This window comes from Miscanthus floridulus, chromosome 14 (genome assembly GCF_019320115.1).
Source record: "Miscanthus floridulus cultivar M001 chromosome 14, ASM1932011v1, whole genome shotgun sequence".
Classification (NCBI taxonomy): Eukaryota; Viridiplantae; Streptophyta; class Magnoliopsida; order Poales; family Poaceae; genus Miscanthus; species Miscanthus floridulus.
Window position 1 is genome coordinate 88,576,752 of NC_089593.1, and position 60,948 is coordinate 88,637,699.

The 60,948-nt window shown below is 46.2% G+C and overlaps 3 protein-coding genes, 1 non-coding gene and 1 pseudogene across 4 annotated transcripts; 2 read left to right on the forward strand and 3 right to left on the reverse strand.

Annotated features, from left to right (window-relative positions):
* Positions 1-151: 151 nt before the first annotated feature.
* LOC136505702 (ocs element-binding factor 1-like) lies at positions 152-1,623 on the reverse strand. The gene has a single exon (XM_066500851.1). The coding sequence runs from the start codon at positions 1,146-1,148 to the stop codon at positions 501-503; it is 648 nt and encodes a 215-aa protein (XP_066356948.1). The 5' UTR covers positions 1,149-1,623; the 3' UTR covers positions 152-500.
* Positions 1,624-17,833: 16,210 nt separating this feature from the next.
* Positions 17,834-17,972, forward strand: LOC136506308 (small nucleolar RNA Z247). The gene has a single exon (XR_010771522.1). It is a non-coding gene; the product is annotated as a small nucleolar RNA Z247 (small nucleolar RNA).
* A 23,566-nt stretch (positions 17,973-41,538) lies between these two features.
* On the forward strand, positions 41,539-52,476 carry LOC136505484 (uncharacterized). The gene is made up of 5 exons (XM_066500644.1): positions 41,539-41,730; positions 49,488-49,620; positions 50,071-50,188; positions 50,300-50,452; positions 52,129-52,476. The coding sequence occupies exons 2-5, from the start codon at positions 49,613-49,615 to the stop codon at positions 52,270-52,272; spliced, it is 423 nt and encodes a 140-aa protein (XP_066356741.1). The 5' UTR covers positions 41,539-41,730; positions 49,488-49,612; the 3' UTR covers positions 52,273-52,476.
* On the reverse strand, positions 46,462-48,036 carry LOC136503934 (uncharacterized). Its single transcript, XM_066498853.1, has one exon. It carries the CDS (start codon positions 48,034-48,036, stop codon positions 46,462-46,464), a length of 1,575 nt encoding a protein of 524 aa, XP_066354950.1.
* A 1,870-nt stretch (positions 52,477-54,346) lies between the features above and the next one.
* Positions 54,347-55,786, reverse strand: LOC136503935 (histone-lysine N-methyltransferase family member SUVH9-like; annotated as a pseudogene).
* Between the last annotated feature and the right edge of the window lie 5,162 nt (positions 55,787-60,948).

The following is a 60,948-nucleotide window of genomic DNA, read 5'->3' on the forward strand; positions in this document are numbered from 1 at the left end:
CTAAGTGGTTTTTATATACTTTGGCAGAGGTAACCCGGAAAATTTACCGAGATGAAGAGGGATCGGGAGACGGCGTGGTGCATGCGGTGCAAGTAAGTAAATTTCATTCGCCGGAGAAAACAAGTCATGTTTGCTTCGTGCAGATTTGTTTGTCATAAGCAGCATGCATGGATGCATTCTTGTTAGAACCGGCCGGATCGGACGAACGTCGATCGTTCAAATTCAATTCCTTGTGCATATATATAAAATCATGGTGCAGTTCAACATTTTTGCATCAAGAATTGCTTGCTTATGCTAGTGGTCTATATCTACAAGAATATATATCCTGTTGGCTCTTCAAATCGTGATCCATGGTTAAGTTTAAAAGCCCTTTCATTCTCTTAATTTCTTGCTTTCAGTTCGTTCGTTCGAGAGGTGATCCAGTCAAAAAGATCCGCACGTGCAAGCACGCACGCACGCACGCATGCTTCCTCTTCCTCAGACGTTCGATGCCCGGCCGGCTACGCGATCAGCGAGGCGAGCGCCTGCAGCTCGAAGAAGCCGCCGGTGCCGCTGCCGCTGCCGGGGCCGCCGGCACTACCAGGCGCGGACGCGGAGGCGGCGGCGTAGATCTGGCGCAGCGCCAGGGCGCGGCTGGCGGCGGCGAGGCGGCGTGCGAGGGCGGTGGCCTCGGCGCGCAGGCGGGCGTTGGTGAGGCGGACGAGCGCGGCGCGGGCCTGGACGCCGCGGAGCCGCTCGGCGAGGTCGCGGTTCCCCGCGCGCAGGCGGGCGGCGCGCCCGCGGAGCTCCTCCAGGTGCCGCTGCTTGCGGGCACGGGACCGCTGCGCCGACTCGCGGTTCGAGATCCTGCGCCGGAGCCGACGCTCCTCCACCTCGTCAGCGTCTGCCGCGGACAGCGGCGCCGACGCCGACGTGTCCTCCTCCGGCGGCGTCGCTGCGGTGGCGGCTGAGGTAGTAGTAGCAGTGGCCGTAGTCGTAGTCGTAGTCGTCGTCACGTCCAGGAGCGGCGGCGTCGGCGTCGGCGTCGTAGGCGACCTGGGTGTGGCGTCAGGTCCGAGGAAGCCGAAGCCGATGTCGGAGAGGAACGCCTCGACCTCGGGGTCCAGGACGGGGTCCCACTCCGACGGCATGGGGAGCTGGTGGGCCATGGCTGCAGAGACACGTACAGTACTAGAGTGGCAGTAGTGCTCCTAGTCCTAGCTAGCTGGAAGCTGGGTACTTGGGCAGGGGAGGGGCAGAATGGTAATTAGCAGCGTATCAGAGGGGCTCGAGGGGTGAGAGAGGGAAAAGGGAGGGAACAAGTGAACGGAAGCCCCTATTTATAGCCCCGGGGTGTCACCTGTGCTGCCTCTGGGTGGGCCCCACTCCCTCCCTAGTGCTTAGGGACGTGGCACCTTTCTTGCTTCTCCTTTTTTTTCCTTCTTTCTTCTTTATAATATATTTTTTTATTGAAGAAAAAGACAAGCTTTATTTGGATCCACGACAGGTGGGTTGTCGTGGCACACAACTTTGCGGCAAACGGATATATACCCCCATCATCAAAACTATGAACTTAGCTCGCAAGAGTGACAAGTTCTCTAAACCAAGGGGAAGAAAGTCAAGATTTTGTCAAAAATAAAAATGTTTTTTTTGTGTATAGTCAAATAAAGAGCTTAATGTTTGAAAACGAAAAGAAAGCTAGTCTATCATTCTCAAGATATGAAACAAACTAGTTTCGATCACATGCTTAATATTTGAGTCGATCGTCTGGTCATCAAAGGGTCAGACGTAATTCAAGTGGAGGTTTTGTTTTGTCGGAGGTCTAAAGAGAGAGCATATACCGAACAAATCGCTTTTTCCACAGAGGTTATCCCCAAATTAAAAGGTTCACTTTGAATCCAACAAAATCTAGCAGTAAAAGCCCACCCTGTTCGCTGATGCTGAAATTTGGCTTATGCTGATGCTTATGAGAGAAAAATACTATTTCATGGCTAAAAAGTAGTTCTGAATAAGCTCAAGCGAACAGGGCCTCAGCTGACGAGTTATACATCTGAAATAAATAAATAAACCTTGCATTTGGGAAAAGAAGGTGAAAGTTAGTAGTAGGTAGAACAAAGCAAGTAAAGCACACAGCTTTGGAAACATGCTGTGTCTACTATCTAGTCTTGGGCCGAGAGAGCAGTGCAAGGCGTGGTGATGATTGAGAGGGACGTGCATGCCATTTGCCTTGCCATGGGTGGATATGGTTGGTTGCATGCATGTATCCCCAATGCAAGGCACAGCAGCAAACTAACAGGAACTACTAGTAGCTACCTCATTCCAATCAAGTGATGGATCGAGAAGCTAGCTAGCCTCTCTCTAAACCTTAGTCACTAAGGAAGATGAACGAGAGCTAGTTAACTGGATTAATTATACGTGTATCCTTCTTCTTATTAACTACTAGTAATCTTGTCCGCCGGAATTTTGATCACATCAACCCATATCCAAGATCTGATTCTCTTTCTGCGAGAGAAAAAGTAAAGACGAAACCCATCAGACTCGAAGAAATATAGCAAAAGGTAGAACTTTCTAAATTGTAGGGTTTTCTTAATCATAAACTGTATGAAAAAATATGCAATTTTTGCAATAGCTTCAACAGTTCCTTCTTCTAGGTTGTTTTCAAAATAAACTTTCTCTTTGGGATCAATTTTAAAATATGCAATTCTATGTAGTAGAAATGAAATAATCCGAAAGTTTTCTATATATCCAGTAGGGCATATATGCAACTAAAGGTGCCGCCGGTTAGTTTCATATTGTTTGCTCTATAAGTACGTTCGACCTATCGAACATCCTTAGGCAGACAAGGACAGTTTTATGGAACAGTTTCTATAGCCTTGCAATTGCAAGCCATGCGTACCACTCAGTAAAAAGCTAATAAAGCCACATTGACCCCAGCATGTTGCATACACATACATATGCTCGACCACCACCACTACTTTGCATGATGCATTGTGTGGACAGGCAGACAACAGCAAGTGATTAAACCAGTGAGTGATGGAGGACATGGATCGACCTAGCTGCAGCAATAACCTGCTTACCTTTCTAGATATTTCAGCCAAAACAAGTGCAGCCTAGCGTGCACTACGTCAGATTTGCAATCACTGTCGGCCTCATCACTGCCGAATTTGTGAGAACCGGCAGTGATGTACCTTCACTGCCGGTTATGAGCTTGAAAATGAAAAAAATGATTGGGGCTGAGCTAAAACCGGCAGTGAAGGATCACATCACTGCCGGTTTGTGGCTTGAACCGGCAGTGTTTTAGCGGCCACTCATCACTGCCGGTTTAAGCCAAGAGCTGACAGTGATTAGGCTCTATCACTGTTGGTTCTAGCCAAGAACCGACGGTGATAAGCCTACAACACAAAAAGGCTGCAGCCGTCCTCTCCTTCCTCCTCTCTTCTATCCCGAGAACAGAGGCGTATGTTTGGGCCCTTCCCTCCATTGTTGCGGCTGCTCTTCACCATGAAGATAGTGCTTGGATTTTGAAGAATGACTTGATCTTTTTGCTTTAAGGTTAGTAACAAACATCCACTCCTTTGATTTTGTTGCTTAATTAGCTTCGTTTTGATGGCTACATTGCTTGATTCTCATTCTAGTTCTTTCTCCATTCTAGATAGCACCTTTTCAATTGGACATTTGTGCAAGGCTCAAATTATGGTGAATCCATCATCCAAACGGTTGGTGTCTATGAACACATTTAAATTCCTAGCTAATTATTCCATGGTGGTCAGGATCATCATTGTTAGTATGTGATGTTATAATTAGTTCTTAGAAATAGAGTAGAATAGATGTTCTTCATTATTGTGGAATAATTGTTTTTTACTACGATTTTCAATTTATAGGACCGGGGCTACCAATTTCAATTTTTCAATAATTAGTGTACAATAATGTTTTCCAAAAATGGTACTTTAGAGCTACAATTGTTGTTCATGAAGCTTGATTTCTAATTAATTCTTTGTAATTACTGTCTCAGTAATTTTTTGGGCAGAGATGGATCGAGAGTGGATGCATCTGTCTCGAATGGACAAGCGGTACATGCATGGCGTCAGCCAGTTTATCACCGATGCCAAAGCCCATGCTGGAAATGGGAACCCTGTCTTCTGCCCATGCAAAGATTACAAGAATCAAAGAAACTTTCGTCAAATTGAGTCTATACGATCGCACTTGATTACCAGGGGGTTCATGCCAAACTATACGATATGGACTATGCATGGTGAGGTTGGTGTGAATGTTCTGCAGAAAACGATGATGATGTGGACATGCCTGACGTAGCCATCCACGATGCCGACAAGGAACTCGGTGTTAATACAGAACCTATGGCCATAGTTAATAATGTTTTTAGGAACACGCTAGCTGACAACATCGAGGATAACGATGGCATTTCTCAGCTGCTACGTAATGTAAAGACCGGATGTCTTAGTGAAAGACAGCTGAGAAAGCTAAAGAAAATGAGACAAGATGGCAAAACACCATTGTATAGGAATTGTCCAATGAGCAATCTGGAAGCCGACATTATGCTGTTAGAGTTCAAATCGACAAATGGATTGAGCGATAAAGGCTTCAATCAGTTGTTAAGTATAATAAGGAAAATGCTCCTAGAAAAAATGAGCTGCCAGAAAAGACATACTTGGCCAAGCAAATGATCTGCCCCATTGGCCTCGAGGTTGAAAAAAATCCACGCATGTTCTAATGATTGCATATTGTATCGTGGAGAAAAATACAAAGACTTGGACAAGTGCCCCAAGTGTGAAGCTTCACGGTACAAGGAAGTGCTGTCAGATGAGGGTACCAAGACCAGAGGAGGTCCCATAAAGGTCGTTTGGTATTTCCCTATAGCTCTCCGGGTGCATAGGCTGTTTGCATGTGTAAAGTCAGCCAAGTTGTTGCGCTGGCATGGCGAAGAGCGTAAGAAAGATACAATAATGAGGCACCCCACCGATGGGCATGACTGGAGGACTATCAATACTATGTTCTATAAGGACATCGGTGGAGAGGTAAGGCACCTTTGGTTTGCTTTGAGCATAGATGGGATGAATCCTTTCGACCAGGTTAGAAGTAAACATAGCACCTGACCAGTGATGCTCTGTATATACAACCTTCCACCTTGGGTCTGTATGAAGCGGTTGTACATCTAGATGCCACTACTGATCCAAGGGCCAAGATAACCTGGGAATGACATCGATGTGTTTCTGGAACCAGTGATCGATGAACTAATGGAGATGTTTAAAAATAGTGTGCCGGATGTTTGGGATGAGTACAAAAAGGAACATTTCATGATCAAGGGAGTACTTATTGCTACAATCATCGACCTGCCAGGTCGAGGTTTGTTGTGTGGAGAGAAGACAAAAGGCTATACTGGATGTGTCGAGTGCTTGGACGACACCGATGTGGTAAATCTGTCAAATAACTGAAAGATGGTTTATATGGGACATCGTAGGTTCCTACCTAAGGATCACCCTTACCGTAGGAACAGAAAAGATTTCAACGGTACTATTGGGAAACGCTTAGCTCTAAAATATCGAGACAGGCCTGCGATACTTCAAGAACTCAACAAACTAGAGGTTGTCCTTAGAAAGGGGGACAATGCAGTAGCAGCGCCTAATGGGAGCGTTTGGTAGAAAAAACCAATTTTCTGAAAACTACCTTACTGGCCATTTTTGAGTGTACGCCACTATCTTGATCCCATGCACATCACTAAAAACGTGTGCGCTAACACTCTTAACACCTTGATGGACACCGGAGGGACATCAAAGGATTCACTAGCCACACGCCTGGACATGCAACACTTGGGAATCAGAAAGGAGCTGCATCCCGTGGAGCTAGAGAATGGCCAGTTCAAACTTTCGGTTGCGTCATGGACATTGAAGAAGAAAGAAAAGCATGCGCTTATTTCTTTCTTCAATGAACTCAAAGTCCCGACAGGCTACTGTGCGAACCCGAAGAGGCTAGTGAACATGAAAGAACTCAAGTTCAACTATAGCCCTATGGAGGCCCATGACTATCATGTCATTATGACTCGACTGCTCCCTATTGCCCTGCGTGCTATCCTCCCCCCAAAGGTCCACACCCCAATCATAAAGCTTTGCTTATTTTTCAACATGATCTCAAAAAAGGTCATTGATGTGTCCACGCTAGAGCAGCTGCAGCGGGACATAGCCGAAACTCTTGTTAGGCTTAAGATGCATTTCCTACTGTCTTACTTTTATATCTCATTATATCTGCTCATTCATCTTGTTGACCAAATTAGAGCCCTTGGCCCAATGTACCTACATCAGATGTTCCTTTCGAAAGATTGATGAAAGTTTTTAGGAGGTATGTTAGGAAGAGATTTAGGCCAGAAGGGGCATGGTTGAAGGATGGTCAACGGAGGAGGCCATTGAGTTTTGCACATATTATCTAGACATCAAAAGGGTTGGAGTTCTAGAATCTTGTCATGAGGGAAGACTACGTGTCAAAGGAACGATCAGGGAGAAATCTATTACAGTAGATGACCCTGTTTCTTTCAGATAGGCATAGTTCGTTGTTCTCCAGCAAGCCAAGGGTGTGATGCTATACATTGACGAGCATAGGCAATCACTGCAAACTTTGTATTTGAGCAGGTCACAGGCTTGGCTGGATAAAAAACATAAGGAGGAATTTGTCAACTGGTTACAACATCGCTTGCTTGGAATAAAGTTGGGTAATCAACTAGATGTCTTAGCCAAGGGACCTTCGAGTACATATCTTAAATACCAAGGGTATGAGATCAATGGATTCATATTTTACACAAAAAAGCAAGATGGAAATAACACATACCAAAATTGTGGTGTTCATTTTGATGCTCACGACGAAAACGACAACGTGCAGGCGACATACTATGGTTTCATAGAGGAGATATGGGAGCTAGCCTATGGTCCATTGAAGGTAGCTCTTTTTTGCTGCCAGTGGGTCCGGCTCGAGGAAATCAACACTAATAGCGAAGGGTTCACTACCGCTGATCTCGCTAAGACCGCATACAGAGACAACCCCTTCGTCCTTGCAAGAGATGTTATGCAAGTCTTCTATGCAAGGGACAACAAAACAAAAGGAAGGCTAAAAGTAGTCCTAGAAGGGAAAAGGAAGATTTTCGATGTCGATGGAGTGACGGACGAAGAAGACTACAGGGGCTATCAAGAAATGCCTCCATTCGGGGCTAACGTATCCCTATCTATCCTTCAAGAGGGTGACGAACCTGCTTATGTATGATTTGATCACAATGAGACCCTCATTGTTGATGCACCTAAAGATAGTTACATTATTGTTAACTATGTAATCATTATGCAGACGTTGTATCAGTAATTCGCACTGAATATCTAATTTATATTTTGTGCGCATCTCTATAATTTAATTATTGACTATATAATCAAATATTGAGATGATGTTCACAAACACTATTATTTGATAATTATAGACCATTAATTAATTATCATAGAATTAAATAATCAAGACACAATTTTTTGTAAATAAATAAAGAAAAGCAAACTAACCAAACTCCCTATCCTAGCTCAGCGGTTAAGGCCGTGCACTCTGTACTCTGAGACCCGCGCTCGAATCCCAGGCGGGCCAAACTGTTTTGATTTTGCATTTATTATTTAGTAGTGCATTATGATGGGATAAAAGAAAAAGAACAACTAATTCTAACATAATCCCTATTCTAGCGTAGTGGTTTATGCTCTAAACTAAGAACCGTGAGACCTGGGTTCGAATCCTAGGCTCGAGAATTTTTTTTATATTTTTTATAAAAAGGCTACGAAACTGTGATTTTTTTAATATTTTTTTACTAAAAGGCTGCGATGGCAGCAGGTCCCTTCACTGCTGGTTTTGGTTTTAAAACCGACAGTAATAACGCTGCGATGGTAGGCTCTAAACCGACAGTCATTTTTTTATATTTTTTTACAAAAGGCTTCGATGGCGGCAAAACCCTTCACTGCCGGTTTTGATTTTAAAACCGGCAGTGATGGGTTCTATCATAGTCGGTTGCTCGAACCGACACAAAAGGCCACATTCACTCTCGATTTTTAAACTAAAATCGATAGTGATATGTAGATGCTCCTCATATGCCAACAGTGCTTCCACTGACCACAATAGTAGAAAAACTGCTCCCACCTACTCCGACAACTTTAGTTCAGAAACAAAAATATACCATGAATGCTAGCCCCCTATAAAATAGTCCTAGGCCAGGAGCTAGCCTCTCCATGCATGTTGGTTTTAGCCAGGCTTTATTAGCCATGATATAATGTTTTTCTCTCACAACAAACTACAAATATCGTTATGCGTCGTAGTCCACCAAAATGGTGCACATAAGAGGTACTAGAAGAATGCTACTGAAGATAGAGCAACATTGAAGATTGGAAATGCCATGAGGTTCACAGAGCCATCCGCTATGGTACGCATCTAGAAAAAAGGCCATGTACAGACAAGGCGGATTCATTGATGCCACCTTGTCATCTCCAACCGGTATAGCTCGTAGACCACCTCGATGCTACTGTTTGTCCCTAGTTGGTGCTAGAAGAATGCTAATAAGATGGTTACATTATAATGTGTTGATACACATTGATTGTAACATTGACCTGTACGCAAATATGTCTTTGTTATCGTATATATAATTTTAGTGTAAGGTCTTTGTTATCGTATATGTAATTTATTTCTAACATTTTTGTTATTTTTTGTGTATTTCATTACTATCTAAATAAATATATCGTTGTTGTTAAAACTTTCCCACTGTACTATCTAAATAAATATATATCTTGTACATATATGCACCTTCACTATCGATTCTACTTATAAACCGACAGTGATATTAACTTTCACTATCGGTTCTATTTAAAAACCGACAGTGATATTAACTTTTACTGTCGGTTCTACTTAAAAACCGGCAGTGATGTCCATGACCCCTATATAAAACAAACCGCCAGCTACATACATCGATCACACCCACCCACGAACTCTCACAGTCTCATTTCTCACGTTTCACTCTCACTTCTCAAGAAATCCACTCTCTCTACGTGATTTGGTCATAGCTCCTTCATTTATCAATGGTATTGATATGTTGTCTTCTCCAATATTGTATCTATATTCATTTGATCTATATTTATATTCATGTTTCTTTGCATTCTACATTTATATATATTCTTATTCCTTACATTCGATCTATATTTAATTATGTTGCCACATTTTACTTGGAAGAATTTTTTGTGCATATATTTTATGTTCATATTTTTGGCATTTTATCGATCAGATGGTATGAACAACGGACCTCCTCCACCACAAGAACCAGGTTTCCACCCTGGCGATGAGCCATTCGCTCCTAATGTGGCCATTCACGGTTCCCTGTTCCAGCTATTGTATGAAATATTTACCAACATCTTTTGTTTTTTTATGCTAATAAATAAGTGAAATTAATTTAATATCATTGTTGCATATATATATATGTCATAGACTATATCCCAATAGATTGGCTGCGAACAGCACTTAGCTGGTTCTTTATATCGGACATCGTCGAGAACACGACATCTAATGCAAGTGGTCGGCTATGGACGTGTGAACTCAGTTTTTCCATCCCTTTGAGGTGTGCAAATCATCAGAACCATATCCACGAGACGAGAAGACAAAGCCCGGACATGATAAGTGCCCAATTCAGTGTCGTGCGCATCTGTTTAGAGGCACTTTGATGTGTTTGCTATGATGTGCCTGATTTCTCGCACTTCAAGGCACTTGCTTTGAATGCTGGTGATATCCCCGTCCTGCAAGCAAGCGAATAGTTTTCGAGCTACAACCGTGCGGATGTGGTAAAATTGTCACTTATAATAAATAAAAAAATGATCAGAAAAACCTCAGATCCTGTGTGGGGTCTTAATTTGGGTATACATGCTTGTCAAAAAAAATTCAAGCCATTTCGATAAAGGCGGAGTATATACATGCTTCATAAAGGTACATGTGTCTTTTCATCGAACCATGACTATACACATAGGTTATCAAGGTTTCTGTGGTTCATAGGCATTCCGGTGTCGTATTCGTCTTAAACTTTTTCTTAGGCTTGTATGTGCCACGTGTGAAGGAAACACCAAGTTTAGAATTTTTCAGAGATGGTTTGCTACTTTATGAGGTTTAATTGAATTTCCACGCGACGACACCATTTAATTATAGGTTGAACTGAGTCTATCCACGAAACGATCTGGAATAGTGCCAAACTTTTACACCGGCTCTAATGTGCCATAGGGATAAGAATTTTGTGGAGGTGGATGACAAAATCTATTGGGTCCAAGATAAAATTCACCCTTTTTGTCTCATTCGGCACAGAGAAAATATAATATATAAAAAACTGATTAGAAAAACCTCAGATCCTGTGTGGGGTCTTAATTTGGGTGTACATGCTTGTCAAAAAAATTCAAGCCATTTCGACATAGGCGGAGTATACATGATTCACAGAGGTACATATACACTTTCATCGAACCATGACTATACACATAGGTTATCAAGATTTCTGTAGTTCATACGCATTTTGGTGTCGTATTGGTCTCAGACTTTTTCTTAGGCTTACATGTGCCATGTGTGAAGGAAACACCTAGTTTGGGATTTTTTGGAGATGATTTGCTACTTTCTGAGGTTTAATTGAATTTCTGCGCGATGACACCGATTAATTATAGGTTGAACTGAGTCTACTCTTGAAAAGATCTAAAATGGTGCCAAACTTTTACATATGCGCTAATGTACCCTTGGGATAAGAATTTTGTGGAGGTGGATGAAAAAATCTATTGGGTCTAAGATGAAATTCACCCTCTTTTGTCTCATTCAGCACACAAAAAATATAATAATTAAAAAACTAATAAAAAATCTAAGATCCTGTGTAGGGTCTTAATTTGGGTGTACAAGCTTGCCAAAAAAAATTCAAGCCATTTCGACATAGGAATACATATGCTTCTATTTATTCAGTATATAAAAAAATTTTAATATATATAAACATCACTGTTGGTTTAAAAAAATCAGCATTGATGAGAAGAAACCAATAGTGATGCTAGTTATCATTATCGGTTTATTTTAAAAACCGGTAGTGATATATAAAAAATTAAAAAAAATTGTGTCAGCCCTCGGATTTGAGCTCGGGTCTCGGGCTACAGAGTTTAGAGATTTAACCGCTGCGCTAGTATAGGGGTGTGTGCCGAGTGTTATTTTTTTGACCTTTAGGCCACTTAATAAATTATAAAATTGAACAAAAAAATTTGGGCCGCCTAGGACTCGAACACGGGTCTCGGGGGCTAAGTTGCGGGGTCTTACCTATTGAGCCAGTCGAAGGAGTTCAAAAGAAAATGAAAAGTTATCCTACTTAACACATAACTGCTACACCACATCACTGTCGGTTTGGGGAATGACCCGACAGTGATGTACCTCCATCACTGTCAGTTTATAATCAGAACTGACAGTGATGAGCTATTTTCCAAAGTAATTTAATAATTTATAAAATTGAACAAAAAAATTTGGGCCACCTGGGACTCAAATACGGATCTCGGGGGCTAAGTTGAGGGGTCTTAACCGTTGAGCCAGTCGGAGGAGTTTGAAAGAAAATAAAAAGTTATCCTATTTAACACCTAACTGCTACACCACATCACTACTGGTTTAGGGAATGACCCGACAGTGATGTGATGTACCCCATCACTGTCGGTTTATAATTAGAACCGGTAGTGATGAGCTATTTTTCGAAGTAATTTAATAATTTATAAAATTAAAAAAATTGGGCCGCCTAGGACTCGAACACGGGTCTTGGGGGCTAAGTTGAGGGATCTTAACCGTTGAGACAGTCGGAGGAGTTCGAAAGAAAATAAAAAGTTATCCTACTTAACACCTAACTGCTACACCACATCACTGCCGATTTGGGGAATGAACCGACAGTGATGAGCTACTGGTATAAAAGAGACGTGGGTTGAAATTATCCAAATTCATTTCAACCCTGCACCAACCCCTCCCCTCGCGCAGCCGGAGCACCACACCATGCCGGAGCACCGCCCCACGCCGTCCACCGCCCCAAGCCGGAGCACCGTGCTTTCCGTGCCCTCGTTCCTCGTCCACGACGCTAACCATGCCCCTCCTCCTCCACGCCTGCACTCCCACCACCGAGGCCATTACGAGCGCACGGACAGCTGCTTTCCCACCCCCACGGTGAGTGCGTGGCTCACTGCCCGCTATGTGTCAGATGAAATGTCCCACGGTGTTGCTGCTTACTTGAATCAATAGAGGTGTTGCTGTGAATCAGTAGAGGTGTTGCTGCTTACTTGAATCCAGTAATAATTATTTTGGGGGAACGTTTGTGTAACACATTTTTACCAATTCACTTCTAAGAAGAAAAAAGTTGACTTATGTCTACATTAAGTGACAATATGTGATTATGTTTCTTGGCTATTCGTGTACTGCTGGTTATGGACAAGGATTTGCCTCCCTATTGTTAGAAATCTAAAGAAGTAAATTTTGAAAGGAGGCTGTGTGTTGTGTTTGTCAACACAACAATTCAGACCTAAATAGGGACACAAGTGAGGTTATAGTTATTCAAATATGTTTCAATTTATCTGGAGGATTTGTTCATGTTGACACGCATTAAATTATCTCATGCTTGCTGAGGATCTGGTCTAATAGAAGAACCTGTGCTTTAGCAACCAACCTAATGTGAAATTTGTGAATACTAAGGCAAAATCAATGGTTCTAATTTGTAAACAAGGAACAAGAGTTGTGTAGATTCGAATTAAGTGTTACTAGTAGAGATTTGTTCTTTATTACTTTGAGGTGCTTTTACTTTAAGATCTAGAACTCCCTTTTTGATGTACGGAAATAGTTTCCATATCTAGAACTTCCTTGTACCATTCCCCATATTCACACAGTTACTATTAGATGTGATGTGTGCATTGGTTGCTCTATAAAACTGTATCTATTCACCAGTTTATGCTTGGAGCTTTCTATTTTATTTTGATTTTCCTAGTCTTTAATACGTTTCTATTACAGTGGTTTGCAAAGTGAGTATTTTATGTGCATTATGTGATTTAGTAAAATAGACTTTGCAGCCCTGCAAAATTTTCATTTGAAATGTAACCTGGATTGTTTGGAGGATGAGTAATATGCTTTTATTTGCATTCCTAGCAACCTACTTCAATGTTTTGTTTGTTATAGGCTAGGGTGTCCATGCCTGTCCAAAGTAAAGTATGCTTGCTTACTTGAGAAATTCACATGAGCACCCCTGTTGCTAACTATTAACCAATGACATATGATGCTGCATGCTAGCAAGTATGATTACTAAACTACATTGATCTCCGAATAATAAATAGTCCCATTATTGAGGTAATTTTTTATCATGTCAAGGATAAAGAACATTAAATAGATTTAGTTTGGCCATATAACTTGAATAATAACTCTTGTTCAGTGAGTTATCATTACCACTTACCACATGCCTAATTTACTTAAATATATAGGCAACCATGGCATGGTATGTAGTGCATGTTGGTCACATGCCTGTGATTTATTGAACCTGGGAAGATTGCTATGGTCAAGTCAATCGCTACCCTGGTAATTTGCACAAAAAGTACAACACAGAAGCTGAAGCTTTGAGGGCCTACTATAGTCATCTGGCCTACCTTGCAAACCATGGGCAACCGGCCTACTATGGTCCAATGAATGCAAACCATGGTCATCTGCTAGCACTGGAGATTGAAGAGAAGCCATCCACCGAAGACGTGAAGATTAGGAGAATTGCTCCTTGATCATGGAAAGATGTTATGCTTTTATTTATGGCTATGGTCATTGCTTTTCTTATTTGGAAGTTGATGTAGGCTTAGTTTCGTAGACCAGTAGGTGGACTTATTATTAGACTTTGCATTAAATATTATATATATATATATATATATATGAACATATGCTATTAGTAGTTGTCCGCAACCAAAACTAACCACGATCGTGTCACAGTCATGACTCATCATTGCCTATTACCCCATCGCCGAAGAACATATCGGCAAAAAGAAGTGGCTGATATCGCTGGGACGGGAGAGCCGCATGATCTGACAAACGGTGATGGTGTCAATCAGAACGGTGAGAACGAGCAGCTATGGACCCGTTCGGCCTGCTCGATCTGGGTCAAAATGACCAAGATGACCAAGTAACTTTGGTATCATGTGACTATGTAGCCACACACGCTAATCAATTGAGAGGGTCGTAGCTTACTTGGTGTCTCTAGCAGGAGCCTCCGCTGCCCGAGGAGCCAGAGGGTTCAGGTAGCAGGAAGGCCAGATCCAAGCGAGGTGTGTTAAAGATTCCTGTTGGTAGGAATGCACACTGGCACATTACTAAGTTCGATGAATTTGAGGATCCACTCTCATCGCCTATAGCTTTGACCAAATACAAGACTATCCTCGGGTTACTTGTTAGGGACTTCATCCCAATTAGGTACATGAAGTGGATTGGGAAAGATGATGACTCGTAGAGGGTTCCCGAAAGTGAGAAGGATTACATATGGGATATCAAGATCCCAGAGTATTTCACTTTCCCAACGGAGTATGACAAGGAGTTAGTCAAGAAAAAAGCAAAAGAAATCATGGGGACATGCTTCAAGAATTTTAAGGGGGCATTGTACAAGAATTTTGTCCTCCAAAATAAAGAGCCAGATTTTGATGGTGGACAGTTTAGCAAGCAGAAGGACTTCTGGCAGGATTTCAAGGAATATAGGTTATCCGAGGAGTACTTAGAACTGAGCAGGAAGAATAAGGAGAACTCATAGAAAGCGACGAATCCTCATCATCTCGGCTCTCGTGGCTACGCCAAAAAGATGCTAGAATTTGAAGCAGAACTTGAAAAGATGGATCGCCTTGCTGAGGAAGGTGTTCAACAAAATTATTTACTGATTCCTCTTTGAATATCATCTTTTTTGAACGACAACGCAAGAAATATAACCACAAAAGACTGTTAGACATGGAGATCGTCGCGCTGCAATCGAAGCTGGCAAAATTCATCTTAGCTGAGGTATTGAAAAAAGATGGAGTATTTTTTATTGCACAATCCGTGAAGTTCAAGGACCAGTATGGCCCAGAGCGGCTCGCCAGATTATTGTAAGAAGTCCGAGAAGTATTGCACAATCTGTGAAGTCCAAGAACATTTCTTTTTTATTTTGAGGGATCGAGATCTTGATAAGAACATTTAAATTGTAACCGTAACATTTGTAAGGTTTAATATTGATGGACCTATCGTCTACGTAGCGTATATAAAACGAAACCCGATTCCACAAAAAAATATAAATTAAAATAAATTATAAAACAATAAAATACGAATGTGACATCACTACCGGTTAGCAGAAAACCGGCAGTGTTGTCGTAAACATCACTGCCGGTTAGCAACAAACCGGCATTGATGGCACTGTCTGCTGGAGCCACAAACCGGCAGCGTTGGCTTAGCCATCAATGCCGGTTCTTCTCACAAACCGGCAGTGATTCTTACGACAACACTGCCGGTTGAAACACAAACCGACAGTGTTGGTGAAACTGAACTCTACCGTGTGGTCTTATGAACCGACAGTGTTGGTGGAACTGAACTCTACCGGTTGTGTAAAAAATCGGCAGTGAAGTTGAAGAACACTGCCGATTTATAGGAACCGACAGTGATAGCCTACCCTCATCACTGCCGGTATGGTTGTGCCGGTTCAAAATCCGACAGTGATGGAGTATTTTGAACCGGCAGTAAAGTGCTATTCTGACGTAGTGGTGTATCGATGACGGATCCTTTAATTAGTTTCAGCCTGCTTTCAGGTTTAAACATAATTGTATTATTATTATTAGGCCACTGAAAGCTACAGGTAGGTAGGTTACATGTTATTCGAAGATGCAGGGCGGGCGCAGCATCAGTATATATATGTTCTGCCTCGTCATGCTGCACAGTAGAAATATCTGCTCAGGAGCACGCTCAGGACTAGATGATCGAAGGGCATATATATGTCACTATCTCCATAATGTAATCTAAAGTCGAATGAAATGGAATATGCCGGCCGTGTTGCTTAGCTACCATCGCAAGTAAGTAATCTAGCTTTAATTTCCATTAGTTTGTAGACAGCAGAGAAAAATGGTATATAAGCCAGCAGAGATAAACATAACAATGAAGAACAAAGCTTCTGGTTGGTTGTGGACCTGCGGTTGCATTGCATTTGCATGCATGCATAAAGGTCCTGTTCACTTGCTTATGAGCCCTACTTTTTCGACGAAGGAATAATATTTTTCTCTTACAACAAATTAGTCAATAGTACTTTTTAGTCTGACTTATCAGCCAAAGCAAACAAGGCCAAAGCCTTCAGGGAGAAGGAAACGGCCTTTACTTGCACTGCATTTGGAAACAAGATATATAGCAATATCAGCTCTTAAGCCTAGTCTAGTCTACTGTCTACCAAATGCAAATGCATGCAAGCAGTCCCGCCAAAAGCTAGCGACACTGACTGACGAATCTCTGTTCACCACACATGCACTACTAGGAGTTAGTACTAGCTAGATCTGCTGTCTGCTGGGCATGCATGCAATAAAGCAGCTCTCTTGAGCTTCAGCAAGTGGGGAGCACGATACGAGCGAGAGAGATCGATCGTCGTCGACCAAACTGAACACACTCATCAGACATTCAGACATTATTAAAGGGCATATGCAGGATTGCTTTTGCTCAATTATAAATGGAAGATGATTAGTGGTATGCAATACAATATATAATCTGTTATGTTAGTTATTAGGCGTGGGGCTAGCTGCCGCTGCCGGACAGGTGTCACAAGCATGTGTAGCTACCTACTACCTGCTAGCTGCAAAGCCTGTGAGCTCGTATCTGTATCTGAAATTCTGAATGATGCAGTGCATCAGATCATGCACTGCAGAGGGGAAAATGGAGGCTGATGGATTATGGATCATGGATCATGGGGTGCACTGCACGGCCGGCGATGAGGGATTGGATCTAGCGAGGTCTCTGGGTGTGGAGGCCACATGGTGTGCCTCAGGATTTGGGGGATAAAGCTGTTAGAGTTTGTTATCATGAATCTAAACTAACGAGCCTGGACTTGTGCGGTGCATGAGATTGGAGGTTGTTAAGGTTTGTTGGTGAATCTTCTAGAGATCATATCTTGTGTAACAACCTAACAGCTGAGACCTATCCATGCACCGGCTCTCCTGACTCGTTCCTATGTAAAAGGTCACGCAAGGGGCTGTTCCTTGCTAAGGATTAACACGCACACGCCAAGCCCGACGGCCTCTGGCGTTCCACCAAGCTTCTAGCGCCTCTGAATCTTCACATGGTAATCAGAGCCTAGGCTTCGACCATCATGTTGACAAGATCAAGCGCCGCTGCCAACCAAAATCCATTCTTCGGCATCACCATCACCGAGAAGCTCGGCAAGACCAACCATGCGCTATGGAAGGCGCAGGTGCTCTCCGCCATCCGCGGTGCGCGCTTTGAAGGACACATCACCGGCAAGACCCCGGCGCCGGCGACTGAGCTTGAGCAGAGCAGCTCAGCTGGCGCCGTCACCAAGAAGCCAAACCCGGCGTATGAGGACTGGTATGCAAACAACCAGCTGGTCCTCGGTCTCCTCTTCACCACGATCGGGAAGGAGGCGTTTGCCCAGATCGTGGCATGCACCACGGCGGCGCAGGCATGGAGCGAGCTGGAGAAGATGTTCTCCGCCCAAACCCGTGCGAAGACCATGAACGTGAGGCTTGCTCTCACAACTACGAAGAAAGGTAACATGTCTATGGCAGATTATTTTGCCAAGATGCGTGGCTATGCAGATGAACTGGCGGCCGCCGGCAAGAAGATGGATGATGAGGAACTGGCGGCACACATCTGCAACGGCCTTGATGCGGAGTACAATCCAGTGGTGACTTCTGTCACCGTCAAGACCGAGGCAATCACCGTCTCCGAGCTCTACGCGCAGCTGCTCAACTACGAGACTCGTCTTGAACTTCAAGACGGCGGCGGCTCTATCAACGTCGCCAAGAAGACGCGCGGCTCCAGCAACGGCTCCAGCAACCGGCCTCTCAACCTCGGCCGGGTCGTGGCCAGGGGCGCGGCCGTGGCCAAGGGCGCGGTCGTGGCACCGGGTTCCAGCCGCATCAGCAACAGCGCTTCGGAGGGGCGCCACAATCTGGGGCGGGTGGCTCAGATGCACCCGTCTGCCAGGTCTGCTTCAAGACGGGGCATCGTGCGAGTTGGTGCTGGCACCGGTTCGATGAAAACTATGTCCCAGAAGAGCGCCACGTCAACGCCGCCGTCGCCATGGGTGCCTACAACGTCGACACCAACTGGTACACAGACTTAGGCTCGACAGATCACATCACAAGCGAGCTGAACAAGCTGTCTATGCGGGAGAAGTACTATGGCAATGACCAGATTCACACCGCATCTGGTGCAGGTATGGATATCAAGCACATTGGTCATTCTATTGTTCCAAGTCCTATCCGTGATCTGCACCTAAATAATATTCTCCATGTTCCAAAAGCCTCAAAGAATCTTGTTTCTGTTCATCGCCTTGCTAAGGATAATTCTGCTTTTCTAGAATTTCACCCTGATCATTTTCTTATCAAGGACCAAGCCACGAAGAGAACGATCCTTAGAGGGCGCTGTCATCGCGGGCTGTACCCCCTGCCTTCAGATCACTCAATAAAGCAGACGCATGCAGTAGACAAGCCTTCAGTGTCCACATGGCATAGTCGTTTGGGTCATCCTTCCCTTTCAGTTGTTTCTAGGATTATTAATAATCATAGTCTTCCATGTTCTAGTGAGTCAAATAAAGAGACAGTCTGTGATTCTTGCCAGCAAGCTAAAAGTCATCATCTTCCATATACTAGATCTGTCAGTTCATCTAGATTTCCTTTGGAACTTGTCCACTCAGATGTTTGGGGTCCTGCAGTTGATTCTGTTGGCAGGAAGAAATATTATGTGAGCTTTATTGATGACTACAGCAAATTTGTGTGGGTTTATTTCCTAAAATATAAATCTGAAGTGTTTCAAAAGTTCCATGAATTTCAAGCTATGGTAGAGCGACAATTTGATAGGAAAATCCTAGCTATGCAAACTGATTGGGGAGGGGAGTATCAAACTCTTCACAACTTTTTCTCCAAAATTGGTATTATCCATCACGTGTCTTGCCCTCACACCCATCAACAGAATGGAGTCGTAGAGCGCAAACACCGTCACATCGTTGAGGTTGGGCTTTCCCTTCTTGCGCATGCATCGATGCCTCTAAAATTTTGGGATGAGGCGTTCATGATGGCTGTTTTTCTTATCAATTAATTCATCAGCAAACCCCCCTTGAGCGCCTCACAAAAGTCAAGCCGGATTACACTAGTTTCCGGATCTTTGGTTGTGCCTGTTGGCCTAACCTTCGCCCATACAACAAGCATAAACTTGAGCTTCGGTCAAAACGCTGTGTTTTTCTTGGTCCTAGTCCCTTGCATAAAGGCTACAAATGCCTAGAAATTTCTTCAGGGCGTGTTTATATTTCTCGTGATGTTGTCTTTGATGAGGGAGTTTTTCCTTTTTCCACCCTTCACAGCAATGCTGGAGCACGACTCCGGGCTGAAATATCCCTCCTTCCATCTGGCCTCACTAATTTCCTTGGGACGGAACAATTAAATGATCAAGTATTTGATTCCAGTAATCCTGCTAACAACAATGGTGCAGCATGTGATATTGATTCAGGTGTCTCCAGCACGGAACCTGGAGTTGATTCGGCGCGAGATCCCAGGCTATCCACCTCGGGACTTTTTCCCTAGGCGACAACAGCTGCGGGCACCGCAGACGCTGTCCCCCCGATGAGTCCCGGCGCATCCCCTCAGGACTCTGTGCCTCCAGTGGCCGACACGTCGCTGCCTGCAGTCGACCCGACCCCGCCCTCCCCTTCGCGCCAGTCCGCGGAGGCCACGCCGCCCGACCTGCCGACGTCTCCTCGTGCTGCCGCCCAATCCCCATCGGCTGCGGGCGCGGGGGAGGCAACTCTGCCTGCTTCCACTGCTCCGACAGGCGCGGCATCGGCGGCTACGGGATCCTCTGCGACAACCGGCGCGGCATCAGCGGCTGTAGGATCCTCTGCAGCAGATGCATCTCCATCAGCAGCGCAGCAAGAAGTGCGACATCAGACTCGTCTTCAGGCCGGTATTCGAAAGCCCAAGGTCTATACTGATGGCACGGTCAGGTATGGATGTTTTACATCATCAGGAGAACCACAGTCATTAGATGAAGCATTGCATCATAAGGATTGGAAACTAGCTATGGATGCTGAGTATAATGCTTTAATTGACAATAAAACTTGGCATCTAGTTCCACCTAAGAAAGGGATTAATGTTATAGATTGTAAATGGGTGTACAAAATTAAGAGGAAATCTGATGGATCATTGGATAGATATAAAGCCAGGCTAGTAGCAAAAGGGTTTAGACAACGATATGGCATTGATTATGAAGATACCTTCAATCCAGTTGTCAAACCAGCCACTATCAGAGTTGTGCTATCTGTTGCTGTCTCTAGAGGCTGGAGTTTACGTCAGTTAGATGTACAGAATGCTTTCTTGCATGGTTTTTTAGAAGAATAGGTATATATGAGGCAGCCCCCTGGGTATGAGGATAAGTCAAGGAAGGGTTATATTTGCAAACTTGACAAGGCTTTGTATGGGCTAAAACAGGCTCCGAGAGCATGGTACTCACGGCTGAGCAGTAAGTTGTGCCAACTGGGTTTTAAGGCATCCAAAGCTGATACTTCCTTGTTTTATTATCAGAAGGGGTCTGTTGTTGTGTTTGTTCTTATTTATGTGGATGACATAATTGTTGCTAGTTCTACCCAGGAAGCTACAACTCGTTTGCTACAGGATCTGAGGAAGGAGTTTGCACTCAAAGATCTAGGGGAGTTGCACTATTTCCTTGGCATTGAGGTAAAGAAAATAAATGATGGTATTCTGTTGTCTCAAGAGAAGTATGCAAAAGATGTTCTGCAGCGAGCTAACATGATGGCGTGCAAACCTGTTGCGTCACCCATGTCCACCTCGGAAAAATTGTCTACACATGAGGGAGCTCCTTTGGGGGCGAAAGATGCCACAGCTTACAGAAGTATTGTAGGCGGTCTACAATATTTGACTCTGACACGGCCAGATATTTCATTCTCTGTTAATAAAGTATGTCAGTATTTACATGCACCTACAACTACTCATTGGGCTGCGGTAAAAAGGATATTGAGATATCTTAAGCATACATTGAGAATTGGACTTAAAATATGCAAATCATCATCTCTTCTTGTTAGTGCCTTCTCTGATGCAGATTGGGCAGGAGATCAAGATGATAGACGGTCTACAGGGGGATTTGCAGTTTTCTTAGGATCCAATCTTGTTTCATGGAGTGCAAGGAAGCAAGCTACTGTATCAAGATCAAGTACAGAAGTTGAATACAAGGCAGTTGCCAATGCAACAGCAGAGGTAATGTGGATTCAAACTCTATTATGTGAGTTAAATATTTTAGCGCCTAGAGCAGCTAAGTTATGGTGTGACAACATTGGAGCAAAATATCTTTCGGCCAATCCAGTGTTTCATGCTAGAACAAAGCATATTGAGGTTGATTATCATTTTGTACGAGAACGAGTAACAAGGAAACTTCTTGACATAGAATATATCTCAACACGAGATCAAATAGCAGATGGATGTTTAAGGACAATCTAAACTTAGGAAGTTTTGATTGAGGGGGAGTGTTAGAGTTTGTTATCATGAATCTAAACTAATGAGCCTGGACTTGTGCGGTGCATGAGATTGGAGGTTGTTAAGGTTTGTTGGTGAATCTTCTAGAGATCATATCTTGTGTAACAACCTAACAGCTGAGACCTATCCATGCACCGGCTCTCCTGACTCGTTCCTATGTAAAAGGCCACGCAAGGGGCTGTTCCTTGCTAAGGATTAACACGCACACGCCAAGCCCGACGGCCTCTGGCGTTCCACCAAGCTTCTAACGCCTCTTAATCTTCACAAAAGCAGCCTTTTCAGCTACTGGGAATCTAGGCGATCGACTGATCGAGGAGACCTAAAATCCCAGATCCTTGTTTCCGTTAGACAGGGAGGATGAACTGATCGATCGAGAGGCGAGACTGGGGCAGGTGTCCACAGGCACACAGCAGCTAGCAGCTCCTGCGCTTGCTGCTTGCTTTGCATGCATGGAGGTGCAGCTTTAATCTGGTTAATTAATGTACTGTTGGGGATTAGACTAGTGTATGAATGCATGTGTTGAGACTGAATAATTCAGTATTATATTTGTCGTCGTACATGCCGTCTTTTATTTCTCTCCTTGCATTGCAATTTTAAAGGACGTGGATGGATGAACTAACCCTATATTTTGACTGCAGCTATACTTCTTGGACAGGTGTACGTTGCGGGTAATCTCTTGTAATTTGCCAATTCTTTTTTAAGACTGTATAAGTCTGGATTAAAGTGCAGATAATCGCAGAAAAGATGCATGGGTAACGAACAAGCAAGCAGCTTTACTTTGTTGGATTGGACCGTGTGTGGTGTGTTGAAATCGGGGGGTCATGTAGCCGGGTTCCATTGGTTGTTCACAAAGCTAGCTAGGCTATAACCAGATGAGATGATATGAGATGAGATGAAATGATGGGGGGAACAAGGATCAAAGTTCCGGCCGGGAAACAGTGGGAAATCACATGGAGGGAGCTGGCTGCTAGTCCTTGTTTAACTAGAAATGAGCAAGTCATGGGCTAAAGGATATATTCCAGCAGAATCTCAGAACAAAGCTCTTCAATTCAATGTAGATTTGAAGAAAATGATGACTTGTGAGAGCATAGGTGAAAGTTTTCTACCGTTTTGATCACATAATAAAAAAAACTTTGTTATCAAGTTTTCTACCGTTTTGGGCTAATGCCTGTTTTATCAAAATTTCCTTTCTATGTGTCATAATTTTCTTTTGTCTTTAATTTCTTTTGGTCCCTTCCCTATGAAAAAAAGAACAAAAATTAAAAAAAAATGGATGGTGCAGATAGGAAGAGAATAAGCGAGCTAAGCTCTCTCGCTCTCTCTCTCTCTCTCTCTCTCTCTCTCTTTGAAATTACTAAAAGGTAGCTTCTGTATATATACAAGCATAGACCATGCATTGTTATTAACAATAGCATAGAATCAATTGTTTTCTAGAGTTCAATGCAAGACCCAGAATCGATTGTTTCTAGAAGCAACAGGGGGACGACAAAACTTTGTTATCGTAGTAGCATCAAAAGCTTCGTTCTTCCATCCTAAAAAAACAAACGCAAGAATTGTATTATTGGAGGTACAGTTGAGGAAAAACTGAAGTGGCGCCCAATGCAGTTGCTTATTGAGGAATACGTACGTAGTGCCGAAGGAATTGCACTTGCACCACCATACCAAGAAATTAAGCTATACATACATCATCATGTCTGCTATATATAATGCTCTGGGAATCGAACCATTCACCATATATACGCAGAAAGTTAAAAGAGAGAGGATGAGATATGGAATAAATTAAAGTGTATCAAACATGAGAGAATATATGTCACCGTGGCGAATATTTCCGATGCCAACCGGCCGGCCGGCCGGATTTATATCTATGCCTCAGTGTCAATTAATGAGCATATATACACACTTGGCAAAGTTATTGTGTGGAGGTAGCACTATGCACCTGGAAAAAAAATTATCTTGTAACTACTCTGTTTATATTACTAGAAGTATTTGGATGGAAGGATCCATCTCAGTCAAAATAAGAACAATTTGTATGTACGATGAATATGTATATCCATTTTAAACGTAAATCTGGCAGGAGTTTTAGCAAAATTATTCTTTTAAGAAAATAGGAAAATTCTGGCCTCTTCTATGTTAATAATTAGTAAAATTATAGGTTAATAAAGAAAAAGAGTTTCTTTACAATTATGTTCTTGTACAAAGATGTACAATCAATATATTATACATATCCTATATGTCTAGTAGGTTTTTTTTAATGAAGATCAAGGAGAACTGCCTATTATATTGATAAGGACGAAATTGGGATCCAGACTTGGCAATACAAAACCAGCAACAATGAAAACAGGGAACAAGAAAACTACTGTAGGTTGATAAGCCGGCTAAAGCTATTTTGTTGTGAGAGAAAAATACTGTAGATTCTAGCTGATACGTCGGCTGATAAGTTCAAACGAATAGACCTTTCGTAACTTGATTAAGTCGTGCAAGCAAGAGTACATCAGCGAGATTGAGCAATTAAAGTGCGACGACAGATGGATATGATTCTATCTTGGCACGTCCATAATCAATTGATCATATGCGTGCATATTAGTACAAGCTAGCTAGCTCGAATGCCGGCTGGAATAAATGGAGCCCGTACACACTACTACACAAAATCTTTTACACAGCGTTTCACTTTGGGCATCGAAGGTAGGCGGGCTAGCTGCCCGTCTCAGTTATTCATGGTATGCAGCGGCGGATCCAAAGGGGGGGCTGGGGGGCTCCAGCCCCCCCTAATTTCTTGATTTCAAGTCTAATCACTGTAGCAAAAGCTTGATTTCACCATTAAATCTTCATGCAAATCAACATCTCCATTGTTTTAGCCCCCCCTTATCCCGCATCGTGCATCCGCCACTGATGGTATGGTAACCTGTCCAGCAACCGCCTCGATTAATACATTAACCGAGACGGGCAATGTAATATAACCGCCTCGGTTAATGCCTATTAACTGAGGCGAGCATTATAAAGCAACCGTCTCGGTTAATACATTAATCGAAGCGGTTGCATCCAAACAACCGCCTCGGCTAACAAATTATTAACTGCGTTCAGACCTCGAGGCGCGGGCGCACAGGAACGGGAGTGAGGCCCGCGTGTCGGTCGCAGTGAGAAAGCACAAATGTGCTGCGCGCTGGTGTGATCCGTGTGCTACTCCACGTCAGCGATCCAGAAAAGCAGGGCTGGTGGCCACCCGTGGCTCGCCACGCATGCAGCGGTTCCATAAAACTAGAGACGGCGCCGATGGTTTTCCCATTCCGCCCACGGGATAACTCTGAGCGGCGCGGTCTTCTAGAGCGCAGTGGAAATAGCTCCACGCGTCTCTCTCTCTCTCTCTCTCCTCTCTCTCTTCTCTCTCTCTCTCTCTCTCTCTCTCTCTCTCTCTCTCTCGTCTCTCTCTTCGGTCTTCCAGGAGCGAAGGCGGCTGGCAGGGAGGAGGAGGCGCACAGGGAGTCCCGCACCGGCAACGGCGGCCCCTCCCTCTCCGTCGTGGAGGCAGTGAATGCGGTTGGCGGGGAGGAGGAGGCGCACGGGCCAGCCCCCTCCGACGGCGGCGGCCACCACGCGTAGTGGCGGCGCGCGGGAGGCCCGCATCGGCGACGGCGGCCCCTCCCTCTCCTCCGAGCATGGCATGGCGGTGGATCCGACCACCGGAGGCAGCAGGGGCGCAGATTAAGTCACCAGCTTTTGGTGCGTGGATCTGGCGACCACCGAGCGGATCCGGCCACCGGTGGCTGCGGCGGCGTGGATCCTACCTCGGGCAACGGCAGCACGTGGTACCGGGCTCGGTGGGCTTTTTTTTATTACGTGAAATTATTAATCGAGGCAAGCATTATAACGCAACCGCCTCCGTTAATAGCATTAATCAAGGAGGTTGTCTTATGCCGACCAGCGCAACCGCCTCGGTTAAGGCCATGATTAATCGTGACCTTTCGTCCGAGGCAGTTGTAAAAACCACCTCGGTTAATCCTTTTTGCCCGCCACGGATAAGATTCCTGTAGTATAGTGACACACGCCACAGTCCACAGTTAGTTACTAATTATACTGTCAACAGCAACTGATGGAGAAATGAATGTAACACACAGTAGCTAGCTAGCTAGGGTTACTGGCTGATATTGGCCGGATTGACAACGAGCTTAATAACAACGCACGCACTAAATAATTAATATGCTTGACACGCAAGCGAGCTCGAGGATGCATGCATGCATGATTAGTTGACACTAGTGCTGCTGGGCGTCCAGCAGCCGAGCCCACGCCGTGGCTTTCCGCCGGCGGACGCCCTCCTCTTCCGGCCACTAGGCGCGGCGGCGGCGCCGCTGTCGTCGTGGGGCGGCGGTGACGGCAGCGGCAGCGGCGACATCAGGGGCGCGGCATCAGACTCCGATTCCTTGAAGGAGTCGGTGCGGACCTTGACGCAGGAGCAGCGGTCGAGGGACACGAAGAAGGCGTTCTGGATGCCCTCGCCGATGACCTCGGCGGCGCAGCACAGCGGTCTGCCGCAGCCGCCTGCTGTTGTCGCTGGGGCGCCGCCTGTTGCTGCTGCTGGGGCCTGCCGCAGACGCCCCAGCGCGCCTCCGCGGCGGAAGGCGAAAGGGACGCACCGCGGCGAGGAGGTGGAGGAAGAGGAGGCGGCGGTGCTGGCAGCGGCGAGGGTTGACATGCTCAGGGGTTGGGGCTCGGGCTCGGGCTCGGGCTCGGGCCTTGCCGCCTCGAGCTGCTTCCTCTCCTAGCTCTTGGTCTGGTCAGGTTGCAGCAGCTTGCTGGCTACTAGCTAGCTAGCTGAAGCAGTGAAGCTCCGTTAGTGGAGTGATGGATAGCTAGTGATTCGCCACGACGCCGCGCCGCTGCTTATAAAAAGAAGGAAAAGAAACGAATCCTTCTTTTTTGGCGGCAACTAATAAAGTTAGTTAAAGCCGTTGCGTCTCTATCTTCGTTTAATTTCCTCGGTACCCGGGCCGTAACGGGCCTTACGTTTATAGAGAGGCAGGTGCGAAATGTGCTAAGCTAGGCCTGGCCCGGTGGAGGCCAGAAGCCCAGAACCAAATATTTGTGATATCAACTTTGAAGTTTCTTCAACCTCTCGCTCGCTGTCTCCTAAATACTTGACGATGAAAAGAAAAGAAAAGAAAAGAAAAGAAAAAAAAAACATGCAGTTGCAGCTAGGGACTTGCTAACGCCCAGACGTCGGTTTGAGACGTTAGCGTTCGAACGCTGCCACGCACGTAAGAGAGCCTGTGCCCGTCTATTTTCGCACGCCCTACCATGTGGACCCCACACCGTTTCCCGCCCCTACCATCGTGCTCGCTCTGATTCACCCGATGACCATCGCGTGCCACATGTGGGAAACTCATGTGGGTCCCAGGCACCTGCCCCCCTGTAGATGCGCGTCGTGGAGGTGTCTGTTGGCCTCAGGCCCTACACGGTGACCCACGGCGGCGTCCCAGCAGCACCGGCAAGCATCGACAGCAGGTGGGTCCCACTGCAACATATGCAACATTCTAATCTGCTTTTGCAATATACGTCTGAAACAACTGAAACACTTGACACTTACGTCTGAAAAACACCTGAAAATACTTGAAAGCCATTGCAAAAACATATACAATATCCATATCTACCTTTGCAGCATCCAGATGAAACACTTGCAACATACGTATGTGAAAAAGATCAAGATGCTCAAGAGGGGGGGGGGTGAATTGGGCTAATTCTAAAATTCTTTGCAATAATTAAACCCTACACTTAGCCCACTTCACCCCTTGTGCCTAGAAAGTGTTTCTAATGTTCTACCGCACAAAAGTTTTACACCCTAAGTTTCAATCCTACTCTCGCATGACAATTCTATGAATGTAAAGACAAGAATTGAATTGCTCAAAGTAAAGGGAGAAGGAGGAACGCGATGATGTTTTGCCGAGGTATCGGAGAGTTACCACTCTCCACTAGTCCTCGTTGGAGCACCCGCGTAAGGGTGTAGCTCCCCCTTGATCCGCGCACGGATCAAGTGCTCTCTATAGGTTGATTCTTCGATACTCCGTCGCGGTGAATCACCCACAACCGCTCACAACTTGAGTTGGGTCATCCACAAGCTCCATCGGATGATCACCAAACTCCCAATCACCATCAAGCCGTCTAGGTGATGGCGATCACCAAGAATAACAAGCAAGAACTCTCACTTAACCACAACAAGCCTAATGAGAAGGGTGGATGCACACTTGCTACTCTCTTTTCACTCAATCACCTCACTAGGATCTTGCTCTCCTTGGCACTCTCAAGGGTGTTTCTCAGCTATTGAAATGAGTAAAAGTGATCCCTTGAGTGAATAGATGAAGTATTTATAACCTCTCATTCAAAATAAACCGTTGTGTGCCACTGCGGGGTGACCGGACGCTCCAGTCAAGGTGACCGGACGCTCCGGTCAGTTCTCGCCACCACCGAGCAGTTAAGATATGACCGGACACTGACCAGCGTCCAGTCAGTACTAACCGGACTCGTCCGGTCACAAAAACTGACCTTACTGATGTTGACCGGACTCTAGCACCCAGCGTCCGGTTCCTTTGCTGCTCAGCATCCGGTCAGCAGCCAGAACCTAACCAGCGTTCGGTCAGCACTGACCGGACGCGTCCGATCAGGATTCTCCCTCTCTAGAACCTTACTATAGTTGACCAGACTCTGGCACCCAGCGTTCGGTCACATTTCACTTAGCGTCCGATCGCATCCAGATGACTTCACCTTGATCAAATGAACTGACCGGACTCTGCGCCAGCGTCCGGTCACACTGGAACCAGCATTCGGTCAACATTTGACCCTCCATTCACTTCCAACTCACAATCATATGTGAATGAAGTTTGCTCCAATTGATCTTAAGGCTACTTAGGAGCTACCTAGTGCTAGATTTGACAAGTGTGCACCACACCTAACCCACTAGACTCACCTAGGTCAAGCTACCCGTCCATACCCCCCTTAATAGTATGGCCAAAGGAAAAACAAAGTCCTAAACTACTCTAAGTGTCTCTTTAACACCAAACGACACTTAGAACTAGTCTGTCCTTCACCTTGTCGTCCATCCTTTGAAAACCAAAACGATTTCCATCGTAAGGGCAATATAATCATAATTGTCCAATCAATTGCCATTACCATGACCTAACTGAATTGCATCTACAAAATACACGTTAGTCACAATAATCTCGTATTGTCATTAATCACCAAAACACAACTAGGGGCCTAGATGCTTTCAATCTCCCCCTTTTTGGTGATTGATGACAATACAACCTCGAGTATGTAAAAGAGATGAGGTTTTCAACATGCTTGTTTCATATAATTTTTTGACAATAAGAACAAAAGAGTTAGTCAAGCTTATATGACCCAAGCCAACATGATGTACTTAATAGATATGAAATAAGCATGAGTACAAGAAATAAAACTCATTTGCATCGGAGTAAAAAACGCGGAAGCAAAACAAATGAGCATAACCAAGTGACATGACATATAAATAATTCAAAGTAGAGAGCACACATGTCACATATCACATAAATATCACATATCATGTAAACATCACGCTCACACATATATAGTTCAATGCATGAAAGTAAACATGAATGCATAATAAAGTATCACACATAAAAAGCTAAATATAATAAGTAAGCTCCCCCTAGATATATCGCTCCCCCTATGTCTATCATACACGATCCCTCTCCCCCTTTGGTGTCAAACACAAAAATCTAAGGGTCGGTCGGCGGGGCTATAACGGATGAGTCAGGCGCTGAGGTGCGATGAATGATCTAGAACTATGCAGCAGCATCATCTAATCCTGAGCGCTGAGTTGTATGACCCTCTATCGCTGGAAGTGACGCTAAAGCGGTCTGGGTTGGATCTGGTACTGGTGCGACCTGTGACTCTACAGGTATCACTGAAGCAGGCGGCTCTGATGATGCAACTAAGGAAGGGAGCGTCTCTGTAGTCCCAGTAATAGGAGCAACTATGGAAGGACTAGGGACATGTGGATCTGGCGGTGTAGGCTGCCCTATCAACTCACTGAAAGTAGCACCAAGACTCCGTGAAACTGGGGTATCTAGCACAAGCAGTGAGGAAGTGTGAGCCGGTGTGAAGCCTATGCGAAGCGGTGTGAACTGCGGACCCTGGGCTATCACTAGCGAAGCAAAACCACTTGGACACCTACTCTGTAGGTGAAGCAAACTAAGTAGCAGTCTGTCCCTGGCTCTAAAGCCCACTGGGCTATACAACTGGAGTCTATGAAGTGGTGGCAGGCTAGCCGAGCTGAGGTGTAAGCTATGGCATTAGAGCTCCAATAGCAGTGACGACATGCTGCATGAATCCAAGTAACTGCTACTACATGAGGAGCTGCTGCTGCTGCATTGCATGTTGCTATTGCTGGATAGCCTATTGTTGTCGCTAAAACTCATCATGTCTAGCCTGAACCTGTGCTAGAGCAGCTGCTGTCTCCTAGGCCTGGCGAGCCTGGTCTTGCCTCATCCGCTCAAGTATAGTAAGAAGAGCGAGGTCTGTCTGTGGTGGCTGTGGTGGAGCTAAGCTAGAACCACTGGCCTCACCGTCATGTCGTCGAGGAGGCATCCGAGGGATATCCTGATAGTCATCATCTGTACTGTCACTTGGGTCGCTCTCGATCATACCCTCCTGCTGAGCATCAAGCTGCTCCTCATCTGTCGCTGCAATGCCCCTGATAGTCTCATCCTACTGGGCTATAGTCTCTGGCACCTCTGGGCGATGACTCGGCTGGCTAGGTGTCCTCACTACACTATGGCGGAGCATCTGAGTCATGTTATAAGCTGGAAACTCTATAGTAGCTCCAAAATACTCTGCCAACATCTTAGGAGGCCTCACTGTGACTGCCCTGTGAATCAAAAAAGTAATCCAGTGAGCATACGATAGTTGTCTATGTCCTCTGAATCCCTCTGCAAGGGTATCCTCCATCTCAGAAAGAATGACATCCTATACATCAAAGATTGTCTGATGCATCAGAGCGTTCAGTAGCCATAGCTAAATGCAAGCCAATCCCTCATGATATCCCATCCTTGGTAGCAGGGTCCTCCTCATGATAGCATCAAGCAATCTCGCTGTAGGAGTAAGATCCCTGGGTGTCCTGCTTGACCCCTCATCGAATGGCTCTGTGAAGCAAGGTCGGATAAGATCTATGGGAGGCACAAGACCATCGTGAGGGCATCTAGGAGGCTCTACGTGTCCATAACATACCTCATGAATGCAGATGGGTGACTCCTATAACCTGAGAATCTCTCTAACCCTGAAGCTCATCAGCCTATAGTCATGGCCTCTGAATGTAAAGTGAATAAACCTGTAGCCTGGGTCAATATAGAGTGAAGCGTAGAACTCACAGATCTATGATGGAACATATCTGCCTATCCGTCCAAGTAGATCTGTCAGCCCTGGCAAGTAAGAGAGATGAGGGTGGATCTGCTCTCCAGCTGCTGCGACAATGGCCTCAATGGAACAAACTCGCTGAGATCTGATGGCCACCCCATTGTTAAGATATGCATTGTAGAAGTCCTCCTGCAGTGGTGTATAGAACCCCTCTAAAGCACGCTCATCCCTCCTCGGTGGGAACCAGTCCTTGAACTGCACAAATCTGAGCTGCTACACCTATTTGGCCGTGGCGGCCCTCAAATCCAGATGAGTCACTAGAGGCGGACCTTGTGGTCTAGGAGGCAGATGAGAACCCCTCCTCTGAGTCTCTGGCCTTGGTGTCACCTGGATATGAGTATGACCAGAGCGGCGTAACTATGGCTAAGGTGCCTGCTCTATCTCCTCGGTCTGCTCTGCCTCCGGTGTCTGCTCTGTCTGCTGCTGTGCTCCCCCTAAGGCTGAGTCTCCTCCAAAGCAACACGCCATCCCTCAAGTATGACAGTCCTAGCTGGACTACCATGATGATGCTCAACCGGCTCAATGGCTGCCCTCTGTGCTGGTGAAAGCTGATATGCAATCTGGACTCTACTCTGAGCACCTCCTCTCTCTGCATGCTCTGCGGCGGCTGCCACTGCTGCTACTCTCGCTATATCATCATCTGCATACTTTCGCTTCTTTGACATGATCTTCTTCGTCGCCTTGCCTTTCACATCAGTAGGCAAGTGAGGCGGAGGCCTCGGATCCTCATCACCTGGACAACCTTCGATGTTCTTGACATGAGCCATTGCTGAAGTTGAAACAAAATGCAATCACAAACAAGAACCAACTGTCACTGACACTTCCGAGGCGTGGCCTCGACCCATACTCGCAAGCTTGGCCCCGAGTTCACTGTCAACTACCAAAGTAACCTTAGAAACATCGACTCGCTGCACGTTAGAATAGATCGAATATATGAATAATTTTAATATACATCTAGAGATACGAAACCCTAAGAAGCAAGCATTAGATACAAAATTAGAATCGAGGGCTTGCTACCTGTTGAACCAGTGAACCGAAGAGCAGAGGAACAAAATGAGGAACCACCGGGTCGGCAACTTGATGTCTAGGGTTAGGGTTGTGACAATGCGGCGTGGATCGGCCGTGAAGGTGCAAAGGCTCGGGTGCATGGCGCTGGTGATGTCGGCGCGGGCTCTAGTGTGGATCAGATGGCGGCGCTATTCCGGGAACGACGGCGCAGAGCAGATGCGAGGGGCAAGCAGCGGCGCGTGGTCAGGCGGCGCTGTAGGGGCCACGGTGAGATGCGTGGAGGCATGGCTACGGGCATGGGCCCGGCGACTTGGGCATGACATGGTAGCTCGAGAAATGGTGAAGTCGGCGCAAGCAGATTGGGGGATTAGGTCAACCGGTGGCGACGTTATATGGTGCCCCCTGTGATTGAAAAGGAAACAGAGAAAAGAATCTAGAAACCGCACGACTTTAACTGACCGGATGCTCCAGTGGCAACGACCGGACGCTATCACCCAGAGTCTGGTTGACTCCAGAGAGGTCCAAATCCTCTCGAGTCATGACCGGACGCGTCCAATCACCACTGACCGGACGTAGCCAGAGTCCGGTCGATCCTTAGATCTTCATCTTCACTTGACCGGACGTAGGGACGTCATCTGACCGGACGCAGGATGATCACTATTTCAGTGTTCGGTCACTCCTTCGTAGCAACGGTTCACCTCCTATGATCTGACCAAACGCTGGACTTTAGAGTCCGGTGCAGCGTCCGGTCACTCTTTTTCAGCAAATTTTCAAAGTTCCTTCATGATGCATGTTCCCAATCAAGTCCCAACTTTAATAAGATTCAAATAAACACCAATTGAGACTGATGTGAGTGACATCTCTCAAACCCTCAAATTTTTCAAAGTATTTTGCCTTAGGCTATAATTCTTTTTAAGAAAATAGGCAATAAAATGGTGATTGAAGAGAAACGACAAAACAACATTCATGCATATGCAATACAATACTTGAAAGTAATTCTAATTGCTTGTCAAGTTTGATCCAAGGTTAAGCTTCTTCACACGCTTATCGGCGGTTATCTTAACCATGTTAGACAAGTCCTAAATGCATTACCAAACATTAACCATGTTGTATATTACAATGCAATGCAAGGGACAACACAAGCTCATTTTCTAGTGAAGTTGCTAAAATCAAGCACATTGAGCTCATTCCTCAATCGACAAAATGTAGCCTTATCTAGCGGTTTAGTGAAGATATTCGCCAATTGATCCTCGGTCCTTACACCTTCTAGTGAAATATCATTCTTAGCAACATGATCTCTAAGAAAGTGATGTCGGACATCTATGTGATTGGTGCGAGAGTGTTGAACTAGATTATTAGCAACTTTTATGGCACTCTCATTATCACACAAAAGAGGAACTTTATCTAAAACTACACCATAGTCTAGCAAAGTTTGCTTCATATAAAGTATTTGTGCACAACAAGCACCCGCGGCAATGTATTCTACTTCGGCGGTGAACAAAGCCACACTATTTTGCTTCTTGGAGAACCAAGACACAAGTGATCTACCAAGCAAGTGGCACCCTCCAGATGTGATTTTTCTATCAACTTTGCAACCGGCATAATCCGAATCGAAATAGCCAACTAAATCAAATCTAGCTCCTTCGGGATACCAAAGGCCAATGCTTGGTGTGTGCTTAAGGTACCTAATGATTCTTTTAATGGTAATCAAATGAGCTTTCTTAGGATTAGCTTAAAATCTAGCACACATACACACACTAAACATGATGTTGTGCCTAGATGCAGTTAAATATAACAAGCTACCAATCATAGAGCAGTAGAGAGTTTTATCAACCGTTTTACCTCCCTCATCTAGGTCGAGATGTTCATTAGATGGCATTGGTGTCTTGATTGGCTTACATTCATCCATATTGAACCTCTTGAGAAGATCCTTGGTATACTTTTCTTGAGAGATAAAAATTCATTCTCTCATTTGCTTGACTTAAAAACCAAGAAAGAATGTAAGCTCTCCAATCATAGACATCTCGAACTCCTTCGAAATCAATTCACCAAACTCTTTATAAGAATATTCATTTGATGATCCAAAGATGATATCATCAACATATACTTAACAAATGAAGATCTCTCCATCAAGCTTCTTGGTGAATAGTGTGGTGTCGACCTTCTCAATGGTGAAGCCCTTCTCAATGAGGAAATTCCGAAGGCGCTCATACCAAGCTCTTGGGGCTTGCTTAAGCCTATATAGCGCCTTAAACAACCTATAAACATGATTAGGATATCTAGGGTCTTCAAACCCAGGAGTTTGATCAACATAGACTAGTTCATTAATAAAGCCATTTAAAATGCACTTTTAACATCCATTTGATATAGTTTCATTTTATGGTGTGATGCATATGCAAGGAGGATACAAATGGCTTCAAGTCTTGCAACTGGTGCAAAGGTCTCTCAAAAATCCAACCCTTAAACTTGAGAGAATCCCTTTGCAACTAGTCTTGTCTTGTTCCTCACAACAACACCTTGATTATCTTGCTTGTTGCGGAACACCCACTTTGTTCCAATGACTCTTGCACCTTGTGGTCGCTCTTCAAGAGTCCAAACTTTATTACGGGCAAAGTTGTTCAACTCTTCATGCATGGTATTTATCCAATCAGAATCTTAAAGAGTTTCTTCTATATTCTTAGATTCAACACAAGAGACAAAAAGAGTGATGTTCAATAAAAGAAGCAATCTTTTGAGATCGAGTCATTACACCCTTTGATGGACTCCCTATGATGAGATCTTGTGGATGAGCTGGTAGTAGAGGTGAGTTTCTTCTATCAACCACTTGAGGGGGAGATTGTGGAGCATCAACATCTTGAGCTTGTGCCACCATTTGATCATGGGAGACATGAGTGTCTTCATTTTCTACTCTCCCATCTTTATCATCATCTTATGGCATATTTGATGAAGAAGGTTGATTAATCACTTGTACATCATCTTCATCATCTTGTGGCTTGTTGTCTCCAACCGGAATATTCTTCATGGCCTCTCTCAATGGTTCATCACCTACATTATCAAGATTCACATGTGCTCCTTGGGAGCTGTTAGATTCATCAAATTCTACATCATATGTTTCTTCAACCAAGCCGGTGGCATGATTAACCAACAAGAAAACCAATATCACAACGTCTTTGAAACTTCCCTAGGTGTTGCCGCTTCTTGTAGATGTAGCATTTGCAACCAAACACCCTAAAGAAGGAGACGTCTGGCTTCTTTCCATTGAGCAACCCATAAGGTGTCTTGCCAAGAAACTTTTGAAGGAATAGATGGTTGGATGCATAACATACGGTGTTGATAGCTTCCGTCCATAGAGCTTTGGGTGTGTTGTACTCATCAAGTATTATTCTTGCTAATGTAATTAGTGTCCGGTTCTTTCTCTCAACTACACCATTTTGTTGAGAAGTATATGTTGTGGAGACCTCATGCTTGATCCCAACTTCATCACAATAAGCTTTAATATTTGTGTTGTTAAATTCATTTCTATTGTCACTTCTAATCTTCTTGAGCTTCACCTCAAACTCATTTTGTGCTCTCTTGGCAAACTTCTTAAAGCATGATGCAACTTCAGATTTGTCATGAAGGAAGAACACCCATGTATATCTTGAGTAGTTATCAACAATCACAAGACAATATAGATTTCCTTCCAAACTCTTGTAAGTTGTTGGTCCAAATAAGTCCATATGAAGGAGCTCTAGCACTCTTGTGGTTGACATGAAAGCTTTTGTAGGATGAGTGTTTGTAACTTGTTTGCCGGCTTGACATACACTACAAAGCTTGTCCTTCTCAAATTTCACATCCTTCAACCCTCTCACCAATTCATTCTTCATAAGCTTCTTGAGTGAACTCATTCCAACATAAGCAAGTCTTCTATGCCATAGCCACCCAAGTGATGTTTTGGTAAATATACATGTCTTCAAGTTAGCATCTTCGGAGGTGAAATCCACTAGATATAGGTTGTTGTATCTAAATCCCTTGAATATCACTTGATCATCATCCTTCTTCGATACAATAACTTCCTTCTCGGTAAATAAGCATTGGAAACCAAGATCACACAATTGTCCAACGGATAGCAAGTTGAAACTCAAGGAAGCAACATATAGCACATTTGAGATTGAATGATCATTTGATATTACCACTTTGCCCAATCCTTTGACTTTGCCCTTTGAATTATCTCCAAATGTAATTCTTTCTTGTCCATATACTTCTTCATCTAGGGAGGTGAACATACGAGGATCACCGGTCATATGTTGTGTGCAGCCACTATCAATTACCCAATGACTTCCACCGGTCTTGTAGTTCACCTACACACAAGAGATCAAGCTTTAGGGACTCAAACTTGTTGAGGGCCCTTGACTTTCTCAATAAGTGACTTTGCTACCCAAATTTTCTTAGGCCTATTCTTGTTGGGAGGTCCTAAGAACATAACTTTCATCTTTCCACTAGAGTCCTTTCTAAGCATATAATGAGCATTGAAAACAAAGGGTCTAGCATGCTTGGGCAAGGGTTGTGGTGGTGGAGTTTGACACTCATGGGCAAAGTGGCCTTCTTGTCCACACTCAAAACACCTCTTTGGCTTTAACTTTGACTTTGTTGTTGTTGGTGTTGAGCTTGAGCCTTCTTCTCTTGATATGCCAAATATTCAATTCCACTTCTATCCATCTTCATGACGGTGTTCATGAGTAGCTCACTTTGAAGATGCTTGCCTCTTGTGAACTTGCTCAAGCCAATCTTGAGATGTTCTTTCTCCAACTTGAGCTTCTTGTTCTCTTCTTTTAGCTCATCATGATTTTTCTCCATCTTTAGCTTCTTGTTCTCTTCTTTAAGTTTCTCGTTCTCTTCCTTGAGCTCTACATCATAATCATGATCAAGGTTCTATAACACAATGGTGTTGGTGGTTGATAGCTTCTCAAGATCTTTCTTTAGCTTCTCATTCTCATTCTTGATCTTGACATACTCATCATAGTTATTGGACTCAACCACTTGCTTGCTTTTGCTACTAGAACCTTGCTCAATGCTCTCAATGATTAAATCATCACATGATGTAGCTATATCAATCTTAACAACATCGTTAGTAGCATCATGTAGCTCATTGGATAAAAACTCATGAGAGATAACAAGATTATTATGATTAACCTTGATGTTTGTATATTCTTCTTTTAGCATGTTGTAGCTAGTGATGAGCTCTTTATGCATCCCCTCAAGTTTATCATATTTATCTTTAAGCTCTTTCTTAGAAGATTTGAGCTCCTTGAGTTTGGATGACATAGCATCATTTGTTTCTCTAAGCTCAACACTAGCCTTTTCTGCTTTGTCACATTTAGCTAAAAGAGAGTCATTCTTAATTTCAAGCTTTTCATTCTTAGCTCTTGACTTTCTAATGATCTTAATATATTGATTTAGCAATTTAACAAAATCATCATATGAAGGTGATTCAAATTCATCATCATCACTATCACTATCACTATCACTATCATCATTGTTAGCATGATCATCACCACTACTATCATCATCATTTGATACCTTTCGTTCACCCTTGGACATAAGGCATAGGTGTGTAGAGAATGATGGCGGTGGTGTCGGTGAAGATGATGAAGAGTCAATCACAATAGCGGTCACCTTCTTGTTCTCACTATCATTATCGGATGAGCAACTTGATGAGTCAATGTCCGTGAGCCAATCACTGATGATGTATGCCTTTCTATTTTCTTCTTCTTGTGGAAGTCCTTCTTCTTGCCATCTTTCCTCTTGTATGGCTTGTTTTTCTTCTTCTCATCATTATCTTCATCACTTGAGTCATCTTTCTTGCCCTTATACTTCTTCTTGTACTTGTCTTTCTTGGGCTTGGTGCATTGATGAGCTAGATGACCAAGTTCTCCACAATTATAGCAATCCATCTCGGAGATTGGCTTCCTTCTAGTGCTAGTGAAGAACTTCTTTTTCTTGCCATTAAACTTGACGCCATTCTTGTTGAGCTTCTTTAGCATCTTGGCGGTTTTTCTCACCATGAGAGCAAGACTTGCATCATCAACTTCATCATCACTTGAGCTTTCATACTCAATTTTTGCTTTGCCCTTCTCTTGGCTAGCCTTAAATGCTAAGTCTTTGTCTTTCTTCTTGGTAGAGGATGAGCCATCTTGTGGTGTGATGTGCATGTACATCTCATGAGCGTTGGTCTTTCCTAAGATTTGAGTTGGTGTAGCGGTGGAAAGATCACCTTGATGAAGCACGGTCACAATATGCCCATATTTATCAATGGGGAGGACACTCAAGATTTTTCTTACAACATCGGATCGTTGCATTTGAGTGAGTCCAAGCCCATTAACTTCCTTTACAAGAACATTCAAGCGTGAGTATATTTCATTAGCACTCTCTTTAGAAAAGCATCTCAAAAGAATTAAGCTTTTTCATTACAAGATGATAGCGTTCCTCACGCTCGCTCTTAGTTCCCTCATGGAGCGCACAAATGTCCGACCATAGTGCATGTGCATCTTTGTGGTTTCTCACCTGGTTAAACACATCTTTGCAAAGGCCTCTAAAGATGGTGTTTCTAGCCTTTGCATTCCACTTTTCGTAGTTCACTTCATCGCCTTGAAGGTGCGTGGGATCCCGATGTTTTGGGAATCCTTGTGAGGCGGCTCTAAGTATTTCAACATCTAGAGCTTCTGAATACGCCTCCTTGCGGATTTTTCAATAAGGAAAATTATCTCCCTTAAAGATAGGAGGAGGACTATTCCCATAAGACATCTTTCTCTAGGCGGTTAAGCCTAAATATATGAACATGAGGCTCCGATACCAATTGAAAATATTAAGATGCCCAAGAGGAGGGGGGTGAATTAGGCTAATTCTAAAATTCTTTGCAATAATTAAACCCTACACTTAGCCCACTTTACCCCTTATGGCTAGAAAGTGTTTCTAATGTTCTACCGCATTTTACACCCTAAGTTCTAATCCTACTCTCGCATGGCAATTCTATGAATGTAAAGACAAGAATTGAATTGCTCAAAGTAAATGCTCAAAGTAAAGAGAGAAGGAGGAACACGACGATGTTTTGCCGAGGTATCAGAGAGTCGCCACTCCCCACTAGTCCTCGTTGAAGCACCCACGCAAGGGTGTAGCCCCCCCTTGATCCGCGCAAGGATCAAGTGCTTTCTACGGGTTGATTCTTCGACACTCCGTCGTGGTGAATCACCCATAACCGCTCACAACTTGAGTTGGGTCATCCACAAGCTCCACCAAATGATCACCAAACTCCCAATCACCACCAAGCCATCTAGGTGATGGCGATCACCAAGAGTAACAAGCAAGGAATCTCACTTGACCACAACAAGCCTAATGAGAAGAGTGGATGCACACTTGCTACTCTCTTTTCACTAATGAGGCCTCTCTCTTGGATTCTCAAATCTCAATCACCTCACTAGGACCTTGCTCTCCTTGACACTCTTAAGGGTGTTTCTCAGCTGTTGAAATGAGCAAAAGTGATCCCTTGAGTGAATAGAGAAAGTATTTATAACCCCTCATTCAAAACGAACCGTTATGTGCCACTGTAGGGTGATCGGACGCTCCGATCAAGGTGACCGGACGCTCCGGTCAGTTCTCCCCATCACCGAGCAGTTAAGATGTGACCGGACACCGACATGCGTCCGGTCACAAAAACTGCTCTATGGAACCTTACTGATGTCGACCAGACTCTGGCACTCAGCGTCCGATCACATTTCACTCAGCGTCCGATCGCATCCAGACGACTTCACTTTGATCAAATGAACTGACCGGACTCTGCGCCAGCGTCCGGTCACACCGGAACCAATGTCCGATCAACATTTGACCCTCCATTCACTTTCAACTCACAATCATATGTGAATAAAGTTTGCTCCAATTGATCTTAGGGCTACTTAGGAGCTAACTAGTGCTAGATTTGAAAAGTGTGCACAACAACTAACCCACTAGACTCACCTAGGTCAAGTTACCCGTCCATACCCCCCTTAATTGTACGGCCAAAGGAAAAATAAAGTCCTAAACTACTTTAAGTGTCTCTTCAACACCAAACGACACTTAGAACTAGTCCGTCCTTAACCTTGTCGTCCATTCTTTGAAAACCGAAACGATTTCCATCGTAGGGGCATGACAACCATGATTGTCCAATCAATTGCCATTACCATGACCTAACTTAATTGCATCTGCAAAACACACGTTAGTCACAGTAACGATGTATTGTCATAAATCACCGAAACCCAACTAGGGGCCTAGATGCTTTCAGTATGAAACACTTGAAACACTCAAAACATACGCTTCCAACATGCATGTTATGCAACATCCAGATTACTTCTGTAATATCTAGATGAAACACTTGAAACATATATTTCAAATACCTTAAACATATGCTTGTAACATGAAACATATGCTTGCAAGATTTGTATATAGCCATTGCAACATACAAAGCATCCAAATGAAACACATGAACACATACATCTGAAACAACTGAAACATGGCATGTCCGGCGACCACGACCTATCTTGTGGGGAACTACGGTAGCCCTCAAGCGACGCTTGAGTGTAGTGGAGAGCGAGGATGGCAGCAGGCGGGGCAGCTCGGCGTGGTGGAGAGAGGAAGGATGGCGCCCGGGCGCATCCCAGCGGTCATTGTGGACCACATTGGAATCCGCGGCGGCGTAGGCTCGATGACGAATGGTAGCGCCCTCGACGAGCGGCCCTGTGGTGGAGGCAGCAGCGGCGGTCAGGCGGGTGTGCCCTCCCACGGCGAGGCGCCCCCACACTGGAGAAGGCGAGTGGCAGGCGACGCGGTGGAATCTACCGCTACGGTCGAGGCGTGGGGCAGCGGTGAAGAATGGCGCGACAGACAAACGATAAGGATCGGGAAATCAGTGTCCATCAGTTGTTTTCTAGTAGAGAAGCGCTGGCCTGCTCGAGCGGTCCGTTGCATAGACTGAGAAGCCGTCGCCCGGACGGCCTACCGTGAGAACGAACTAGTAGCTAGCACCTTCAATTCGAATACAAGCCGTAAAGACTTATTTACGTAGCAGTATTGCTTTATTACAAAAGTAAACTCCTTACAGTTATACTATTAACAAATATGTCAAACATTTTCATGAAATATATAACCATATTCAATATTGGAATTTATATAAATTATATGTCATAGATATATATTAATATACTTTTAATAATTTGTTATATCTTTCGAATATAGTAAGCCGTTAAGACTCAAGGGAATATTTGTTAGTAGCAATTTATATAAATTGGATACGGCCCAAGTAAGTAAAACGGCCTTTCAGGCCCAACCGAGCAACACCTCCCCCAATCCCAATCCCTACGTCTACGCGGCCGCATTCGCCCGATACCCGAGCAACCCTTTCCAGCGACCGGCGGCCGACGTCCGGCGGCGGCGCAGTGAGCTCAACTGCTGCGAGAATCGGCCGGAGATATCGACACAGCCGCAATCGGCCCACCGGTGCCGAGCGCAAGCAGTGAAATAGGTCAGTTCATCCCTTTAGTTTCCCCAAGCGGGAGCAGGGCAGCCAAGCAAGGAGGTCCTTGTTTATGCGTCCTACTCCATCTTCCTGATTTCCCCAATCTCCATGAGGGCATGACCCATACTGATTTCTTTGATTGGTACTGTAGTTAGTAATTGGGTCATTACTCCACTGATCATTCCACTGATGTCTGATCACAGGAAGGATGATTCCTTTATATAGTGTTCCTATTGCTGCCTGTTGATCTCATGTATCTGTATATACCAATGCCGCAATGCCTGTATAAGATGATATGGAGTAGAAAGGATCTTGATTTCTTAACTAGTATGGTACTAAGATGCAGTATGTGCAATCAGTTCTCCTTGCTATATGTCAGTACATATATTATGTTTGCTCGGGTTAATTGATCCGGCACAATCGGCATAAGCTCGAGCGCACTTTGCTTGTTCGTGTTTCTTGGATTATCCATTCCTGAGCTATGTTGATGGTGCTATGAACCCTAGTTCATATCGGGGACGGGGATAGAGAGGATAACCATTGCCAAGAGGAAGGCCGGGCAAAGTCGGCGTGGAGGGAGACTAGAATATTTGAGTGTAAATGGATTGTTTTGCTTTCCTCAATCTCAACTGATTACAGGGTATAAATAGAGGAGCTCAGCCCCTAGGTGCCCAGCCTCTGGCTCCTTGATTCTCTCCCCAACATTAATGACTCTAATCTCTTCCCCAGACTCTAATTGCCATTGATTACAGCCGGCACCCCCTAGGATACCGTCCTAGCTGCATGCAGCCGGTCCCCGGCTGCCCCACATGACATTTCTCCCCCCTTTCGGAGCAGCTCGCCCACGAGCTGCCGCAGACTTAATGCGACCACGGGTTAAGCCTTTTACATCTCGGCTTACCTTTGTTAAAATATGAAACAAATTTGAACGACAACTATGTCCTCCTGGATCCCATGGGAAGAGCCCAACAGCTAGCTTCGGCATGTAACAGTCAACCAGTACACTGGGCCTGTCCAGCAACACCAAAACAAATGACAGAACAGATGAGAGACGGCTGGTGTTGGTGGCGGTGCCACATCCAACTCATCAAGCCTGGAGAATTTTGGTGAACGTCCGCCGCTTGTTGGCACAACTATACCCGTCGTGAGCGCCGGCTGGACAGTGTGTGTTGCGGCATAGGGTTGATTGCTGCCCGCATCTTCCTTGTGGTATTCCTTACCAGGAACCCTCGCGCTGCCGCCTGTAGCTGCACCGCTGCTTGGAGTTCATGCCCTGACCTCTCCATGTGAGCACGTTAGCGGTTGAACATCACAACGAAGTGATCCATCTCCTCTGCGAGACGGCGAGTCCCCTCTACGAGGGCAGTGATTGGCTCATCACATGATGGTGATGGATGACCGACAGTAGAAGCCATAGGAAAGGATCCCTGACTCATGATATGGAGGCGGTGGAAGTTGTTGGTGAGGCTGGGGCGGATGGCGTGGTGGCTGCTGGGTTTGGCGGTGGAGCAGAGGTGGTCAGGTGGAAGAGGAGCGCTAGGAAGCTAATACCAGATGTTATGAACCTTAGTTCATATCGGGGATAGGGAGGATAACCATTGCCAAGAGGAAGGCCGGGCAAAGTCGGCGTGGAGGGAGACTAGAATATTTGGGGGTAAATGGATTGTTTGTTGTTCATTGCTTTCCTCAATCTCAACTGGTTACAGGGTATAAATAGAGGAGCTCAGCCCCTAGGCGCCCAGCTCTGGCTCCTTGTGTCAAGGGCGTCCACGCCCAAGACAGCGGGTCCTCGGCTACGGAGCTCGTCGCCTTGACTGGTAATGGCGTCGGGGTTGTTGCCCGGCTGCCCAATGGTGAAGGAGGTGAGATTAGGAAGAAGAGAGAGGATTAGGGTAGGTAATTCTTGCTTAATCCCAAGAGTGCCGATTACATGGATTATATAGGCCCGTGGCCTGCTAATAAAAAGGAAACAAACTCCTTGATTCTAGCAATATTTGATTGTCAATCTACATGCCTGCATGCCTAAATCGGCTCCTGGATACGTGGCCGGCGTCGGTACTGGACACCCCACATAACATCTCTCCCCCCCTCGACGAGCAGCTCGTCCTCGAGCTGGAATGTGGGGTATCGGGTGACGAAGCTGTCGAGGTCTTCCCACGATGCTGATGAAGCGGGTTCGCCCTTCTAGTGAACGAGCAGCTGGCGAACGCCACAGTTAAGGCGAGCGCGCGAGACACAGTCGGGCTCCGGGACCGCCGCTCCGTGGTGGATCGGTGGTAGGGCCGGTGGTGATGTCGGGGGCGTGCCGACGAACTTCTTCAGGAGGCTGACGTGGAAGACGTCGTGAAGGCGGGCGCGATCTGGCAGCTCCAGGCGGTAGGCGACGTCGTTGATGACGGCGGCGACGCGGTACGGCCGTAGAAGCGGGGTTTAAGTTTGTCCGAGGTCGGAGCTTGGAGGGAGGCTGCGACACGCTGATGGAGGCGGAGCCAGACCCAGTCGCCGACGGCGTAGTGGACCTCCCTGTGGTGCTTGTCGTAGTAGGCCTTGTACACCGCCTGAGCCTGCTGAAGCCGGTAGCGGACGTCGGCGAGCAGCTCGTCACGTTCCGCCATGGACTTGGCCACGGCTGCAACCCTGGTGTCGCCGGGCTCGTAGGAACGGATCGTGGGCGGGTCACGGCCGTAGACGATCTTAAAGGGCGTGTCCTTGAGCGCCGTCTGGAACGCCGTGTTGTAGATGAACTCTGCCCATGGGAGCCAACGTACCCATTGCCGAGGCCGATCGCCGGTGAGGCAGCGGAGGTACATGACGATGATCTTGTTCGTGACCTCTGTCTGTCCGTCTGATTGCGGGTGGAATGCCGACGTCATGTGGAGCTTGGTGCCTGTGAGCTGCATGAGTTCGCGCCAGAATGCCGACGTGAAGATGGGATCTCAGTTGGAGACCATAGCCTGCGGAACGCCATGGAGGCGTACAATCTCTGCGAAGAATGCCCGGGCCACCGACTCCGCCGTGTACGGGTGCGCGAGGGGGATGAAGTGGCAGTACTTGCTGAATCGGTCCACCACCGTTAGGATGACAGACTTGCCGCCCACGCGCGGGAGCGCCTCGATGAAGTCGAGGCCGATATCAGTCCAAATCGCCGTCGGGACGGGCAGGGGTAGAAGAAGACCCGCGGGGTGCAGGTGCTCGGACTTGTACCGCTGGCAGGTGGCGCAGGCGTGGATGTGATCTTGCACCGTCTTGCGAAGGTTGGGCGAGTGGAAGTCCCGGCGGAGGCGATGGAGCGTGCGCTGAACACCCTCGTGTCCGTCGTCGTGGACGGCGGTGAGCACCTCGTGGAGCAGTGGCGATGCCGGCGGAATGTAGAGGCGGCCTTTGAATGCAACGAGGCCGTCGAGGAGCGACCAAGGAGACGCGCGTGTACCTGCCGCCAGCTCGTCCCTGAGCGCCACCAGAGCCGGATCGGTGGACGTAGCTTGTCGGAGGCGGTCGATGTAGTCGAAGTGGGGGCCCGAGATAGCCAGGGCCACGACGTCCTCCGTGTCGCGGCGAGAAAGGGCGTCGGCGACTGTGTTCGTGTTCCCCGCCTTGTACTCGACAGAGAAGTCGAAGCCGAGGAGCTTGCCCACCCAGTGGTGCTGTGGAATGGTGGCCAAGCGCTGATCCAAGAGGAACTTGAGACTGCAATGGTCAGTCCTTACCACGAAACGGCGTCCCCACAAGTATGGCCTCCAATGGCGGATGGCGAGGACGAGGCCAATGGGTTCACGTTCGTACGCTGCCAAGGACGCATGGCGTGGCGTGGTCGGCCTGCTGAAGAACGCCAGCGGGTGCTGGTCCTAGAGGAGCACTACGCCGAACCCATAACCGGACGCGTCGCACTCGACGATGAAGGCGCGGTTGAAGTCAGGCAGGGCGAGAACAGGCGTCGTCGTCACGGCTGTCTTGAGGGCGGCGAAAGCCGCAGCAGCTTCCGGTGTCCAGGAGAACCCTTCCTTGTGGAGGAGGGCGGTCAGGGGGGCGGCGATCGTGCCGAATTCCCTAACAAACTTGCGGTAGTACCCCGCCAGGCCGAGGAAGCCCCGGACCGCCCGCGCCGAGCGAGGCTGCGGCCAGTCGGCCACTGCTTGGACCTTGGCGGGATCCATGGCGACACCCGCAGCGGAGATGATGTGGCCGAGGTAGGAGATCGATTCGACCCCGAACGCGCACTTGGATCGCTTGACGAAGAGCTGATGTTGCTGGAGCGTGCTGAGGACGGCGCGCACGTGGCGAAGATGATCGGCCCAAGACTTGTTGTAGATGAGGATATCGTCGAAGAAGACGAGGACGAAGCGGCGTAGGAAGGGGCGCAGGACGTCGTGCATGAGTGCCTGGAACGTCGCCGGCGCGTTGCAGAGGCCGAACGACATGACGAGGAATTCGTAGAGGCCGTCGTGGGTGCGGAAGGCGGTCTTGGCGATGTCTTCGGCGCGCATCTGAACCTGGTGGTGATCGGAGCGCAGGTCGAGCTTGGTGAAGAAGCGAGCGTGGCGGAGCTCGTCCAGTAGTTCGTCGACCACCGGAATCGGGAACGCATCCTTGATCGTGATGGCGTTCAGGGCACGATAGTCCACGCAGAACCTCCAGGAGCCATCGGCCTTCCGGACCAAGAGGACCGGCGACGAGAACGCCGAGGAACTGCGGCGAATGATGCCCTGGGCCATCATCGCGGCGCATTGGCGCTCCAATTCATCCTTGTGCGCGGTGGGGTAGCGGTACGACCGGACGGCCATCGGGGCTGATCCCGGTAGAAGGTTGATGCAGTGGTCGCGGGTGCGTGCCGGAGGGTTCGGCGAAGACAGGGGCAAATTCCTCGAGGATGGCGGTGAGGAGATCGGCGCCGATGCAGGCCTGGATCGCCGAGCCTGTGGTAGCCGCCGTGCCGCACCAGCGCATCCAGCGGCCGCCACGCCAGAAGGACATGGTGAGGGCGCCGAAATCCCATAGAATCGGGCCCAGCGTTGCCAGCCATTGGGTCCCTAGGACGACGTCGTACCCAGCCAACGGCAGGGCGTAGAAATCCGCGGTGGACTCCTCCGCATTGATGGAGAATGGCGCGTTGCGGAACACGCCGGGGCACTGGACGCGCTCGCCATTGGCCACTGTGACCCGCAGTTGTCCCTGGGTGATGGTTGGGAGCGAGGCGCGGGCGGCCGCCTTCTCGGCGAAGAAGTTGTGCGTCGAGCAGGAGTCGATCAGGGCGAGGAGGGAGGTGCCGCCCATCGTGAGACGCATCTGCATGGTCTCGCTGGTGCGCACGCCAGCGATGGCGTGGAGTGAGATCTGGGGCGCCGCTGGAGTGGCCTCGTCTATCTCAGAGTCGGTGTCGTCCTCGGGCGCCGCCAAGTCGAGGAGGAAGATGCGTTGGCAGACGCGGTTGTGGCCTCGCCCAAACTTCTCGTTGCAGTTGAAGCAGAGGCCTAGGCGGCGACGCTCCTCCATCTCTGCTTGCGACAGGCGTTTGACCCGGCGGCCCTCGACGGTGACCGGCTGTGGCGCTGGCGCTGGCGCGGGCACCGTGTTGGGCGCTGGAAGCGCCAGACGGGGCGGTGGCGCCGGTAGGAGGCCCCTCTGGTGATCCCGCCCTGGGCGTGGTGGTGGCGCGGCCGCCGCGGCACACTGCTCGCGGAGCTCCAACTTGCGGGTGAGGCTCATGGCGACGGCGAGGGACTGAGGGTTGTGGACCTCGACGTCGAGGCTAAGCGGCTGCTGGAGGCCCCCGGTGAAGAGCTGGACGCGCTGTCCCTCATCGAGGCGCCCGGCACGAGGGAGGAGCGCTTGAAAACGTTCCTGGTACTCCTCGACAGTGCCGGTGCGCTTGCACGAGGCCAATTCGTGGAGGGGATTGGAGCGCAGCGGTGGTCCGTAGCGGAGATGGAGAAGATCCTTGAAGCGGCGCCATGAGGGGATGCCCTCGTCTGCCTGGACCTGGATGTACCACAGCTGGGCGCCCTCCTCCATGATCCTTTGCTGGTGGAAGTAGGATTCGCACCGGTTGATGAAGATCAGCGGGTCGGACTTGCCGTCATAGCGCGGGAAGTCGAGCTTTTGGAAACGCGGCGGCCGATCTTGGTGGTGCTCCCCCGTCCCGGAGTGTGTGGAGGATGACGAACCGCCCGGCGGCTGGCGCGCGGCGTCCAAGCGCTGAATGGCCTGGGCGTTGGCCTCCACGGACGTCTGGAGCGTCCTGATGGACGCGACCAGGGAGTCCAAGGTCGCCTGCAAAGCGGCGTTGTTGGCGTTGTTCACGGTGTTGTCGCCCATGGTGTGTACGCGGCGTGGGGTGGGCGGCGCAGAGGAAGGGCGGGACGACGGTGGCGGCGATGGTGGGCGGCTGGATGAGGAAGGCCTGGATCGTGATACCAGGTTGTCAAGGGCGTCCACGCCCAAAACATCGGGTCCTCAGCTACGGAGCTCGTAGCCTTGACTGGTAATGGCGTCGGGGTTGTTGCCCGGCTGCCCAATGGTGAAGGAGGTGAGATTAGGAAGAAGAGAGAGGATTAGGGTAGGTAATTCTTGCTTAATCCCAAGAGTGCCGATTACATGGATTATATAGGCCCGTGGCCTGCTAATAAAAAGGAAACAAACTCCTTTATTCTAGCAATATTTGATTGTCAATCTGCATGCCTGCATGCCTAAATCGGCTCCTGGATACGTGGCCGGCGTCGGTACTAGACGCCCCACATAACACCTTGATTCTCTCCCCAACATTAATGACTCTAATCTCTCATTAACTCTAATCTCTTCCCCAGACTCTAATTGCCATTGATTACAGCCGGCACCCCGTTGGATACCGTCCTAGCTGCATGCAGCCGGTCCCCGGCTGCCCCACATGACAGATGGCCAGTGGAAAGATAAGATTTTTACAATATAATTCAGAATTTTAGATTTTTGCCATTTTGGGGTTTCTTGAGACAGGATTACCAATTCAAGATTTCAGGCACAAATCCGTTCGTAAGGATACTTAGTTACTTTATTAATGTTCCCTGTAACTGGTTAACTGTTCTTTTCGTGCAGGTATGCATTTCTGGTTGCATCCCTAATTATTAGGAATGTCCAACTTGTATGTGTAGGTTTAGGTTCATGTGCTATATGAGAAGGCCAGCATGAACCAAATCTTGATTAATTGGGGTGTTCTTGCTCTAACATGTAACCTAGTACTAGTATCAACTGGAATTGGATTCCAATTTTGTTATTTTGACACACCACTGTCACAAAAAAGAGTAGGTTGCAATCTTTGTGCCTTCACTTATCTTCTTCCTGATCTTCAGAAGATGTGAATACTAGCAAAGCCCATGTTTCCTATAACAATGCCAAGGGTAATACTAGTAACTTAGAATAATCTGTACCGCAGTCTGCAGACAGCACACATTGTCTCAGTCATATTCCTTTTCTTCAACAGCAAAGCTGCTGCAGTATATGAATCTCATTTTCATTATATATTGTTGATCTTGTGATTGACCAAGGTCAAACAATGAAATATGGCTCATATACTGAAATTTTGAGGGAGGAGGTTGTTTGCTAGCTTCTTATCATCTTGAGCCTGTGATAATCTTGCATACCTTTTATAAGTATTCATCTAGTGGTGATGCTATTTTATCCATTATATTCTATTGAACATATTCTAGAATAGCACTGTGCAATATGTACTATGTAATTAAGTTATATCTATATATTTGTACTAATGACTGTTCTCTGTTGTACTAAAATGACAGAACATTTTGCTCAAAAGTTCTGTCTTCCTCAGCACACCACCTGACCCAGCCTAGGAGCCGGTGCAGATTGTTTTCCCCAAATATTGGGAGTTTCAACTGTAGCCCACCCTTGCCCTGCTGCAGCAATGAAGATGTTAGTAGTGCCCATCTCTTTCCAATCTGTTGAAACTTATTTTTTCCTTTTCTTTTTTGCTTACTTTTACTTCTTTGCATGTTACGCTAAGCTTCCAATCTTTGATCTGCACATTTGGTTTGCTGTAACAATTCCCAAAAAGGCGACAATCTTACATGTGTGCCATTGATTTGCAAGTTCAGCTGGTTTTAACTGAAATTCATCTCAAGCGACAATCTTTCTGAGAAGTAGTTGGATAATCTTTAGTATTTTGTCAGTGGTAAATGGGTAATTAAGTGTTGACATAACCATTCTATTTCTTGTTTTGAACAAATGTTGCTCAATGATGTCAATGACCCTGAGTACAGAGGACTGTATCGCGGCCTCGTGGGTCTCGAATGTCCTACTCTGCCTATCATCCATTGTGTAGTTTGAAGCTTGGGATAACCACTGCCCATTGTTGTTCTGCAGAGAGAAAGCAAATGCGGGGGTCCTTACAAACTTTGAAGTTCTAGACTTCTTGCGGTCTAGAGGTGCCAAAACCGACCCCATGGGATGTTTGGGGGCTGTCACTGCATCAGAGTGTAAGGTGATAACTTTTTCTTCATGCTCTTGTATGCAATGCTTTATCCTCTCGACTTGTTTTTGTGTGCTTTGTTTTATTCCTGAACTGGTCTAATATGCACCATTGTCACACTAGGTGTATGAGTACCTCTTAAAAACCCCTGCTTGTAACCAGACAAGGGAATCAGTTTTTGAATTTGTGAAGAGAAGTGAGGGTTTCAGGCTTGCAGATGCTGATAAGCTAAATGTGATAAACTGTAGGCCGTCCTCAGCTGCTGATGCATATGCGGTACTTTCATGTTTATCTTGCTGATAATGAGCTTGAATTTCTTTTCCAATTTTTCTATATTACTTTGTTAATGCAGAATAAGCTACTGTCCTTCCTGCTACAGTGTTAGTTTTTTTAAAAAAAAAATTATTGTCATTGAAAACAGTATTGTGTTTGAAGTTCAAGCCTTCAGGGTGCTGTGAGGATAACTGGGTATTTGTTAAAATCAGGGACGAAGGCCTATTTCTAAACATAGAAGCAGATGTTCTTAACTGTTAGTAGCGGTGCATGTTTTAAGAAATTTTGCATTCCTGCATGACATGGGCTTGAAAGAGGTTCAACAATCTGTTTTCTTGTTATAAGGGCTAACAAGGAAGCAATAGTTTTTTTGGGGCCATTTTGTCCTCATAATGAATAAATCTATTGCCTACCCCAACTTGCTTGGGACTGAAAGGCTATGTTGTTGTTGTTGAATGAATAAATCTATTGTGACAATTATACTTGTTTCATGTTCGTAAGAACTTCAAGCTTTTTCATAGCTTAAATTTCTATATTATGTTTCTCTGTAAGTGTATCTTAAGGATATTTTGGATTTTCCTTGCAACTACTTACAGAAAAAATTAGTCTATGTTAGCTGTGCTTAAGCACATGCCCAATTATGTTTATTCATGAATGTTTCTTAAGGATATATTCTATTTTTCTTGCAACAAAATTGTAAAATAAGACAATGTTAGTTGTCTGCTTAAGCAATACCCAATGTGCATGTTGAATATTTTGTGCAAGTCTATCAGGTAGTAGGTCCCTTTTTATTGGTGAATGATATTGGGTTTCATCTCTAGCCTACCCAACTTGCTTTTGACGTTGTTGCTGCTGCTGTTAAGCTTCATGGCATCAGGGATCAAATCGATTAGGATGATCAAAGAATTTGATAATTATTGTTCTCTATTAGAACTAAGACATTGAAGTTAGATTTTTGGTTTACCACATGGAAGTGTCTTTCTTTGGTGCCTGTTTTACTAGTGTTGCTGCTGCTGCTGCTGTCATGTTAGTATTTTACTAGTGTTGTTGTAAAACAGTGTGTATTTGAAGCTGGGCTTGCTGTGAGGATAACTAGGTATCATCCAGTTCAGAAATCAGAACTCAAGCTTATTTCTAAATATAGAAGCAAATGTGAACTGTTTGCAACAGTGCATGTTTCAAGGAATCTCTCTTTTCTGAATTCTTGTGTCAGGAGCTTGAAAGAGGTTCAAAGTCCGTTTCCTTTTTGTAAGGGCTAAAACTGCAGCACTAAGTTTTTTTGTTCTTTCTAGTATAGTATCATGATAACATGCTGTATAACAATTATATATTTTTTTCACATCCTTCAGAACTTTAACTGATCAATAAATTGGATTTCTTTATCTTTCTTATTCTTAATGAATGTATCTCAAGGATATTTTGAAATTTTCTTGCAATAAGAGGAAGATAAAACTTAGATTAGCTGCGCACTTATGCAGATGCTAAATGACACTTCCAAAAACTGTTCAATTATAGCTTATTTATTAGCGTAATATCATCGGGGATCAAATTGATTGGGATGTCCTTAAAATTTGGTTGGTATTGCTCTCTGTTAGAACATGCTATTTGCAAATAAGCACAGAAACCTGCTTAATTGTTTAGTCTTCATTTTAATGTTTCCTTATGATCCTCCACTGCAGATGATAGAAGAATGTGGGAGACGATTTTCCAGGGACGAGCGAGGAGATGTACGTGACGAAGATGAATGGGTCCAGGAGTTTTTGGAGATAGTGAAGGAAGCTTTGCCACCACCCCCTCCCAAGGCCGAGGCTGTGCAGGAGTGATTGTGGTGTAACATATTATAGTCAGATTGTCATGTCAAATTCATCCTGTAGTGCACTGCTTGTTGGGTTTAAGATTATTTTTTTTCCTAAATTGTTCTAGAGTCTCATCTAGTTCCATGAACTCAATTGTACATTTGAGACCTTGAACTTTTTGAGTTTTTAGCTAACCAGTCAAGAAAGATCAGCTCAAATTCCTATGTAGCCTGTTCGGGAGGCCGTAAACGATCGTGGATTATTTACTGCTGGCTGGTTTGGTGTGAGAGAAAAACACTGTTCTCGGCTGGAAATTTACGATCGTTTACGAGCAAGCGAACATGCTAAGTCTCCCAGTCAAGAAAGTAAAAGGACAAAGACACCAGGAATCTCAACTACCAATAACGGTCTCCCAATTTCACTGCCTCTGCAACATGGCAATTTTATGTTGTCAAGTAGAAAACATACTACACTAGTCTAGGAATCCAAAACTTCAGTTAAACATGCTGTAGTGCAAACCACCTACTAGGTGAAAACATAAAAAACAATTCAAAAAGTATACTTTGATCGTTCAAAAAATTCTAAACATCCATATAGTGCATATAAATATGTACTTACATACAAAAGTTCAGATGCAAACTCAAACTAGTAGAAAACATATTACACTAGTCTAGGAATCCAAAACTTCAGTTAAACAGGATGTTGAGCAAACCACTTACTAGGTGAAAACATAAAAAACAATTCAAAAAGTATACTTTGATCGTTCAAAAAATTCTAAACATCCATATAGTGCATATAAATATGTACTTACATACAAAAGTTGAGATGCAAACTCAAACTAGAACAATTCATGTAAAAATGACAAATTTCAGATGCATGTACGCTAGAAAACAAAATTCCAGAGATTTTCTCTTTCAGTGCACATGCATATGAAATTTGCCATTTTCGTATGAATTTTCAAAAGCGACTTTGTATCTCAATTTTTGCATGTGAGTACATATTTGTCTCTATGATCTTCCAAATTTCAGATTTTTTTTGAACAGTCGAAGTATATTTTTTGAATTGGTTTCCATGTTCTACGTAGTAGGTGGTTTGTACTACATATTTTGCCAGTTAAACAACAGCTCTTCAAGAGTATATTTAGAATGATCGCCTATAAATGTTCTCACACATCATTCAGAGAGCAGTAGAGCACATTCTCTTTAAAAAATAAGCATGCAAAACCATCTTCAGGAGTATATTTATCTAACTTTCATGAAATCCAGTTTCAGGCTTCAACATGCCAGCAAACTGGACTACTTATAAACTGTCTCAAGTCTGTATGCTAATGGAGTATTTCACAAAGGCATTCATATGCACCCAGACATGGGAAATTGAACGCCTAAGATTCTACATAGCACCAGACAAAATTGCCTGGGAACCAACTAGACAGGCGCGAACTAAACTGGCCCTGCGGCTGGATGTAGTTCAGTAGTTCATTTCCTTGTGTGACTGCTCTGTAGTCTATTCTCCCCTTTTTCAACCCCAGCACACGCGTGTGTGAGAGTGACGTGTGTGGTACACTCCCTGTGTGACATAGCTAGAGCTAACACTCTATAGAAATTGCCAAATTGTGCACGGTCCATAAATAATATGGTTCGACATTTTCACACACAATAATGCCCAAAATAAGCAGTAGTTGTCCATCCATGTAGCACAGGGTTAACAAAGATTCACATAAAACAGTTGCTAAATATAGTCTTTGGTGCCAACAACGATATCAGTACAACATCGGTAAAAAAGGTATTTAGCTAGCATATCTTTCAAGTCTCATTATTTAGTATTGATTAAACCTGAGCATCTTTTGGTACCCTCAGCTGGCATTCTACTCTCTGCATTCCAAATTATAAGTCGTTTTGGCTTTCCAAGATACATAATTTTCACTATGTATCTAGACATAATGTATATATAAATACGTAGCAAAAGCTATGAATCTAGAAAAGCTAAAACGACTTATAATTTAGAATGAAAGCAATAGAATTTAACAAATTTTAATAAAGGAGCAATCTAGGGCGAACCTGAAGCAATGCGGAACCATGCAGCACCTCGCTCTCATGGGGAACTAATTATTTCCCCAATCGATGGTGAGCTCTCTCATAGGTGGGATGGTCTCCATAGCGAAAACCATCAGGTGAGGGAATGATTCGTCCTCGTTGCCACGGACTACATACTGAAGGAACACATTGGGAGTGTAGCTGTGGCCAATGTAGCAGACAACGTTCCTCTTCTGGGACACGTCAAGAATATAACTAGGCCCTGCAAACTCTGGAACATGGTGTCTCTTGATGGCTAGCTCGACGCCGTCGGTGTCTCCCCACTCCCTCCATCGCTGCGGAAGCTTCGCTGGATCGATGAAGATATGGTTCTCCTTCGTCTCCTCCCATGGAGCATCACCACCATTGTGTGGCTGATGATCCATGATGACCACTTCCCCACCATATATACTCGCAGACGAAGCTGCCCGGCGGTATTAGGTCCAGCGTCCTGACACCCCACCTTGCCACAGCTGCAGTCTCACCAGAAGGTCTGAAACGGAACACCTCCAGCCGGTGCTTCATCCCTCGCTGTGTCACCAGGTTCGTGCAGGTTATGGGGCACCCACATAGAGCGCCGCACTCATAGACCACCGGCCTTCCCATCTCAAGAATGCCCTCCTTGCTATACGCCGCTGGCGGCTCTCCACTGTCCTTTGCCTGGCAGCGGCAGCTACACTTGGAGTCACAGGCTCACAGCCGGGCGTGCGCCACGGCCACTTGACTGGCACTGGAAACTCGGGGCGAACAATGTACTCAAATAGCAGAGGATGTTGGAGTTGTTCCAAATTCACTCCAGGATATAGGCCGGGCTTCTGACGGAGGTGTATAGCCCGGGGAGGCGCAGGAGCTTGAACTTGCAGACGTTGTAGCCGGAGTTGCCACGGCCGAAGGTGGAGCTGACGACCCTGTAGAGGCCATCGTAGATGTACACCTTGTTGTGGCCTCGGTTGTGCAGCTTGCAGTTGACACCGCGGATGACGCGCACCTCGATGCCATACTCGTAGCTGTTGTGGCTGTGGAGTGCAAGGTTTCCTTAATTATCAAGCTTCTGGTCACCGCCGCTGCCGCTGTAGTAGAGGACGTCACCAAAGTCCTCGTTGTCGAGGTACCCTTGGGAGGAGACGATGCTTGTGGTTATGGGGATTCCCTCGTCGATGAGGTTGGCGGGGACATAGCATGCCGTCCTGGAGTTTCGTGTGGAGGCCAACAGCACATAGCTCATTACGATAGATGAATGTGTCACCGACGAGGATGCCAGGGATGTCACCGACGATGCGGACCCCATGGTAGAGGCACTTGTTGGCGGAGAGCATCATGCTGTAGGTGCTGCTGTATGCGAAGTTTCTGGTGGTGTTGGGGTTGGAGAGTTCCTGGCGCTGGTAGGCGTTGCGGAGCGCCTCGAAAGTGAGGCGCGTGCGGCGAACGAGGATGCGGTAATGGAGTTGCTGTATGTTAGGAATAATCATGACTTGTTCATATTTGAGTATTTGCATTAGTTAGCATGCAGTTGTTGGAACCGGTGGTGACCACCGAGTTCACGATCTTGGAGCTGGCTTATAGCCGGCCCGGTTCGTTACCACGAGCCTGCGCTCCCACAGGTCCCAGGTCCATCAAAGCTGACAACATATAATGCATTTGGGCCTTACTCAACCCAAAAGACTAGCCTAAAAGGTGGGGTTCTCCCGCCTTATATGTTGTGCTCTCCCACCATCGCTACACGATGTGGGACTAAACCCCAACAGCAGGTTGCTGAAAGGCGAGATGTGTTCTCGTGGAGGCATGAGCTAGTTGTTGGTGTGCGTCAGTTAATCATCTAGCTAGTTAGTTAGCACGTTGCATGTGTTAGTGGAGTGAGTCTTCAGGTTTGTTAGCTGCATGCATAAGTGGAGGAGCACGTTGGAGCGTAGCTCCCGGTCAGCTCGGAGGACGCCCGGTTCATGCGCATGAGTGAGTGGCTCATGCACGAGTGGACGCCCGGGCCGTGTGGAGATCATGCGTGCGTGCGCGTGAGACCCGGTTTAAGGCTGTTGCTCGACGGGCGGTTCACGTGATTGAGTCTTTATAAGCATCATGTAAGCCTTTGTTTGCATAAGTGTCAGTTTAATACAGAGAACAAGAAAAGGGCGTTCGTCGCCGCAAGAGTCTGTGTTCGCGCGTGTGTCCACTTCGAACTAGCTAGCTTCTCTGTGTCCTTCTTCTCTCTCGCGTGAGTTTGTGTGCTTGTGCGAGCTGCTGATCCTGGGCGGTTCCAACATTTGGTATCGGAGCCGGTGTATGTACTACGGTGGTTCCTTCAGTCCACCACGAGAGCCGCCGAAGAAGAAGCGCGTGATCCCACGCAGAGGTCCGACGACAACGACGATGGCCGGTGGTGATGTGAAGGAAGGCACCAGCTCGCCGCGTACGGTCGTGGTGGAGCGCGGTTTTGGTGGCGTCGAGATCCCGAAGCTGACGAAGACGAACTACCGCGAGTGGGCACTTGAAGTGCAGTGCAACCTGGAGGGCATGGAGCTCTGGGATGCCGTGGAGGGGGCAACGCCGAGCGCGGCAAGGATCGACGGGCACTGGCTGTCATTCTCCGCGGTGTGCCGCCGGAGATGAAGTCTGGGCTCGTCGCGAAGAAGATGGTCAAGGAGGCTTGGGAGGCGATCAAGTCGCTGCGCGTGGGAGACACGCGTGTGTAGGAAGCCAAGGCGCAACACCTCCTCAAGCAGTTCGAGAACGCGGCATTCAAGGACGGCGAGGCGATCGACGACTTCGCCGTGAGGATCGGCTCCATTGCCGCGGAGCTGCGCGAGTTGGGCGAGGACATGGAGGACGAGCGCGTCGTCAAGAAGATGCTGCGGGTTGTGCCATCGAGGTTCAACCAAATTGCATGCTCCATCGAGATGTTCGCCGACTTCAAGAAGATGTCGCTGGAGGAACTCGTCGGTAGGCTGCGCGTGGCGGAGGAGCGTTGCGGCGGTGTTGAGCTTGGAGGCGAGCGTACCGGGCAGCTGCTTCTCACGGAGGAGCAATGGGAGGCACGTCGTCGTCAGCGACGCAACAAGGACCACGCACGTGCGGGCGATGCGCAGAACGGCCGTGGTGGTGGCCGCGGCGGTGACAACGATGATGACGGGAGCAACAGCACCTACTCTGAGTACGGCGAGGGCAAGTCAAAGAACAAGAAAGGCAAGTGCTACAACTGCGGCGAGCGAGGACATTTCTCCCATGAATGTCCAAAGAAAAAGCAGGAAGAGGCGCTGCTTGCGAAGGCCGATAACGAAGCAACCCTTCTGTGATGAAGCGTTGAGTGCGCAAGTCAAGATTAGGGGAGGCAATGTTAGGAATAATCATGACTTGTTCATATTTGAGTATTTGCATTAGTTAGCATGCAGGTTGCTGAAAGGCGAGATGTGTTCTCGTGGAGGCATGAGCTAGTTGTTGGTGTGCGTCAGTTAATCATCTAGCTAGTTAGTTAGCACATTGCATGTGTTAGTGGAGTGAGTCTTCAGGTTTGTTAGTTGCATGCATAAGTGGAGGAGCACGTTGGAGCGTAGCTCCTGGTCAGCTCGGAGGACGCCCGGTTCATGCGCATGAGTGAGTGGCTCATGCACGAGTGGAAGCCCGGGCCGTGTGGAGATCATGGTGCGTGCGCGTGAGACCCGGTTTGAGGCTGTTGCTCGACGGGCGGTTCACGTGATTGAGTCTTTATAAGCATCATGTAAGCCTTTGTTTGCATAAGTGTCAGTTTAATACAGAGAACAAGAAAAGGGCGTTCGTCGCCGTAAGAGTCTGTGTTCGCGCGTGTGTCCACTTCGAACTAGCTAGCTTCTCTGTGTGCTTCTTCTCTCTCGCGTGAGTTTGTGTGCTTGTGCGAGCTGCTGATCCTGGGCGGTTCCAACACTGTACCGGGGTGATGTTGGTGACACGCACCATCCCAGATGGGGGATGCCGGTGGACCTGCACCATTTCAGGTAGGGGGCACGCTCGCTTCATGGTGCTGAACGAATTGGATCTGCCTGCTCCTGGTTTTTCTGATACATCATGCTCTTGCTCCTATTATGGGACAAAGGAATAACATGATCAAACATAAGACGGTTGTTGAGACAAACTAGGATTTAGAGGGCAAGGGGATTTCAGGAGAAACGACGGTGATGGCTACGACGACGCTGGAGAGTGTGGTTTCCATTTATGATCATAGAGGGTGGGTAGGTGGAGACAACACACAATTCAAATAAATCTTCCCACACTCATAAGTAATGGCATAAATGATTGAGACATGCTAGCTTTGCTCACCAAAATAAAAAAACAAACTAAAAACATATTAGATTAACTAGTTTTTTAAGATTTATGTCCATATTTACCTGCTCCGATAGTTGTAGAGCGACATCATGACGACCGCCTTTATAGTGGATGGCGACGGGCGAGGATACATCGGCGGCGACAGGCACAAAGTTGTTGGCGACGCTACCCATGTTAGTGTTGGAGGAGCATCCACCAGTTGGGCGAAGAGGTGGTGAGGGCACCATGGTTGCGATAAGCAGCAGGGATAGTGATGGTGACGGCTGGATGGTGATAGGATAGAAGCGACAGAGACAACCAACATTTCGGGGGAGGTAGTGGGGTGCGGCTGAGTCGAGAGTACTTTGACGATTAGGAACTAGGGACTATATATAGAAACTATCGTGGATGCTAACCCTAACTATTGAGATGGATATGGGTCCCGCTCACATCACTGTTTCTATTGGGCTTGAGCCTATTAGCAAGAAGTTGTTAAGGCCCATTTACTAGAAATTGCTCATTTAATTAATAGCAAGGCCCATTGATACCGCAGATGACGTGCACCATGATGCCATACTCGGTACTACTGTGGAGCATGAGGTTGCCTTTCTTGAGCGTCTGATCGATGTGGTGTTCGATGCTGTTCTCCTACAGTCACCGCCATTGCCGTTGTAGTAGAGGATGTCACCAAAGTCCTTGTTGTCGAAAGATAGGACAATTGTTGAGACGAGGTAGGATTTAGAGGGCAGGGGGATTTCAGGAGAAGCGACGGTGATGGCTACGACGAAGAAGAAGAGTGTGGTTACCATTTATGATCATAGTGGGTGGGTAAGTGGAGACAACACACAAATCAAGTAAATCTTCCCACACTCATAAGTAATGGCATAAATGATTGAGATATGCTAGCTTTGCTCACCAAAAGAAAAAACAAACTAAAAACATATTAGATTAACTAGAGATTTAAGATTTACGTCCATATTTACCTGCTCCGATAGTTGTAGACCGACATCAGCACGACCAGCTTTATAGTGGATGGCGACGGGCGAGGATACATCGGCGGCGACAGGCACGAAGTTGTTGGCGACAGTACCCATGTTAGTGTTGGAGGAGCATCCACCAGTTAGGCGAAGAGGTGGCAAGGGCACCATGGTTGCTATAAGCAGCGGCGATAGTGACGGTGACGGCTGGATGGTGATAGGATAGCGGCGACAGAGACAACCAAAATTGTGGTGGGGGTAGCGGGGTGTGGCTGAGTTGAGAGAACTATGACGATGAGGAACTAGGGACTATATATAGAAACTATCGTGGATGCTAACCCTAACTATTGAGATGGATATGGGCCCCTCACATCACTGTTTCTATTGGGCTTGAGCCTATTCCGAAGATGATGTAAAGGCCCATTTACTAGAAACTGCTCATTTAATTACTAGCAAGGCCCATTGATGCCGCGGATGACGTGCACCATGACGCCATACTCGCTACTACTATGGAGCGTGAGGTTGCCTTTCTTGAGCGTCTGATCGATGTGGTGTTCGAGGATGTTCTCCTGTAGTCACCGCCATTGCAGCTATAGTAGAGGATATCACCAAAGTCATTGTTGTCAAAAGATTGGACAGTTGTTGTGATGAGGTAGGATTTAGAGGGTAGGGGGATTTTAGGAGAAACAATGGTGATGGCTACGACGACGGCGAAGAACGTGGTTTCCATTTATGATCATAGTGGGTGAGTTGGTGGAGACTACACACAATTCAAGAGATTAACTAGAGATTTAAGATTTATATCCATATTTACCTGCTCTGATAGTTGTAGAGCGGCATTAGGAGGATCAACTTTATAGTGGATGGCGACGGGTGAGGATACATCGGCGGCGATAGGCACAAAGTTGTTGGCGATGCTACCCATGTTAGTGTTGGAGGAGCATCCACCAGTTGGGCGAAGAGGTGGCGAGGGCAGCATGGTTGCGATAAGCAGCGGTGATAGTGACGGTGAAGGTTGGATGGTGATAGGATACCAGCGATAGAGACAACCAGGATTGTGGTGGACGTAGCATGGTGCGGCTTAGTCGAGAGTACTTTGACGATGAGAAACTAGGGACTATATATAGAAACTATCGTGGATGCTAACCCTAACTATTGAGATGGATATGGGCCCCACTCACATCACTGTTTATATTGGGCTTGAGCCTATTCCCAAGAAGTTGTTAAGGCCCATTTACTAGAAATTGCTCATTTAATTAATAGCAAGGCCCATTGATACCGCAGATGACGTGCACCATGATGCCATACTCGGTACTACTGTGGAGCATGAGGTTGCCTTTCTTGAGCGTCCGATCGATGTGGTGTTCGATGCTGTTCTCCTACAG

What these genes read in the sequence shown, in the direction of transcription:
- LOC136505702 (XM_066500851.1), bottom strand. Translation starts at nt 1,148, where the DNA reads ATGGCCCACCAGCTCCCCATGCCGTCGGAGTGGGACCCCGTCCTGGAC.
- LOC136503934 (XM_066498853.1), bottom strand. Translation starts at nt 48,036, where the DNA reads ATGGGCGACAACACCGTGAACAACGCCAACAACGCCGCTTTGCAGGCG.
- LOC136505484 (XM_066500644.1), top strand. An exon ending in TCACTGCATCAGAGTGTAAG is followed by an intron (nt 50,189 to 50,299) that starts GTGATAACTTTT and finishes TTGTCACACTAG; the next exon opens with GTGTATGAGTACCTCTTAAA. An exon ending in CAGCTGCTGATGCATATGCG is followed by an intron (nt 50,453 to 52,128) that starts GTACTTTCATGT and finishes CCTCCACTGCAG; the next exon opens with ATGATAGAAGAATGTGGGAG.